This window comes from Rutidosis leptorrhynchoides, chromosome 7 (genome assembly GCF_046630445.1).
Source record: "Rutidosis leptorrhynchoides isolate AG116_Rl617_1_P2 chromosome 7, CSIRO_AGI_Rlap_v1, whole genome shotgun sequence".
Classification (NCBI taxonomy): domain Eukaryota; kingdom Viridiplantae; phylum Streptophyta; class Magnoliopsida; order Asterales; family Asteraceae; genus Rutidosis; species Rutidosis leptorrhynchoides.
The window spans coordinates 292,202,786-292,274,874 of NC_092339.1; the positions used below are offsets into that span (position 1 = coordinate 292,202,786).

Consider the following 72,089-nt stretch of genomic DNA (forward strand, 5'->3'; position numbering starts at 1 on the left):
AGTGGAAATGGGAAAGAATAACTATGGATTTCATTACGAAATTGCCAAGGACTGCAAGTAGTCATGATACTATTTGGGTGATAGTTGATCGTCTAACTAAATCAGCTCACTTTCTACCAATAAAGGAGACAGACAGTATGGAGAAATTAGCACGCCTATATTTGAAGGAAGTAGTTTCCAGGCATGGTGTACCCATCTCTATCATATCTGATCGTGACACCCGATTCACATCACGTTTCTGGCAGTCATTACAAAAAGCATTGGGAACTCGATTAGATATGAGCACCACTTATCACCCACAGACAGATGGTCAAAGTGAAAGAACAATACAAACATTGGAAGACATGTTACGGGCATGCGTGATTGACTTTGGAACCAGTTGGGATCGACACTTACCGTTGGCAGAATTTTCATACAATAACAGCTATCATACGAGCATCAACGCAGCGCCATTTGAAGCACTTTACGGTAGAAAGTGCAGATCTCCTATATGTTGGAGTGAAGTAGGAGAAAGACAACTTACTGGACCAGAAATTATTCACGAAACCACCGAAAAGATCATTCAAATACAACAGCGATTGAAAACGGCCATGAGTCGCCAAAAGAGTTATGCTGATGTAAGAAGAAAACCGCTAGAATTTCAAGTGGGCGACAAAGTCATGCTGAAAGTGTCACCCTGGAAAGGTGTTGTACGATTCGGTAAATGAGGAAAGCTAAGTCCTAGGTACGTAGGACCCTTTAAAATCACCGAAAGAATTGGAACAGTTGCTTATCGATTAAAGCTACCACAAGAACTTAGTAGTGTTCACAACACATTTCACGTGTCAAATTTGAAGAAATGTTTAGCTGAAGAGGATGTCGTAATTCCTCTTGACGAAATACGAATCAATGATAAACTCCATTTTATCGAAGAACCTGTTGAAATCATGGACCGTGAGGTCAAACAATTAAAACAAAGCAAAATACCGATAGTTAGGGTTCGTTGGAACGCAAGACGAGGACCCGAGTTTACTTGGGAACGTGAAGATCAGATGAAGCAAAAGTATCCACATTTGTTCACTGATATCGCTCATGAAACAGGTACTACTCAAAATTTCGGGACGAAATTTTCTTTAAGGGGGAGGTACTGTGATGACCCGAAAATTTTTGACTTATTTAAACCAATTCTCTATACGATTTATTATTTTAACACACTAAACAAAGTCTGTTAGATTGAGTCTCAAAATTTTAGAACTGTTTCATATATATAATTACCTTTGATTACTCTCGACGATTCATGAACAATTATATGTATGTATATATATATGTACAAGTAAAAACGACTTTCCTACAGTAAAACCCTATTTGCTACAGTAAAAATTACTGATGATGTAGCGTGAGGGTACGAAATAGTATTATTTTTAATACAAAATACTACAAAATATGACACAAGTTTTATTAATTTACGGATGGGATATACCTAAACCTTGCTACAACACTATAGGCAGTGTACCTAATCGTAGAGTAGTGTAGTTTTTAGTAAGTCCGGTTCGTTCCACAGGGAGCTGGTGATACTTACTATATTTTTAAAAACTATATTTATACAAAATATATATAATTATATAAGTAGTAATATTATTATAAAAGGGGAGTTTTACCGTTTAATGACCGGTTTGTCGATTCTATATTTTAAGCGCAAAGATAAATGACGATAATTAAAGTGCGTAAAATAATGACAATAAATAAAATGACAGTAAATAAAATTGCGAGTAATAAAATGACAGTAAATAAAGATACGATGAGAAATACAATAAAAGAATTATGCTTATTTAAACTTTCGTAATCATGATGTTTAACGTTTTGATTTTAATTAATTGTTACTCGGGTTAATTGTCCTTTGTCATGGTTTATTTGATACCTATCTGGTTTTTGTCCATAATAGTCCATCGGTCATAAATATAAAGTGCGAGTGTCCTCGTCAAATTACCCTTATACCCGAAGTCAAATATTCCAACTAATTAAGGATTTAAACTGTGACGCAGTTATCACTTCTGTCAACAATTACACCAGTTATCACTGTATGTAATCCACCCCTGTTTTGATTAGATATGAATATTAATTTACCCACTTGATCAGTTTGAATAATCAATTACCCAACCCGAATAATTAATTAAATGATTATAATAGGACAACGTCACTAAATAGGACAACCATAATCATTATTAATTATTAGGTTAATTAATTTGAAGATAGGTTCGACAGACTCCAATGAGTTGTCACTCAATTAGACAATACCCCCCATCTATTAATAGTCAATAGTCCAATTTCCACAAGTGTCGGTCTTTTGCCCAAACCTTAATTATGGTACAAAATTCAATAACCCCGTCTTAATATTTTAGCCCAACATCACGATTACTTCGGCTCAAATAAGCATAATAATAACTTAGTTACGAGACATTAAATTAAAAAGGAAGAACATAGCTTACAGTGGTGATTAATCGCGTAGCGTTGCACGGACAGAGTTCTGACTTAAAGCCCGTAAATTATTTGTTACATAACTAAATTATTATTATTATTAAAATTAAAATTAAAATTATATTACAAATATATATGATACGTTTACATATTAAAGAGAGAGATTGAAATGGAATTGAAAAAGGGGTGATTCATTTCATCGAATAACAATGCCTTTTATAGGCAAAATATCAATTTGAATTTTCACTTACGACCCCTGAACTATGCTCAATTAACAACTTTTTATTATTTAATATTATTCTTATTATGAATTATTTAAATATTATATTTTATTCTTGTGCATAGTTGGCTCGTAATTTTTAGTCCGTTGCGTCGAGCGTTGAGAGTTGACTCATGTCCCGGTTCCGAATTTTCGAACGTCCTTTCGTATAATTTAATATCTTGTACTTTGCGTTTTGTAACTTGTACTCTTGTCATTTTTAGACGTTTCTCATCAATAAATTGAACCTTTTGAATTGTATCTTGTACATTTGAGCTTTTTGGACGTTTTGGTCTTTAAATCTTCATTTTCGTCTTTAAATCTTCATTTTCGAGCGATTTGCGTCTTTCGTCTTCGCACTTATTTATTTAACTATTACAACTAAAAATAAGGAAATTACATTTAAAAACTTTACATATTGGAACGATATTGCTACTAAATATATGTTCATTTGGAACACTATCAAATATCCCCACACTTGAGCGTTGCTTGTCCTCAAGCAATACAGAACTTGAAATAAAAACATACATGAATCACTTTTTTATTCATCACATTTTGTACATCAGTGATTTTGATATAGCGGTATAAACAATGACAGTAATGATGGTTAAAGGTGGGTGTGTCATCCACAGTTGCCTTGGGTTTAGGTCAACGACACTTGCAATCAAATAGCCGATTTACTTTCGGTTTCCAAAGCAAAGTGCACATTTGAAAGGCGGTTTACAGTCCCACATGACTATAAAAATTTAGATCCTTTAGGAAATAGGATCTTTATGAAAACATTTGATCTTTTGAAAATTCAATCTAGCTTTTACCCTAGATAAGTTTTCTGATTTGATCCACCATTGGTGTTGCAAAATATATTTGTGGATCAATATTTTGGCTAAAACTTTTAGGTTCGTGTAATCCACTGCTATCCCGGTATCGGAAAGCACACATCCAGTTTACTTGTTCCGTATATTACCTTTCGGTAAACTACCGTCCGGTTGTAAAGGAAAGCGATGAACAAGAAACTGTTAAGGCAATGTCCCATGACATGCAGATGATTATGGTCTTTTGACGTGTCGGATGCTAGTACTATCCTTGGTAGGAGCAATAGTAAAGATCATCCTATGATTTTTTGGTCTGGCACAAGGTCCTGTCTCCGACCATGCTATGCAACCACCGTTCTTACGGTTGACACCCGATTTGGTTCAGGTGACCTAATGAATTCTGATGAATTCTCAGGATTTTACGTTCAATGGTAATGAACGCATTGAAAATAGGTTTTCAGAAAACAAATCGGTTTTATTTTTGATCAAAATATTTTCTCGTTCAAGCTCGAGTTTAGATATCATTGAATTCCATGAGTTTGAATTCTCAATCTTTAAGGTCAATCTCTAGGATTGAGTAATATCAGTCATAAAAGCTGATTTTTAATCTTTAAGGAGATTATCCTTTCTGGGGATCTGATTCATTAGTCTTATCAAGCTAATTTGCACGGTGCCCTCCCTATTTTACGAGACAGATCCTCTCATGGTTAGGATAAGTCTGACCACTTGGCGACCCTGTTTGATGCTGAGGTCCGTGGATTTCCTGCTGATTTTAGAGATGACTTTTCTAGATTTTTCATCAACCTACAGCTGGTCTGGACGACAACTTCATGACCTAAATCAAGAAGCGCGTTTCTTTTTCGGAAGACTTTACTTCCTTTTAATGATGGAATTGATTCATCGTGTAGATCCATCTTTCTTACAGTAAATCGGGTAAAACTGATTAAAATCGTCCAAAACAAAAGTACCTGCAATAACTTTACAGAAACATGTGATAGATAGTTTTTAATTGAATAACTTGGTACATTCTCCCCACACTTAGTTTCTTTCTTTGCTTTTTTTATTCTCCTTTATTCCATTTTAAATGAATTCAATCGTTTTAGGGTGTTTCTCAATTTATGTCCTTTCCGAGGTAACGATAATTTCGGCATTAACACCTAGTTTTATCGTTCATAAATATGTATAAACATGATTTTGAATTCATTTAGTTAAAAAATTTTAAAATTTTCATAATATTTAGAAAATAAGCCAAGTATAAACCCGAGAGAATTTATAACCCTTCCCCACACTTGAGATCATGCAATGCCCTCATTTGCATGAAATCAGACTAAATTTAAATTCATGAGGGTGATTAGTGTAGAAAAGTGATTAAAAATACCGAGTTTGCAAACATATTGTTGTTATTTCACATTTGATATTTTGCGTCTTATCGTCAAAATGAGTACCTTTTGCTGAACTTAATGTTAGTCTTTGAAAGTGCGCTGTTTTACCCTGTTTTGTACATAATAAAATACAAACATACATATACATATTTTTGAAGTTTGGTATATTACCCTACTTTCAAAAATTTATAATATTTAATATTTTTTTGGCATACTTTAAATCAATAAAATTAAAAATAATGATAACAAAATTTGTCGTCCCGCCCTCGGGTAAAGCAATTTCGGTTCAACTACCTAATCTTCAACTCACGACGAATTTTAGAAATCATTTTTTTACTTAATGAAATAAAGTAAATTTTGTTTTTAAATTCACACAAAACTTAAATTTAAAAAGCATATTAATTTCATATAAAACCTACAAAATAAAAAAAAATCAGAATGGGGGGAGAAAACTAGTTCTTTAGTGTCTGCTAGCGGAAAAGACCAATCGAATTCCATTCTCGGAACTACACGAGAACAGAACAACTAACTCCAAACAGCATTTTCTTTTTAGAATATTTGAATCTCCTCACACTTAGGTAGATGTGGTGTCGAAATTGTGATTAACTTCATCGTCAATTTCTCTTGGACCATAATCAACTTGCATATCCGTGACTTTTTCTTTAAGCCAGTGACCAGCTTTTTCCGTAATATCCACAAATTCAACTAGCTTCACCTTTTCTTTAGGCGACAGATTGGATACTAACCGGTTATATAACTTAAAGTTTCCCTTACTTTTAGCATCAATAACCCGTTTAAAAAGTTTCTTCATTGAACTGTTAATAACGGGGTTATTTAATTTCGTATCAACTATGGGGTTCTTTATTATCAAGTCATCATTAGGTGTTACTTCATTTTCCCCACACTTAGGCGTTCTATTATTGTTAAGCATTACCGTTGGAGTTGGTAAAACAACATGGTTCTTACCAATCATTTTTGTCGGTTCAACGGTTTTGGTTTGTGGATATTTAGACTGTCGAATCATAAAGGTGATCGATTTCTCATCATTACTAAGTGTCATTCTACCCTTTCTTACATCAAATAACGCCCCGGTGGACGCTAAGAATGGTCGACCTAAAATTAGAGGAACGTTTGAGTCCTCTTCTATGTCAATGACAATAAATTCGACTAGAAAGGTTAAATTACCTACTTGAACGGGTAGGTTGTCAGCAATTCCAACTGGGTGCTTAATGGTTTGATCAAAGAGTCGAACACTCATATCCGTTGGACTTAACTTACCTACACCTAATCTCTTATATAAGGAAAGAGGCATAACACTCACACTTGCACCTAAATCTGCCAGTGCATCATACATGACACAATCACTAAGTAGACAAGAAACAATAAATTCACCCGGATCACCTACCCTAGGTGGAGGTTTTGGTGGAACTGTATTCACCGGGTTTACTTCTACGGCTTTTGTTTCTTGTACTTTCTTATTCTTTTTCTTCTTCTTCTTTCCAGAAGTATCACAATCTTTATTACTTATTACTTGCTCATACTCAACTCCTTTTCTTGGAAACGGGATGGGTGGTTTGTATGGTGACACCACTGGCTTTACATACTCGGGTGGTGGTGGTGGTGTAAATTCTTCATTGTTACTCTCATCTAAAACCTTCCCATCTTCTGGAGCTGGTTTTTCAGAATTTGTTGAAACCATATTAACATTCTCATTCCGAGGATTTACTTCAGTATTACTCGGTAGCTTTCCTTGTTCCCTCTCACTCATCATGCTAGCAAGAGTACCTACGTGTTTTTCTAGATTCAAAATGGAAGCTTGTTGAGTTCTTAATGACTGATCAAATCTCTCGTTCGTTTGGGTTTGAGTTTCAATAAATTGTGTTTGAGATTCAACTAGCTTGAATACCACTTCTTCCAGATTTGACTTCTTCTCGTCGGTTTGTTGTGGTGGTTTATACAAGCCAGGTCTTTGTTGATTGAAAGTGTTGTTTTAAGTTGGTTGGTTATTCGGACCTTGTTGGTTATACGAGTTATTGTCGGGTCCTTTTGGATTGTAAAGAATGTTTTGATTTCGATTGAAGTTTGGCCTTGGCGGTTGATAATTATTCTGATAACTATTTTCCAGCCTTTGGTTCATGTAGACAACATTCTCACGTTGTTCCATCATTTGTTCAATGTGACAGTCTTTCATTAAGTGTGGTCCACCGCATTGCTCACAACTGATTCGTATTGCGTGAATATCTTTATTCATCTTTTCCATTCGTCTCTCGAAAGCATCTATTTTTGCGGAAACGGAATCAAAGTTATGGCTAGAATCGGCTCTAGCCGCTTTAGATGAGCGATATATATCTTTCTCTTGGTGCCACTCATGAGAGTGGGAGGCTGTGTTATCAATAATTTTGTAAGCTTCAGTTGCGGTTTTCTTCATAATGGAACCACCAGCTGTTATGTCGATGTCTTTTCGTGTAGCAACGTTGACACCTTGGTAGAATATTTGTACTATTTGATAAGTGTCTAAACCGTGTTGAGGACATCCTCTCAACAACTTTCCAAATCTTGTCCACGCCTCATATAGAGTTTCATTTGACTTTTGTGTGAACGTAACAATTTCTCCTTGAAGTCTCACGGCTTTAGATGCCGGAAAGAATCTTTTAAGAAATTTCTCAACTAAAACATCCCATGTGTCAATCGCCCCTTCAGGTAACGATTCTAACCAATCTTTGGCTTCTCCCTTTAAAGTCCAGGGAAACAACATGAGATAGATCTGTTCATCCTCAACTTCTCGGATTTTGAATAGTGTACAGATCCTATTAAACGTACGAAGATGTTCGTTTGGATCTTCCTTCGGCGCACCACTATATTGGCACTGATTAGTTACCATGTGTAGGATTTGTCCTTTGATTTCATAATCTGGCGCATTAATGTCTGGCTTAATAATGGCGTGACCTTGGCCCGTGCGTGTGGCTCTCATTCGGTCTTCCATACTTAGAAGTTCCAGATTTTCCATAATTGAATTTGTTGAATACGAATCACTAGAAGATTCTGATTTAATGGTTTGTGGTTCAGGAGGAATGATTAGTGGTTCTGGATCTTGGAATTGTCCCTAAATATTCTCCGGATTCTCAATTGTGAGGTCGGGTTCAAAAGATGGATTATCGAAAATTTGAGTTGGAGTTCTTGGTCGACTAGATGATGATTCTAAAGAAAAATCAACGGTGACAATATTGGCTAGATGTCTTGATCGAGTTATAGGTGGTGAACGTATGAAAGGTGGTGAACGTTTTGCTCGGTGCATTCACTGAATATCCTATTAGTTATAAAAAAAATAAGAAAAACTTATATAAGTTGTCCAATTAATAGACTTTTCTGATTTTGCCCACGTTTCGAATAGCCAAAAGATGCAGCAGGAAGCCAGGACCCTTTAAATCGGAAGCCCACAACTTGCCACTAACAAATCCAACTATTACTACGAACCAGAAAAATGTCAACGTCTATCAATTTAACCACTTAAATAATTTTTCTTTTCGTTTGAAGAATTAGATAAGAAGTAAAGAAAATTCTATATCCTATAACTAGAGCGTCGAGAAATAAGAAAGAAAAAGATTGTGCGTCGAAAAGTGTCGAAAAATAAAAAGGTTGAAAAATAGGCGTCGAAAAATAAAAATAAGAAAGTAGCGCGAAAAATGGCGTCGCAAAATTCTAAAGCACCTAAATCTTAGTCTAAGGAATAAACACTTAAGGAATTTTACGGCAAAGCCTAAAAATTCTAGAAGTAAAAATAACTATGTGAAAACTAAACTTAATACTAAAAGTTGCGACTATAGTCTAAAAATCTAAAGGTAATAAAACTAAAAAAAACATTTTTTTTTATAGACAAAAATCTTAAAAAAATATATTTTTTTTTAATAATTTTTTTTTTTGTTTTTTTTTACGTTTTTTTTTTTTTTTACGTTTTTTTTTTTTTTTTTTTTAAAAACGATTTTTTTTTACAAATTAATAATTTTTTTATAATTATTATTTTTTTTCAAAACTTTTTTTTTAATTCATTTACTATTCATGAATAGTAAATGAAAAGAAATTAATTAATTTACTATTCACATGAAAGCGATATGATAGAAATTATTAATTACAAGTTACATAATATACCCCTGAAGTATTTAATAAATACGACTTTTTAAAACTTTACGTATTTTGATTCTAAAATATTATTATATTATTATATTCTATTTCAATATTATTATATTATTATATTCTATTTCAATATTATTATATTATTATATTTTATTTCAATATTATTATAATTAAAAATATAGCGTTTTAGCGCTCTCCGGCAGCGGCGCCAAAAACTTGATGATGTAGCGTGAGGGTACGAAATAGTATTATTTTTAATACAAAATACTACAAAATATGACACAAGTTTTATTAATTTACGGATGGGATATACCTAAACCTTGCTACAACACTATAGGCAGTGTACCTAATCGTAGAGTAGTGTAGTTTTTAGTAAGTCCGGTTCGTTCCACAGGGAGCTGGTGATACTTACTATATTTTTAAAAACTATATTTATACAAAATATATATAATTATATAAGTAGTAATATTATTATAAAAGGGGGGTTTTACCGTTTAATGACCGGTTTGTCGATTCTATATTTTAAGCGCAAAGATAAATGACGATAATTAAAGTGCGTAAAATAATGACAATAAATAAAATGACAGTAAATAAAATTGCGAGTAATAAAATGACAGTAAATAAAGATACGATGAGAAATACAATAAAAGAATTATGCTTATTTAAACTTCCGTAATCATGATGTTTAACGTTTTGATTTTAATTAATTGTTACTCGGGTTAATTGTCCTTTGTCATGGTTTATTTGATACCTATCTGGTTTTTGTCCATAATAGTCCATCGGTCATAAATATAAAGTGCGAGTGTCCTCGTCAAATTACCCTTATACTCGAAGTCAAATATTCCAACTAATTAAGGATTTAAACTGTGACGCAGTTATCACTTCTGTCAACAATTACACCAGTTATCACTGTATGTAATCCACCCCTGTTTTGATTAGATATGAATATTAATTTACCCACTTGATCAGTTTGAATAATCAATTACCCAACCCGAATAATTAATTAAATGATTATAATAGGACAACGTCACTAAATAGGACAACCATAATCATTATTAATTATTAGGTTAATTAATTTGAAGATAGGTTCGACAGACTCCAATGAGTTGTCACTCAATTAGACAATACCCCCCATCTATTAATAGTCAATAGTCCAATTTCCACAAGTGTCGGTCTTTTGCCCAAACCTTAATTATGGTACAAAATTCAATAACCCCGTCTTAATATTTTAGCCCAACATCACGATTACTTCGGCTCAAATAAGCATAATAATAACTTAGTTACGAGACATTAAATTAAAAAGGAAGAACATAGCTTACAGTGGTGATTAATCGCGTAGCGTTGCACGGACAGAGTTCTGACTTAAAGCCCGTAAATTATTTGTTACATAACTAAATTATTATTATTATTAAAATTAAAATTAAAATTATATTACAAATATATATGATACGTTTACATATTAAAGAGAGAGATTGAAATGGAATTGAAAAAGGGGTGATTCATTTCATCGAATAACAATGCCTTTTATAGGCAAAATATCAATTTGAATTTTCACTTACGACCCCTGAACTATGCTCAATTAACAACTTTTTATTATTTAATATTATTCTTATTATGAATTATTTAAATATTATATTTTATTCTTGTGCATAGTTGGCTCGTAATTTTTAGTCCGTTGCGTCGAGCGTTGAGAGTTGACTCATGTCCCGGTTCCGGATTTTCGAACGTCCTTTCGTATAATTTAATATCTTGTACTTTGCGTTTTGTAACTTGTACTCTTGTCATTTTTAGACGTTTCTCATCAATAAATTGAACCTTTTGAATTGTATCTTGTACATTTGAGCTTTTTGGACGTTTTGGTCTTTCAAATCTTCGTTTTTGTCTTTAAATCTTCATTTTCGAGCGATTTGCGTCTTTCGTCTTCGCACTTATTTATTTAACTATTACAACTAAAAATAAGGAAATTACATTTAAAAACTTTACATATTGGAACGATATTGCTACTAAATATATGTTCATTTGGAACACTATCAATTACTTTGCTACAGTAAAACACTATTTGCTACAGTGAAACCGTATTTTGCTACAGTGCTACAGTGAAACACTATTTGCTACAGTAAACACTATTTGCTACAGTAAAACACTATTTGCTACAGTAAACACTATTTGATGTCGACGAACTAGCAAACAAAAACAGAAAAGGCGGCCATGCGATCGCATGGCAAAAACACTGAAAACTCATGCGATCGCATGAGCTACAGTAAATCGAAAAGTACTATAAAAGGTCAGTTTTGCTCGACGAATTTTTCATAATAATTTCTTTACATAAATTTTATATTTATAATTATAATTTTAATTTTAATTTTAAGTTTAATAATAATAAAGTATATTCGAGGGTATTTTTAATTCGGGTTTCAAACCGTTTTAAAATAAGGAAATTTTGGGTATTGTTCGGGGTATTGTTCTTGAATCCAAGACCAACCATACAGTCGTCTACCATCATTACGTCTACGCAATTTGCCTACAATATTGAATCGCAATATTGAACTGTGAGTTATAGTCTCCCTTTTTAAATACTTTAAATATTTTTGGGCTGAGAATACATGCAATTTATTTTAAACGCAATAAGACACAAGTACATACAAAATTCTACACTGAGTTAAACCGAAAATCCCTTAGCTTTGGTAACTAGTAGCTGCCAGTACATAGGATATGGACTGGTGGGCGCGAATAATTGTATATGGATCCATAGGGCTTGACATCCCCGTCCGAGCTAGAGCGCTAGCCTTTTAACGGACGTATGTTATTTGAGTTTAAGACACGTTGGTTTGCGTGTATTAAAACGAATGGGGTAATTATCACTATAGCGTTAAGTTTAGTTACCAGGGTGCTCTGTTACGTAGAATCTATTGATAAACTTTTGATGAAATCTTGTGGTCTATCTTTATACATGTTTATGACTCGAGCAATTAAACCTATAACTCACCAACATTCGTGTTGACTTTTTAGCATGTTTTATTCTCAGGTCCTTAGAATGCTTCCGCTGTGATGTGCTTGTTGCCTGCATGGAGTCTCTCATGCTTTGTACAAAGTTTATTGCATTCAAAATAAAACTGCGTTGTGTAATAAATAATTGGACTGTGATGTCAACCTGTAAATTAAAGACTTATGTATTTCGGGGTTTTGCTTATACCTAAGCACTCGCCCACATGTTTATAACTTTCTATGTTTAGAAAGTCACTTATTTTAATGAATGCAATATTTTATCAAAACGTATCATATAGAGGTCAAAACCTCACTGTGGAATCAATGATTAACGTGCCGCGTCAATAGCGATTTTGACGGGTCGTTACATATATACACTTCAATGATCAGCTCTTGGCAGCCCTTGTGAGTCACCAAGACATATGGGAACCATCATTTGACAACTAGCATGACTTATGAGCATGAAAACAAAAACTAGTAACCTTATATTGACTAAGCATTAGGCATTTTTTTTCAAACAACACACACTCTATGGTTAAATTATCGAAATCGAATATGCCCCTTTTTGCTTGGTAGCCTAATAATTAGGGAACTGGCCCCTAAGTGACGCGAATCCTAAAGATAGATCTATGGACACTAACAAGCCCCAGTCAGAGAATTTGAACTGCTTTAGTACTTCGATTTTATCATGTCCGAAGGGAGTCCCGGAATGATGGGGATATTCTATATGCATATTGTTAATGTCGGTTACCAGGTGTTCACAATTTGAATAATTTTTATCTCTATGTATGGGATGTATATTTATGAAAACTGAAAATATGAAATCTTGTGGTCTATTATTACGATTTGATCAATATATAGGTTAAACCTATAACTCACCAACATTTTTTTGTTGACGTTTTAAGCATGTTTATTCTTAGGTGATTGTTAAGAGCTTCCGCTGTTGCATACTAAATAAAGGACAAGATTTGGAGTCCATACTTGTATAATATTGTTTAAAAACTGCATTCGAAGACTTAAGTTGAAGTGTAATATTATTGTAAACTATTATGTAATGGTCGTGTGAAACGCTATATTTTAGATTATCATTATTTGATGATCGTCATAATGTTTTAAAGCTTTATCGATAAAATAAAGGTTATGGTTTGTTTTAAAAATCGAATGCAGTCTTTGAAAAACGTCTCATATAGAGGTCAAAATCTCGCAACGAAATCAATTAATATGAAACGTTTATAATCGATATGAACGGGACATTTCACTCATGACCTCCTTTTATAACCAAGAGAGTCACCCACACTTTCTTCCATCTACCAATGTGGGACAAACATCTTTATAGCTAAAAGACTACATCCCTCATTTCTTCCTACTGTCAATGTGAGACAAGTAACCATATCATTTTTCAATCAAAAATAAATCAATAAATTAATTTAGAGAGTTGAACTTATATTATTATTGTAGATATAATAATTAAAGGTAAAATATGTAATTAGATGTATATTAATTAAAAAGTAGTGTGTGAGGATCACCTCCTCTTTAATATAATAATAATAATAATAATAATAATAATAATAATAATAATAATAATAATAATAATAATAATAATAATAATAATAATAATAATAATAATAATGATAATGATAATGATAATAATAATAATAATAATAATAATAATAATAATAATAATAATAATAATAATAATAATAATAATAATAATAATAATAATAATAATAATAATAATAATGATGATGATGATGATGATGATGATAATAATGATAATGATAATGATAATGATAATGATGATAATAATGATGATAATAATAATAATAATAATAATAATAATAATAATAATAATAATAATAATAATAATAATAATAATAATAATAATAATAATAATAATACACCACCAATTTTTAGCAACACACCACGATAATATATATTTGATGGTGTACAACTAAAAATTAGTTGTGTACAAATCACTCCCCATATAATTAATACATCATATGTATTATAGTTAGCATTCATCCAAGGTGGACCACAACCAAGAAACTCATGTTGGTGAAGTCGCTTCCTTCAAACAAGTTGTTGGCAAGTTAAGTAAACCTCATAATAGAGGAAGAAAATCATCAAAAAGGCGGTGGAGGAATCCAGCGGTTAGTTCATGTGATTGTTTCGTGCGTTCGATTGATACGTTGTGACTTTCATATTTAGGTGTTTTTGCAGTGTTTCGTGCTTCCTGTTTGATGTTATATAATTGTTAGTTTTTTGTTTGAGTGGTAGCTTAGGACGTTAACAATTTGTTGGATTTGGTGTGATCGTTGTATGGGGTCGTTGTTTAGTTTGTGCTTGTTTCGTTCGTGTCTTGGTAGGGTGTCTTGTTGGTGTTTAGTTGTTAGCTTGTCTAGTTGTTTGGTGGTTAGCTTGTCTAGTTGTTTGGTGGTTATGTATGTTTGGGTTTGTTATATGTTTCATTGACGAATTTTATCAATTTGATAAAAAGGTATATTTAGTTTTCTTCAAAACAAATAATTAATTATGATTATGTAACTAAAATTATATATATATATATATATATATATATATATATATATATATATATATATATATATATATTCATAATCAAGAGGGAATCACTTTTTTGGGGGAAAGTAAATTTTTTTTTTTAAATTTTGGCTTTTTTCGAAATTTTTTTCAAACATCAAAATTAAGTAAAAATATGAACATTTAAAAAAGATACTTTATGACGAATATTATTATTTTGGCGGTAACACGCTCGAAGAAATAAATGAAAACATTCAATGCATTGAATTTTTTTGATTCTGAGTTTTTTGCATCGTTTTGTTTTCATCTTGTGTGAAGTGTTTTTTTTCGAAATTTAACCCGATTTAGAGTTTAGGGTTTAGGGTTCTGGGTTTTGGGTTTAGTCCCTAAACCCAAAACCCTAAACCTTAAACTCTAAACCGTTCGTGTTAAAATATTCAATCTAAACTGTAACGACCCGTCAAAATCGCTATTGACGCGGCACGTTAATCATTGATTCCACAGTGAGGTTTTGACCTCTATATGATACGTTTTGATAAAATATTGCATTCATTAAAATAAGTGACTTTCTAAACATAGAAAGTTATAAACATATGGGTGAGTGCTTAGGTATAAGCAAAACCCCAAAATACATAAGTCTTTAATTTACAGGTTGACATCACAGTCCAATTATTTATTACACAACGCAGTTTTATTTTGAATGCAATAAATTTTGTACAAAGCATGAGACACTCCATGCAGGCAACAAGCACATCACAGCGGAAGCATTCTAAGGACCTGAGAATAAAACATGCTAAAAAGTCAACACGAATGTTGGTGAGTTATGGGTTTAATTGCTCGAGTCATAAAGATAGACCACAAGATTTCATCAAAAGTTTATCAATAGATTCTACGTAACAGAGCACCCTGGTAACTAAACTTAACGTTATAATGATAATTACCCTATTCGTTTTAATACACGCAAACCAACGTGTCATAAACTCAAATAACATACGTCCGTTAAAAGGCTAGCGCTCTAGCTCGGACGGGGATGTCAAGCCCTATGGATCCATATACAATTATTCGCGCCCACCAGTCCATATCCTATGTACTGGCAGCTACTAGTTACCAAAGCTAAGGGATTTTTGGTTTAACTCAGTGTAGAATTTAGTATGTACTTGTGTCTTATTGCGTTTAAAATAAATTACATGTATTCTCAGCCCAAAAAAATATTTAAAGTATTTAAAAAGGGAGACTACAAACTCACAGTTCAATATTGAGACTCAATATTGTAGGCAAATTGCGTAGACGTAATGATGGTAGACGACTGTATGGTTGGCCTTGGATTCAAGAACAATACCCCGAACAATACCCAATATTTCCTTAGCTTAAAGCGGTTGGAAACCCGAATTAAAAACACCCTCGTATATACCTTATTATTATTAAACTTAAATTTAAAATTATAATTATAATATAAATATAAATATTGAGAGAAAATTTATTGTGAAAAATATCGTCGAACAAACTGGCTTATTTATATTACTTTTCCATTTACTGTAGCTCATGCGATCGCATGAGTTTTCAGTGTTTTTGCCATACGATCGCATGGCTGCCTTATCCGTTTTTGTTTGCTAGTTCGTCGACATCAAATAGTGGTACTGTAGCAAATAGTGTTACTGTAGCAAATAGTGGTAATGTAGCAAATAGTGTTTACTGTAGCAAATAGTGTTTACTGTAGCAAATAGTGTTTCAATGTAGCAAATAGTGGCACTGTAGCAAATAGTGTTCAATGTAGCAAATAGTGTTTCACTGTAGCAAATAGTGTTTTACTGTAGCAAATAGTATTTTACTGTAGGAAAGTCGTTTTTACTTGTACATATATATATATATACATACATATAATTGTTCATGAATCGTCGAGAGTAGTCAAATGTAATTGTATATATGAAACAATTCTAAAATTTTAGACTCAATCTAACAGACTTTGTTTAACGTGTCAAAATAATAAATCGTATAGAGAATTGGTTTAAATAAGTTAAAATTTTTCGGATCATCACATAAACCCTAATTACTAAACCATAAACCCTAATTTCTAAACCTAAAACCCTAATTTTAACCCCCTAATTTCTAAACCCTAATTTCTAACCCCCTTAAAAAAAAACTCAGAATCAAAATATTCAATGCATTGAATGTTTTCATTTTTTTTTTCTTCGAGCGTTTTACCGCCAAAATAGTAACATTCATCACAAAGTGTCTTTTCTAAATGTTCATATTTTCATGTGATCTTGATTCCTGAAAAAAAAAATTGAAAAAAACGAAAAAAAATTACTTCCCCCACTTTCTCCCAAAAAAGTGCTTCCCTCTTGATTATATATATATATATATATATATATATATATATATATATATATATATATATATATATATATATATATATATATATATATATATATATATATATATATATATATATATATATATATATATATAGTGGTAGGATCAAGAGGGAAGTAACCAATCGGGGGGAAGCGGGGGGAAGCAAAATCATTTTTTTTTCGTTTTTTGAAAAAACTTTGTTCACGAACATTATAGATTGGATGAAAATATAAACATTTAATAAAGACACTTTGTGATAAATGTTTTTATTTTGGCGGGAAAACGCTCGAAGAACTAATATATAACAATTATCGTGTTTTTCGAGCGTATGTTGAGATTTTAGATATTAGGGTTTATAGGGTTTAGATATTAGGCTTTAGAAATTTAGGGTTTAGGGTTTAGATTTGGGATTTAGATTGAGTTTTTAATACGAACAGTTTAGAGTTTAGGGTTTAGGGTTTGGTGTTTTGGGTTTATTCCATAAACCCAAAACACCAAACCCTAAACCCTAAACTCTTAATCGGGCTAAATTTTACTTCACAAAACATGAAGAAAAAAAACGTTAACATTCTTCGCGAACAATATTATCTTGAATGTTATTTTTGTCAATCGTTTTCCCGTCTAAATAATAACATTCATCAAGAATTGTCTTTTCTAAATGTTCATATTTTCGTGTAATCTTGATGCCTGAAAAAACAAATTCCAAAAAAACGGAAAAAAAAAACTTTTGCTTCCCCCCGATTGGTTACTTCCCCATTAATCCTGCCCCTATATATATATACTACCTCCGTCCCTAAATTATTGTCCAGTATTCCATTTTGGGATGTCCCAAATTAATTGTCTACTTCCATAAATAGAAAGGAAATGAGATATTTCATTGGTGGATCTGGAGAGAGAAGATATTTCATTGGTGGAGAAATAAAGTTAGTGGGATTTCCTAAAACTGTGTGTTTTTTGTCTGGGGACAATTAATCTGGGACGGAGGGAGTATATATATATATATATATATATATATATATATATATATATATATATATATATATATATATATATATATATATATATATATATATATATAATCATGATGTAATAATAATTATTATGATTATGATTTATATAATATAATAATATACATTACGAAGTATATAATGTATAATATATAATATATAATCTAATATAATACTTCATAAAAACGTGTAGATCTGCAGGGACACGCTAACCATGTGTTGCACCAACTCACTCCTGAAGAGATGATACCTGGCTATTACCTCAACCGAAAACTCAACCATGTAATAAGCTCGAGATTCGAACATGCAATCATCTAATAAAAAAAAGCAAAACTTTTTACTCTGTAACTCCACATTCTTTATTATTATTATCCAATAATAATAGTTGAATATATATAAAGGTTTTATACATGATTATCATTATTAGTAATTAAATCTATTATAATTATCATTATTGATATGATCATATTATTATTTATTATTACTAGTCACTTTATTGATATTATTACTAATAATATTATTATTAGTATTATTAATTGTATTAATATAATTACACTTATTAGTTATCAAAAAAAAGCAAAACTTTTTACTCTGTAACTCCACATTCTTTATTATTATTATCCAATAGTTTTAATTATATAAGATTGTAGTTTTGAGTTTGCGTTTACATTACAAACGGTCCCTCAATTTTTCCTATATTTCGACAACGGTCCCTCAAATTTACACTTTTTAAGGGGTAAAAATTGTAAATATATAATTTAATTAAAATATAAGAAACTTATTCCACCCGAATTTATAATGGGCTCTATCTTCTCGCTAGGTGCGAGTTAAATTTTTCAAAGACCACCGTTCAACTCGGAAAAATCTTACGAACCCAACGGGACTAACTACACGCGAAACAGATACTTCTCAAAAAACGCTAAACACAACGACAACCTGTATCTTCCCGCTAGGCACGTGTTAAATTTTTCCGAGGGCAGCCTCAGACTCGAAATAATTTTATGAACAAAACGATACTAACTACGTTCGAAACGGACACTTTTTAAAAAAACGCTAAACACAACGACAGCCCGTATCTTCCTGCTCGCCGCAAATTAAATTTTTTCGCCAGCACCATTAGGCTCGAAATAATTTTATCAACAAAACGAAACTAACTACGTTCGAACCAGACAGATTTTAAAAAACACTAAAGACGACGACACCACCAACGACGCATAACAAATGACCCGTTTTTCCTTCTGTAAATAAAACTGCGTTAAATATGAATACGCCGGCCGAAAGTTCCCGCCGCATCGCGCGGGCCGGTCCGGACTAGTTATAACTAATTAAAAAAGAAACAAAAATAGTGATGGGATGTCACTTGTCAGTATAGTATAGAGGGGGTGGTTTCAGAATTACTATTGTGAAAGAGGGTTGGAGACTTGGAGGATGTTTTGGGTTATAGGACAATTTATGATTTATGATTTTTTAAGGATTAATGGATCTTGCGTATTGTTAAAATGGGTTCAATGAACTTCTATTTTTACGATTTTAAATTAAAAAAGAAAAAGAAAAAAGCTTTATCAAAATGGCAATATCTATAATTCAAAATTACTTTCGGCTTATTCAGTTCACAACGCATACCAGAGTGTTGTCAAGAAAAGAAGGATGTCAAAAATAAAAATAAATAAAACTGAAGAATCAAAATAAGAAAGAAAATAAATCAATAAATTATCGTTTTAAAATGGAAGAAAGTGAGAACAAAAAAAAGTGAATTTTAGTATACAGATATAAAACACCTTAAATATTTCATCAATCAAATCATTTGTTAATTAGTCATCATGATCTTTCTGTTTGTAGGTTGTTAATTCAGAAACGGATAAACTTAGATGCAGACTCTACACCTTTTCAGTATATTTCTGTATGTTATCATTTGTAGACAAATTAAAGCTAGTGAGTATCAAATGAGACTGTTGAATTGTTCTACTTACAGTCGTGATTATTGACTTCAGTCTGCTACCATGACAAAAAGACGGGATTGTTTGTTTAATATGATAATATAAATTACTATATATTCACGCCCAAAACTCGAGCCCCTAGTGTCAAACCAACAGAACAGGTTGCACGGTTCTAACGAGCTTTCAAACCAAGCACAAATTAACCAAAAAAGTAGGCAACGTTCACAACTTAACCAATCCATGCCTACAAACAAGTTACAAACATCAAATACATTTCAGGTGATCTAATCACTAAGTAAATAGTATTAATAAATAAACCAATCAATTAACTCCTCACTCACGTGATCTCTAAATATTTACTAGGTCGGGTGGGGTTGGGTTGGTATACATCTCGATTAGTGGTGTCATTTCCTTGACCAAAAGTTGGTATACAAGCCTGCGGGTTTGGCCTCCAAAAATTGAATCGGTCATTGAAGGATGTTGTGCATATTTGCATCGAATCAAATGTACATAAATCTCCCATCAGCGCAACACCGCAGTTGAGTCTTCAAATTTTCCTACCCTAAAATGAAACAAGTAAAAAAAACCCTAATTTCTGTTTCAAATAAATCTTCACCCAAACTTATGAGAATTCTTGTAGTGCAATGGTCAACTCATGTGCTGATTTGGCAACTGACCCGCCCCGTCTGAAAGATCATAAACAACCACAATTAGATACTTGTTTGATATTTATAGATAAAAAGATAAAATTGAAGTGAAAACTAACCTGGTTAGGAGTGGTAAGGAACGCTTGATCTTTTCAAGCTCCAGATAACAGAGGTTACAGCGCTCCAGCCTAATTGACATCAGTTGACTTTTAATTGTTGACTTTTAAATGTTCGTCAAAATGAGACAGGACAAACCGCAAAAATTTTTTTTTTTTTTTTTTTTCGTTTCTTGGGTTCTAAATAAATCTTTAAAAAGTTAAATCAGATATAAAAAAAAACTCTACTACTACATTTTATATAATCATAGTATAAACAAGAAATAAAACGACTTTTTTTAAATACCCTTCTGACTCAAAGTATAACCAGAAGAGCCCATTTGTGATTTACTCGTAAAAGTTTGTAGGTACCAATCTCCAAACACAATACAAGAGGTTAATAAGCTAAATTGATAATTCTTGTATATACAAAACTGACCTTTGCTCGGCCTCGATATCAACACCAACAGAGGATGATGCTTGTAAAGAGGAATATATAACAGAACCAAATACCCGCACCAACTTTAGCAACAATTCTAGTGATAATACTCCATGCCTAAAATAATTACGTGTTAACATTGACATCATAATAACGATAACGATAAAGAAGAATAACATGCAGAGTGTATATATCCCTCTTGATATTAAGAGTATAAGGTACTTTGATCTTAGAGGTAGAAAACTAAAAATACATTTGACTCCCATTGTTGAATACAGCAATTTCCTTTTTGAGTGTTCTCAAACACCACCACTTATCTTCTATTTGATAAGCTTACAATTGAAATTTACATTTGCACACACTAATAAAACATTCTCGGACTTTAACGTTAATAAATTTTGTGTTTTGCCATGATTGAGAATGATTAAAATTAATACCATTTATATTACTTGAGCAATTGTCAAACAGCTCTACTAAACTAGTTGCCAAGTCAAATGTTCAACCATTAAAATACGACTTATCAAGCACTAAAAGTTATCTCACGTAAAGAGCCATAACATACCTATCGACGTCACTGTCCAGGAGACTGGCAAGGAGAGGTAGTAAGCAGGAACAAATGTCCAACGTGATCGTATCGATTTTTGCTATCAAAAGGCTTACTATATCTGCACTCACCTGCATCATCATTAAAAACTAATTGTGAAGGCAAGCAAATATTAATGAAATATAAAAAAAATGAGGTGTTAACCAAACTTTACTCACAGAATGATCAGACATTCTCAACATTGCATTAATTGCTCCTTTAATATCATTCTTGTCCCAGCATCTATGGACCATCTGCAAATAACATAAATTAGCAACTAATTTCAAGTATCCTTAAAAACAAATTGATTGATTGTGTCAAGGTTGAAAATACTACTCTGTCGGGACTTTTTAGGGAATAGCCGACAAGGAGTAATCGAATGTGGACCAAGTTTAACTTTGACCTAGTTTTGACCGATTTTTCGAATAATGCCAAATTTGAACCAATAATCCTGAGTTTTGATCTACCAAAGTATCCATTGAAATTAAAAAGTCATCTAGTAAGATATTGGTTTTTTATTGCAAAGCTCATTCAAAAGTTCTATAAAAAAAACTCTCATGTGCTACACTGTTTGTATAAAATACTTAAACTTGAAGTCCTGGACACACATGAAAGTGCATAAATTCAGATTTTATGTCTAGCAAGACAAAGTTTAATGATAACTATCCATATATATTTATCGATTTGTCAGTTGTCGCTATTATAGAAGAGCTTCAAAAGCAATTTCTCCCACTTTTAATTGAGCTTCGGATATGAGTCACGCCCCTATAATATAATGAAGACAGGCCACTTGATCGGACATATAGTCAGATTGAGACATTGTTGAATACACTTTCCATTTGTTTACTCGTTATGGTCACCAACTCAACCAGTCCTTGAGACGTAAAGTCCTTAAACTTGATGTTTTACATATGTCTCATTAAAGAAAAATTCTACCATACGATTACTCACAGAACAATATTGCACAAATATAGAAACAAAAATTAATATTGGACAAGCAACCCTCAAAACAAAATCAAAACATCAATGATGTGTGGAATTTGCAATTTGAAACACAACGAAATAAAATGACAAAAGAACCCTTAAACTAAAGTAAATATAATCTTAAAAATACAGGTATTTAAGTCATTCATCGAGAATTATCTCAATTATAATCTTTTTTACATCTCTAACTCTCACTCTAACCACCATCAATGCAACATAGCTACTAGTCTACACTCATTTCACTATAAAAACAAAAAATAAAATAAAAAATAGAAGAATTAACACATACTAAAGAAAAAGCAGAGGGGAAATCTGATCTAAGAGTTTTTTGGCAAAGTAAATCAATTTTACCCCCTTCTTTCACTTTAGTGTGTGTTAGTTCTTTTCTTTCTTTCTTTCTTGATTTTATGGTGAAACGAGTAGAGACTAGTAGCTATATTGCATCGATGGTGGTCGGCGTGAGAGTTAGAGTTGTAAATAAGTTTATAACATAGATGGTTCCCAATGAACGACTTATATACCCTGATTTTTAAGATTATATATTGTTGAATTTAAAGGCTCTTTTGTATTTTATTTCATTGTTTCGACATACAAATCCCACACCCCTTTGATGTTGACTTTATTTTCAGGTATGCCAGTCCAATGTTAATTTTGGTTTCTATTTTTGAGCAAAGCTGTTTTGTATGTGTGTAATTGTATGTTAGTATTTTTCTTTAACGAGATATACGTAAAACATCAAGTTTAAGGACTTTATGTCTCCGGGGCTGTTTGAGTTGGTGACCATGGATGGATATCTAACGAGAAAAGAAATGGAAAATGTATTCAACAGGTGTCTCAATTTGAGCCAATCCCTTTCGAAAATCCCTCGTGGGTTCGAGTCCCACGGATGGTGCCATTTAATCGAACATGTATTTGTCGTATTTGTCTCAGGGACTGACTACATGTCTGATTGCAATATATTGACTTTTAAGGACAATATGGTTTTAACTCTCCGGTCCGGTTATCGTGAGATGATGATCTATATTGGGTGGTCAAATAAGTCCACCATCATCGGATGAACCAGTACGATGGCTTATGGTTTTCGTACGGTTTTATGTTCAAAGAATATACCTGTAACCGAAAATCATAATCGTAGTTTTAGATGTGTCGGTGTTCGAGTATCCAAAACATGATGTGTTTAATGATAGAGATTATGGTTTGTATTTATATCAATCCCTAATCTTAGATATCTTAATCAATCCTGGATTCTCAATAACTACTTACCATAAATTCTATAAAGTAAGAAAGAATCCTAACTACTAAATAAGGAATGGATCTTAATCATGTGCGCAACGCAAAAATGCATATGTGCGCCCAACCAGATGCGAAAGTAAGACTTCATATAGAAGCGTTCGCAAGCACGTGATACGCACGAGCGCTGAATACGGAAGTACGCGTATCATTATCAACCTTGCCACATTCAAGCGATAAGTTTTTTCTCAAAGAATACTCGCTAGGAAAAGGAGTGGTAAATATATACTGTATTTTTCTTCCCAAACAATATAACTTCTTTATTAAGCATGAGAAAAATCACATGGGGAAGCACATGTACAGTAACAGAACAGATATTAGAATGTAATGCCAACAGAAAAATAAAAGAAAAGTAACCTGTAGCTTGGCCAGACGAGATTGCATCGAAGATACAAACTGATCATGCCGACCCATTATGTCTGCAACAGTATTTTCTTCTGTGACCGACTCCGCTTCCTTCATAGCAGATTCAGATAACAGTTTCTGCATAGACTTAAAATACCACAAGAAAAACATAGTGAGGTCACCTTTTGTACAAGGTTGCAAGAATCTCTACTTGGTAGGGACTTATTAAGGAGTGCTCGGCAACTCGTGAGTACTCGAATGATGACTAAGTTTGACTTTCACCGATTTTGACCAAGTTTTAACCAATTTTCACTCATTTTACGAATAATCCTGAGTTTGAACGAGTTTTGACCAAGTTTGACCAAGTTTGACTGAGTTTGACCGAGTGATTCCGAGTCCGCAACACTGCTTTTATACATAACAAACGGGAGATGTATGGATGCTACTGGATGTGTCATACCGTAGTATTCGGTAGCTGGTTGACAGTAGAGTTGCTATCGGAGAAGCTTCTAGAAGGAAGAGTGTCATGATAAGACCTTTCTTTTCTGTTCCAAGTAGAAACAAGTGGACGTGTTCTTCCTAAATGTATATTAGCAAAATTATTTTCATTCATACTCGTTGAAAGCTTAAAAACAGAAAGCCTGAACGTAAGAAAGGTTATCATACCTCTTCGTTTACTTTCCAAAGAGAAAGTTTCTCTGTTTGACCGTGGTAGGCGACCTTCATCTGCGATAATCGTTACAAAAATAATGTTACTCGGTATAGTTTTCGATAACCAAAGAAACTGCAGCCTTGAAATAAAAGAAAATGGAAAAGGAGGTTTTTGACTAGTCAACCCCATAACGGAGACAAAAATTTCACTCAAAAATTTTGTAATTAATTCAATCTAAGACACAATGACTGTCATGCTAAAAAAACATATAGGACTAAAGCAATTTCAATATTACAGATACTTAACAGTATTTTAATAAATAAATAAAATGAAACTGATACTAAGCATGTGATATACAAGTATGTGTCAAATCAATAATGGTACTCGTATATACTAAATCTACAAGTCAAACACATGATCGCAAGTCAAACACAAGATATCAGATACAAATGATACATTTCATATAAGAAGCGCATGTTCACAGTTCTTCAGTAAATGAAATATCGGCTTAACGGGTTCTTCAAAACATATATTAAAGCAATCAGAGAATTTTACACTTACAAATTTCAGTTTGGTAATTTGACCCCGACTCGTTCACCACATTCTGTTGAAATCTGTTCTCTTCAAAACTTGGCTCCTTAGCTGGAATTTCAAAGGCCAAGCCTTTTGGAGAAGTAAATCCATTTCTGTCAGCAATTCGACTTGATTCAGTGTCGCTGACATCATTCACAGAAGAGAGTGGCTTATCGGTTTCATCTTTCAAATTTGAGAACTTGCGAGAATCGGGTGTTTTTGACTGAACCATAGTTGGTGTTGTTACTCTACCATAGTTACCTTCTCTTCTTAACTCAACATTGTTTCTTGGTACAACTACAGGAGCAATGTTAAAGGTTGACACGATTTGTGTTGGTTGACTTTTTGTAGCGTTTCGTTTTGAAGCTGCTTGTGCACTTGTAACTGAAACTGAACCGGTCGGACTTATCTTTTGAACGACGTTAGGATACATCTTTTGAGGTATATTTCCTGTGGCTTCATTAAGTACAATATATATAATGAGTATCATAATCATTACACACGAGCAAGGTTGAAAAAGACGCGATACGGGATGAGTCGGTCAAGACCAGGGGCGAAAATTAAAAGGGACAAGGGGGACACCCGCCCCCAGTGGATTTGCAATTTTTAGTGCAAAATTTTTGGATTTTTCAATTTTGCCCTCAGTGGATTTTTTCCCCCCAAAGCCTCTCCATATTTTGCCCCAAAACCTCCATATTTTGCCCTAAAACCTTCATATTTTTCCCAAAAGCCTCCAAATTTTGCCCAAAAACCTCCATATTTTGGCCCAAAACCTCCATATTTTGCCCAAAAAAAATTTCGCCCCTGGTGAAAAAAATTCCTGCTACCGCAACTGGTCGGGACCTTGAAAGGTCGACTCGGTCAAAGGGGGTCGAGATAGACGTTGACCAACGTTGACTTTTAGGTAAAGTTTATTAAATATAAATATTTCAAGCATAAGTATTTTAAAAATAAATGATTCACATCTTTAAAGGATACTATGTAAGTCGGTGTTTTTCCCATCTAATTTTTAAGTGAGATTGAGATTTTCGTTTACAATAAAACAAGGGCAAACAAAATGTCAACTTTTGACCGATGTTGACCAACTTTGACCTAGACCTTTAGCGTTGACCGACAAATTAGACGTTTTTGGGCGAAACGGGACAGACTAGTCACTAAACCACCGCAACCGCCGTTTGCAACAATGCAAAGGAGATGAATAGTAGTCACATAAGAGCAGACAAGTAAAAAGTTAAAAAAAAACAAAAACAAAAAAAGACATACATGAAAAGGTTTTTGAATCCTTATTGGACGGTTCTGAATTTTGACTAACTGAAAGTCTTGCTAACGATTTCGTGTCCTTTACAATTGGATCAGTGTTATGTGAAACCGACAGCCTGCCTGAACTGGATTTTGTGGAATTTTCGGTCAGAACCGAAGGATTTCCACTAGAGTTAGATATCTGTTGTTGACGGCCATTTATCTTAGACACGTTATACGGTTCGATTCTCTGCATGAGATCAAAGGCTCATTAGATAAAAAAAAATAACCAACATTGAATATTTCAACTAATAAAGGCAATATATATATATAAATATTACCGAGATATCGACAACCCAAACTCCTACACAGCTTTGATTGTAAGAGCAACCAAGAAGCTTCCCTTCATGCATATTGAGATCCGACAACTTTGACCATCCCACGTCTACTGAGTCATGGTTTCTAATTGGTTCCCATGAATACACCTAAAACACGTAATTTGTGTATTTAAAATATATCTAAAGTTACGTAAAAACGAGTATCAATGTCGTTATAAAAAGATTACTATAAAGATCCTACCTTTAGACTCTCATGCAAACCACATAAAAGGGTTTTCCCATCAGGATTAAACGTCATACAACGCACTCCACTTGTCTGAAATGTAATAAGAAAACAAACAAGGGGATGAAAGTATTAGGTGGACCAGTGTATACAAATTCATAAACTTAAAAATGGGACCTGCAAAACGGAATCAAGTATTGAAAGAGTCTATACTAATTGACCTCGAAGTATTTACCTCTGGTCCAGCAGAACCTATGAGTTCCAAAGTTTCTAGGTCCCAGAACTTAACGGTTTTATCAGCAGAGCCTGCCACATATTAATTATTAATCCAAGCAAAAAGGACTATTAGTGCAAACGTGTAACCTCTACTCATAGTAACAAGCAAAAAGGACTATTACTACAACCATGTAACCTCTACTCGTAGTTCAGCTAAAAAAATCACAAGAATATAAGATCAATAACAAACCAGTGAAAAAATAATAGTAGGTTATGTGCTATCATGATCCACCAATCCTTGCAAAAAAAAAAAAAAAAAAAAAAAAAAAAAAACTCATTTTGCTTATTCTTATCACATGTGTGAGTACGATAATATCTAGTTCAATTATCATCAAACGAAGCAAAATTGAATATATCCTCTTGATTAACCATGAACGAGCACGTTACAGTGAGCGCCAATAACACACATATTAATATTAATATTTGAATAATAGACGAATAAACAAAGAAGATTAAATGTCTAATTCACCCACTATAGCAACAGTATTAGAATCATTGAACATGTGAAATCAAACATTTGCAGCATAAAATCACAAATACCAACCTGTAGCCATCAAGAATTCATTCGGATGAAAATCAATGCATTGGACCTGGCCCTCATGAAACTTGAAATCATGTAAAAGCTTCCCCGCAGTTAAATCCCACAGCTGCCACAACGTTTCAATGTTAGAAATACAACAAAACCAATTTTACAAGTAAACTAACATTCATGTAAAAGACATTGTTATATATTCGTGTTACAAGGCCTAAAATTATAAAAATGAATGGTAGAAAATAAAAAATAAAAACATGTTCTGACCTTCACACTGTTGTCCTCTCCACCAGATACCACCCAACGCCCATCTGGAGTAAATCGTATCGCATTGACCCCTCGTGTATGACCCTTATATGTATGTATACACCCTTTTCGTCTGATATCCCATATCTTTAAATTCGTGTCCAATGATCCAGATGCAAAAAACTCCCCAAATGGATGAAAATCCAATGATATGCAATTGGATCGATGACCCGTAAGAGTTCGAACAACTGTGAGACAAGCATATTATTCATATTAAACCACATCATTTACCAAAACACATAACACATTCAACGTTCATTGTTCAATGAACTAGTAAGTTATGTAGCATACATACTCTTTGCTTCTTCCAAGTCCCACAACTTGATTGTACCACTTGCAGCTCCTGCAGCTACCAGCACTTCAGACGAATCAAAACTGACCGAATCAATTCCACTTGAATGTCCAGACAAACTCTGTAACATAATTAACATAAACACACATAAAATATAATAGTGAGTGCCACAACAAAATTCTTAATATTCAATCGTTTGCCATTGTATGAATGTGTTCGAAAAACGAAAGCCTTCAGAACCAGAATGATGTATGCATTGTATATATGAGCTCTTATTAATGTAACAGAATTTTGAGGGCTAATTATGTAATTTACCAAGATAGCATTTGGCTTGCCAATAGCCCATAGGTTAACTTTATGATCTTCACCACCAGTAACAAGAACTCTTGAAGATTTCCTCCCAATTTTTAAACAATTTACAGTTGAAGCATGAGCTACAAATTCCTCTATATATCATATATCCAGTTAAGTTCACCAATCATACACAAACAAACATAATTATTTTATTATATACATTTAGCATATAAAGATTAAAACACTACACTAGATCACAAAAATGCAGATGATTAAATAAAATAATTAAATTAATAATAATTGAAGGATACGTAGCTTATAAGCACGTTTTGTGGTCGCCATGGGAAGAATCAGTCAACGAATATTAAGAAACCCTAGATCTTCATAGGCACGCGCATTTGCAGCTTAATTCAAGCTTTTAAATTATGAAACCCTAAAAGATCTCAAACCCTAGAAATCAAAATAATGCCAGCGATTTAAACAAAATTACTTGCTGGCGGTTCAAGATTTAGTGTGTATAAGAACAACCAAAAGACTTTATTAATTGTTGTTTCTTGTGATTTATTTAAAATTTTAAAGGTATTTGCATATTCAGTTAAATCTTAATAAAAGAAATGAAAATGAAATGGAAGAACAGAGGGGGAGAAAAGGGGTTTTTTCAAGTTTTCCGTTTCAAGATCTCTGAAAAGACAAAGATTGTAAATGGTAGATACTGTAGTTAATTTTAATTTATTTAACCGATTTATTAAAAAAACATTACAGTGTCTATTTTTATTTTATTTATTATTATTATCATTAAATCATTATGCTTATATTTAAATATTTAAATTTAATATTTAATTTATATTATATTTATATTTATTGCTAATCAAGAATAATAGTACTATTGTTGTAGTGATAAGTGATAATAATACAATTAAGATGAGATGTCTTAGTACCCACCTACACCAACTTATATTCTTTTTCTTTCTTTACTTTTTATTATTATATTATTACTTATTACTTTATTATTATTATTATTATTATTATTATTATTATTATTATTATTATTATTATATTATTATTATTATAGTTAAGTTATAGTTATAGTTATAGTTATAGTTATAGTTAAGTTATTTATTTATTTTGACAATGAGATGAGAGGGAAAAACCACTTAAATATAAATGACCCCACATTAATGAAAGGGACTCACCATTGCTTTTTCCATGGTTTTAAAGTGGGTTGTGCAAAAAGATAACAATTGACTTATGCCTACAAAACTTGGGATACCTATATCGAACCTATATTATAGCAAAAGTAACCAAAATATTGATATAAATATAATTAAATTTTTATTTGACAACTAGTACTAGTATATGTTTTTCAAAGGTACTCTAGTTATTTGATTTTGATTTTTTGTAGTAACAACATTTATTGCTACTCCCTATGTAGAGTATATTCCCTCACTTCAAACAAATGGCCTACTATAAGTGTATCCGTACATGTATTCATTTTAATTTGATTTTTGGTATTATAACCTTTTCAACTTTTTTTCTAAATAAAGCAAAGAATTTTAGGGATATTAACTATAACGCTCATTTTCCGAACAAAAACTATTACGATACGCTCATAAAAAAAATAAAATTGTCAAAATGTCCTCGCTCTCGCAAGTTACGAGCTAAGCTTGTGTTCTTGCAATCTTGCGACCTCCATATCGATCATGACCGATAAATTTCAAGTCGTGACCTGGAATTTCGATCATGACCGGTAAATTGTACCTTGCAACTTGCCATTGTTGTGCAGTTGCGAGTGGCAAAGTTCGTAATATAACTTTTCGACTTGTGATTTGGTCTGTCCGGGTAAGATTTCTTGACATGTTATAGATTTTGTAGATCTTTTTATATAATGTTTTCCGCATCATAAATATATTACCACCGTTTTCACCAATTTGAAACATCAAAACCCACACTTAAAAAGGATAATGTTTAGGCAATTCTTCTTGATGTAGCAACTCCGATCTCATTCCTAACCCTTGCAATTCCTCTCAATACAATATCTAATCATAACCTCACCCCCATCACGTAAATTAACGCACTTGAAAAGTAAGGACATGTAATATTTATATAACATTTCAGGTCAAGTAGTTATTTAGCATGCTGATATGCGTCTTAAAATATGCAATAAATAGGGTGAACATTTGAAGCCTATACGGGAATATATAAGGGATGTGCTTGAAAATCCAGAAGCGGGTGATGACTTTGAACATAGTCCGTTACAGGTAAATCCGTGGGTTTGGGTATCCCAATGGTTGTAACCCAATGCTGGGGCAATTATAGGTAAATCTGGAAAATGGAAGACTTGATAAGGTTGTTGTTATCAAGTCTTGTGTTATAAATGTGTTACATGATCTGAGGGTAAGGTTGAAAGTAAGTTTATAAATCTGATTTGGTGTGCATAAAATTATGTATTAATATAATATAATATAATATAATAATAATAATAATAATAATAATAATAATAATAATAATAATAATAATAATAATAATAATAATAATAATAATAATAATAATAATAATTTGTTACTTATTTGTATATTTTAATGTTTAGGATCCCACGTGTATAGTTTCTTGTAGTATTCGTCACAAAGTTCTTAAATAGGTCTATTTATGGTAATTTATTTTAGTTATGAGTGTGTTCATCACTATAAGGCAAATTTTGTTAATAATATATGTGTGTAATTTGACCAATTTTGATTGCAATTTAATTCTTCTTTTGTCTAACTCAACATAAATCGGGAGCCTCTTTAACATAACTCTCCAAACAAAGATTTTATGTGCGAAAACAACTTGTTTCTCAAAGTTCCCGGGCACATGCCTGCATTTGAAATAATTAATCTATCGACTACTGATAGTAGTTTACAGTTGAGAATAAACCAATTATGTCCATCGTCCTTTTGAGCTTTGTCGATTGATCCATCATCCTTGCGAGAAATAATTAAACCATCGACTATTGGGAGTAGTTTCATGCTATATTTTTTTATTATCTTTGTCAATCCAAACATTTTGGAGCTACAAACCAATTATCTCTACCTTCCTCATCTAACCTTCTGAATTCTGTTAACTTTTCAAAATTTCTTGCAATGCCTTTTAAATTTAATTTTCGCATCCAAGGAACCAAAAGACGATTTACTCCATTTATTTACTTCAAATTTCACGGTCTTCAATTTCTCCGAAAAACCTATTTTAGATTGATTATGCCATGCTAATTTCATATTAAAGTAATGTTTGTGATTTTAGTGTCAGTTAACAATTATTTTAAGTAATTAGATTTATTTGAAAAACACAAGTTATTGATGTGCAAAACGTGTCATATGATTTATATTAAGAAAAATACCGGTTATTAGAACTATTACACAACTACGGGCGGTGTACCCGATCGTGTAGTAGTATAGATAATGGTTTAGTCTGTGTATTGTTCCAAGGACAATTTTACGTATCAGACTACAATTAGAAACTATATTATGATTAACTAAGTTAATGAAATTGAAAGGTACGAAATATTTTGGTTTTGCCCTTTAACGATGGGCGAATCAAGAGGGTTTCTAGTTTTATAAGTAAAGGAACTGTTTTTGGTATTTTTAGTTTTAAACAATTGTAAATAAAGCAAGTAAAGATAGTTTGAATTAAATCAAAGAGACGAAATGTTTATCTACATCTTTTATCCTCGGTATTGAATGTAAGTTTTGATATTAAGGCCCGATTGAATGACTTTGTATGTAAGTTACCTATTAGATTCACCAAGAGTTCTCTTTAGCAAATATGCAAACACAATTACAAGATCAAGGGTTCCCTTTTCACTATAGTTCTTGTATTTGTAATCGGATAACTTAGCTAGTTCTAAGGCTTGAAACTTGACTTCTATGTTCATAGTTATCAATAATTGTACAAACGTTCGTTGCATACAATTCACCCCTATATCGTCTAATTATTTGAATCTAATTTACCCCCTTGGTCCGGTTTAGTAAACAATCAATCTAAGACAAGTTGATTGTAAATCAATATGATAAATCAACAAGAGTTCTCTTTATCAACAACATATCAATTAACTAGATACAAATGATTTTTAACATCAATAAGCATGTTCTTGATTCAAGCATTAAAACTATCACACAAATTACATTCAATTGATAAGTTTACATCCAATACCTTGGTTATTAATCTAGACAAACATTATGAAATTAGCCAACAATCATATTAACAAACACAATAACAATCAAATGATAAGAAGAATTCATTATTTGAGAACAAGAAATCAACCTACTAGAAGAATGAATCGTGGATTGAGAAGGATTTGAATCTTGATTCTTGATTGTTAGACCTCTTCTAAGAGCTTGGAGTTCTCCAAAATTGCTCCTAAATTCGTCTCCATAACTGATTTTTTCGTGTATGCCAACTGGTCTCTCAATCATTCACTTTTAAAGTGGTTAAAGTGGCCCAAAAGTCAAAAGTAGGCTGAAACCTACTACTAGACGACGTCCCTGATTCTGGACGGCGTCCAGTACTAAAGGACTTGGACGGCGTCCCATTTCCTGGACGGCGTCCAAGTGTGAAGAGTGGGACGGCGTCCCAATTCCTTGGACGGCGTCCAGATCAACTAATGTTCACTGTCTCGCTTTTTTTTATGTTCTCCCTTAATTTGGACGGAGTCCCAATCATTTTGGACGACGTCCAACATATCTGAAGCCTTGCTTTGCCATTTTAGAACGCTAATTTGACCATAACTTGTGTCGGGATCAACCATTATGATATCACAACTCATATAATGGTCATAAATCATCAAAACTCTTCACAAATCACTTTCCGATACAAATTTGCATATCTTTTTGTATTACTTATAGAAACCGCCTTAACTATCCTTGATTCGAGAGCATTTATTATGATATTGCGAGAGATATATATGATGAAATCGAGCAATATCAAACACCCCACACTTAAACCTTGCTTGTCCTCAAGCAAATCTTAATATCAAACATACTAACACAATATAGAGTACAAACATTACACAAATCACTCGAAGCACACGAAACACAAACGTTTATATGAAACGCAACTCACCCTATATGAAACACACGCTTTAAGTAAATCACACCTTTATTGTTATCACACTCACGCTATATACACAATGAGAACACATGCACACATTTTTGGGAGATTAGAGCCAAGTATCCGAAAAATTTGATCCTACGAAAATCAGGACCTTATGAAAACGTTTTATGTTTTTGAAAATGTAATGCTAGTTTTTACACTAAGCACGTTTTCCGATTTTTTCAGATTTTCTGAATTCTGAAAAATGAGTGCGGGTTTTCCGCTATTGTTCAAGCCAATCCCTCCCACAGTACCTAACATTGCTAGATGTTGGTAAGAAAATAATGCGTTTAGAAGGATACACATTACGTCCGGATATCATTGATAATTATGAGGTAATTATCTAATCTGTTAAATCAATCATATAGTTTGAGGATCATCAGGCTTAAAAGCTGATTAATCTTTTAAGGAGATTATCCGTCCGGGGATCTGATAAATCACTAACATTTTGTGTATAAATGGTGCCCCCCCCCCCGTTTAACTAGTAAATCTCCCTCATTAAGACATACTTTGACTACCAGTTTCCCTGCTTGACGTTGATGAAAGGACCCGTCCTAATCCATCTGGACGAAGTCTTCAACAGTTGGTCCCATCGTGAGGTTCTGACCTCTATATGCCATGAACGACTCCATGTAATATGAGCAAATGCACAGCGGAAGATTTCTTTCATACCTGAGAATAAACATGCTTTAAAGTGTCAACCAAAAGGTTGGTGAGTTCATTAGTTTAACATAAATAATCATTTCATAATTTTAATAGACCACAAGATTTCATATTTCCATTTCTCATAAACATACGTACCATGCATAGAGACAAAAATCATTCATATGTATTGAACACCTGGTAATCGACATTAACAATATGCATATAAGAATATCCCCATCATTCCGGGATCCTCCTTCGGACATGATATAAATTTCGAAGTACTAAAGCATCCGGTACTTTGGATGGGGCTTGTTGGGCCCGATAGATCTATCTTTAGAGTTCGCGTCAATTAGGGTGTCTGTTCCCTAATTCTTAGATTACCAGACTATATAAAAAGGGGCATATTCGATTTCGATCATTCAACCATATAATGTCATTTTAATTACTTGTGTCTATTTTGTAAAACAGTTATAAAAGCAGCGCATGTATTCTCAGTCCCAAAAATATATATTGCAAAAGCATTTAAAAAGGGAGCAAATGAAACTCACCATACTGTATTTTGTAGTAAAAATACATATGACGATATTGAACAATGCAGGGTTGGTCTCGGATTCACGAACCTATATCAAGTATATATATATTAACACAAATATCACATAATTCCTTCTATATAATATTTATATATCTTTTAAATGTGATAGTTATATAAATATATATACTTCATATCTTCAATTATATTTTTCGTATAGTTATATTGTAAAATAATCAATACTCATACATATAGTTATATTAATATATATATATATACATATATATATATATATATATATATATATATATATATATATATATATATATATATATATATATATACTTTTGTAGTTGGTATTATATCAAAAATTAATAATTTGTTATGTAATATTTATGTAAATAAATGTTAATATGTTTAATGTAATTTTTATGTAATATTAATATAGTGTCTAATATTTATTTGTTATATAAAAATAATACTATTAATAATAATAATAATAATAATAATAATAATAATAATAATAATAATAATAATAATTCTAGTGATAATAAAGATGATAATAATAATAATAGTAGTAATAATAATAATAATAATAATAATAATAATAATAATAATAATAATAATAATAATAATAATATAATATCAATAATAATAATAATAATAATAGAGTAACTACCTCAAAATCTGTTTTAAAATAAAGCGCCCCAAACTGGGCTCGAACCCGCGACCACCCGCTCATTCACTAACACCACAGACCCTTGAGCCAATTCTGTTTTTCTGTTTTAACTTCTATCCTAAATTATATAACCCGTTCAATCTACTTCTTTCTATGTTTAAGCCCAACAGCAACTAGCCCAATGATACGGCCCAACAAATGAAATTTATTTACATGGCCCAACCTAGTTTACTGATACCTAGCGGCCCAATATAGTTTAGTCCACTAACATGACTAAATATTGAACGAATGATTTGTGGATGGGTACTACAGTTCGTTCAATCAACAAGAACACAAACAAAATGGGAGTGTAACAATAATTGTATATTAACAACTCGTCGTGACATCATAAACCCGTCACCACCTTTTCCATCAACGTCTTTTTCATTAACTACTCGTGATCTTATTATCATCTTCATAGGAACCTTTTGTTACTAGCTTATACGATCGTCACCATTATAATTCGTCCAAAATTTACCTCGGCCCACCAGCAAGTTGATCATATTATACTTAATAAACCTCATACTCGAATAAAACAAAGATAATGAGAATTGTTATCTATTTTATTTTTAAAACTTCTAGTGGGTGTGGTGGAGTTGTTCATTCTCTTTACTGTCATTATTGCCATCAACTTTATAACAATCATCATCATCATCGTGTAGTAGTGGCAACAATCAAGTGAAACAAATACATGCCACCATCGACATCATATATCATACGTAACCACCATCACCCACATCTTATCGTGTAGTCATAATCATACTCAATATCATCACTGTATCATTACTCTATCTAAACATCAACATACTTATATATCCTATTGTTGCAACCGGCACTTAGAAAAATTCGGTGTTGAGTACTTGTCAAAACTCAAGTTCTGGCCCGCATCTTAGTAGTCCGAGTTAGCAGCAAGTTATTGAACGAGATTGATTAATAATTAATGGTACGCGTGCCTAATTTAATAAAGATAAAGGGCTTCGGCTGTTATCATTATTTGTCCTACACTTTACATTCCACTATCTTTATTATATGTCAAAAAGGAAATGACAAATTAAGAGGCCATGTTTGGTCGACCATCTAAGGAAAAAGGAAGACACTTGCCTAACCTTTTGAGATATATAATAAAGCAAGGTAGGGTATAACTTCATGCTCAAATGAATCGATAATTGTGTGTTCAACCTCTTTCTTTGTTTTATTCTGCTCGACTGAATAAACAGCTGTATAGCAGCAGCTACAGCGATTATAAATGGTGGAGGTTTGGTGGTCGCTCTTGATGATTTTCAGCAGAACAGTCGCAAGTCGTAGTTGCAGGTGATGGTATTATTATGTATCTTATTTATAAAGAGAAGGAGACGTAAAAAAAAATGGTAGTAACGAGTTCATAAAAAAAATTGGTGATGGTTTACTTGGTTGTTCTTGGGTGGGTTCGCGAAGGGTTGTAGGTTTTATGAGTGCTCAAGGTGGGTGATGGTTTGGTTCACGAAAAGAAAATAAGGGAAACAAGGTAGATGGTGAAGTGGGGATTAAATGGTGTTTAATGATGGTGGCTGGTTTGGTTTGATCGTTGAAGAGCAAAGAACAAGAGTTAACGAGCATTTTAAACTGTGTTTCTGTTTTTATTTTTCAATTGCAGGGAAATATAGCATCATATATATATATCAATCGTATAATTGAGTTAGTACATATGATGTAATCGATTCTTTTTTTTTTTAGTAATGACAATTGAGGTCTACTTTTGAAATTAAGGAGACAAAAAGTACCAAAGTTATGTAGTAGGTGAAATAATGGTACGATTGAAATAGATGGGTAACAGATTTGGAGATAAGAACAAAAGTTTAACACAGCTTGATTGCAACCAGTATCTAAATCTGATTCGTATATATCTATATCTGTTTCTGAATTGATATGTTTTTGTTTATAAATATAATACTGATTACTAGTACGTATTTGTATATATTTATAAATACATCAGAGTATAGATACGTATTTATACATGTATCTGAATATATCCTGTGTAAATAAATATACACTTGTATTAATAATAATATTAATATTAATACTAATAATAAGTTCATAAATAATAATAATAATAAAATTAATAATAATGATATTAAATATGATACTCATTTTAATAATAATAATAATAATAATAATAATAATAATAATATTGATAATAATATAAATAATAATATTAATATCAATGTTAATAATAATAATAATGAGAGTAATAATGATATTGATAAACTTGTAATTATACTTAATATATTAATTTTACACACTGATGTTCGTGAATCGTCGGAAGTAGTCAGAGGTCAACAGTATATATATGAACACAGTTCAAAGTTTTAAGATTCAACGTTATTGACTTTGCTTATCGTGTCAAAACCATATCAAGATCATGTTTAAATTTGGTCGAAAATCTCCGGGTCGTCACAGTACCTACCCGTTAAAGAAATTTCGTCCCGAAATTTGATCGAGGTCGTCATTGCTAACAATTAAAATGTTTTCATGACGCATGTGAGCTAGAAATTAGATTTTTTTATCATCAGGGAGTAATATGGATAAAATGATTCGATTAAGTGAAGCCTACGAGTGAAGTTATCACAAAAGTGTGAAATGAGTAAATGTAAGTTCGTCTTAACCGGTGACGTAGTCACGGTTGATTTTCGGAATTCAAGGGATTTAAGAAAATCTTTGAAATCTATAAGATCTGATTCTTCGGTGAATAGGGGAATTAAGATCTCTTTTAATAAATACGGTGATCTGTCTCGATTGCTCTGTCGGATATTTCCATTATAAATCCATTTTTTTCGTTCCATTAATTTTCACCACCTCAATACTTTCTTTCTTAGTTCATACATCCAAAAGATTGTGAAGATGCTTAATCCCGTTCTAATCCTTGATATTTTCCTAATTATCATTTCTGTCATCCTTCTTTTCAATCCTCCACTAGAAAAATCCGTTTACTTCTACTATTACCTTGGGGTGATACTATTCTGAATTCTACCGTGTATTTATATTGTTATTTGTATTAATATCCCCGTTTTATAATTTCAGAGTTGTTGGGTTTTATATCTTCCCTTATATTTCGATGTCTCTGCTTCTGTCCTTCTGTAATCATTGATATCCACAGTTAATACTCTCTCCAATTTACTTTGATTAATACTCCCATTTTTATTTCAGATCTTCATTCTTTTGTTTTCGCTTCCTGATTCTAAATCAAGCGAATAATGGTCCAGAATTCGTAGATATAGAGTTTCGAATGAATATAATGTTCTAAGCAGGAAGGAACGTGATAGCACGATTTGATTTTCAAATTTATCAACATCACGGAAGATAGAACCATCAAGAATACATTTTCTTGATATGTTCAGAAGTTAGGTAGAATGAAAGAGTTATGTAACATGGCACATGATGACGTTATGATCTGTGAATCATCACGTTCCAATAGGAACTCAGCATGACTTACTGTAATATAATCACGTTGGCCAAGCGTCATTATATTATACTAACTCATGCTTCAATTCCGAACACTTCTCCACAATTCATTCATAATTTATACTTAGATTTTACAGAAGTTTTCAATATAATGGAATACCGAAAACACGAAGAGGTAGATAATTTCGGACAAGAATATTTATGAAAATATCCTCAGAAATATCGAAGATATTTATGATGATATTTTGGAATTTCTAAGTTCGAAGGTTGATGAAGAAAAATTTCTGTAAGATTTTAACATGACCTCGGAGCAAGATATTCTCTAAAGATTTCATCAGAAATAGAATCATCAGAATTCTTAATGTACAAGTTTAGTCCTTGTGATTTGTTCAAAGACTCCTTCGTAGTTTGCTCAATCAGTTTTTCAGTTCCAACTTTTCTGAGCTTTTCCAACATACTATTCTTTATCATAAAACTTTTGACGATTAATGTCGTTTACGGTTTTTGCTGCTTCATCAGCATTTCGATGACTAGTTCGCAGTTCGGGGTGTTTTTCACAAACTTCACATTCAAGTATGTAAGTCCAGATTATAGATGTTATATGTACACATATAACTGTTGGCATAGGCATGCTGCGAGATTTCGAAATGCTGATTGCTAATTCCCGATGATTCGTATGGCAATTCTTGTTACAAGATGCAGATGAGTAAATGATGGGGTTTTGATAAATATAATGATTTTTTTGGAAAATCCTAGATCATTACAGTTGCTGATATGTTTACTGCTAATGTGGTGGAATATAAGCGGTTCCCTGTTAACGATGGCGAAAAGGCAACGTATATATCAAGGTTATAAGAAGGCTGTTTTGACTGAAAAGTCGAGGTTGACTTGCTGGAGCTGTGACAAAACTGACTACTTTGAAAAAAAAATTGGAATGCTATTTTCGGTAATAACAATGCCAAAGGAGCTAGCACAGATACGTGTTAAATGTTTACCCAGGTTTCGAGTGTTTTTCAGGTGCATAAATATATGTATCAAACTTTTCTTCCATAGATGAAGTTCTGCTGGTTCATCCTTTCGATTGAGGTGTTTTCAAGAATCATGAAAAGTTTGAACGCAGATAGTAATCGTCAAGATACAAATGGAGTTTAGGATGAAATCAAGTGGCAAACTTGAAGAATTGTTTAGTTTCATATGTTATAATCAATATTTTAATTCATTTTTAATTGTCCAATCTTATTAGTCCACAGTCGATAGTCCACAGTTGACAGTTCAATAATTCATATATAGTTTAATATATCATATTTGAATTAATTAATATGTGTCGTGACCCGTATGCGTCTCAGACTCGATCACAACTCAAATTATATATATTATTATAGAATCAACCTCAACTCTGTATAGAGAACTCGATCATTACTGCATATAGAGTGTCTATGGTTATTCCAAATAATATATATAGATGCGTCGATATGATATGTCAAAACCTTGTATACGTGTCCCGATATTTAAAGTGCGTAAAATAAATAACAGAAATTTAAGTGATGATAAATAAAGTGCGTAAAGTAAATAACATAAATTAAATGATGATAAATAAAATTGCGAGAATTAAAATTGCGATAAAATAAATTGCGATAATTAAAATGTAATACGGAATTAACAGTTAGCTAGGAACAGTTAGCTAGGATTTTGTTAGCGTGGATTCTTAACAAAATTTCTCATAGTTAATTTGTTTGTTTCTAACAAATTTTATTTTTGTCCAATGTTTTCTTCATTATGCCACTTGTTGGATTCTGATAGGTCAAAATCCAAATATGAAATTGAATGAAAATGGTTATTTTGTGGTGAACGGATTCGTATATGTGTGGATATAAATGGGATAGTAGATGACCGTTGAATCAGATTCAAAAAAATGTACAGTGTAACTTATTAATATGAAAGTTAAATATTTCCTCGGGTATTACCTACCCGTTAAAATATTTTCACCATTAACAGTTTGTACAAAAGAATTTTAATTACAATCTTTATGAAAACATATATACATATATATTTTCTTCAGATGTATTCATGGATTTAATGAGTTAATATGATATTAAACTCATTTGCTTTTAGGTTGGTACTAGAATAAATAATCTCTAAAACTTTAGAGATTACATATTCGTCATGTCGAACGAAGATAAATGAGGTAGAACGATACGTAGAACGAAGATCATACTCAAAGTACAGATGATGATATTGAAGCATGGATTGTTGATGGTACTGGTGCTGTTATTGATGGTACTGTTGGTGCCGGTGATGTTGCTGAAGCTGGTACATTTTGCACCATAATCTCCGAATTGATTATTCGAGCGCGAAGTTCGTTGACTTATTACTTCAGGATGATTGTTGGTCGGAATGAGCAGATGAATAAGGTTTAGAATTGTGGATAGAATATAATCTTGTCGAGTTACCCTGGAAATGAGACTGAATATGGTGTCTCGAACAGGTTCGCCGGTAAACGCTTCAGGTTCATTGTCAAGAGGTGAATTCGGTTGGTGGAAGGGATTGCCTTCTACGCGTTTCCATTAATTAAGTCGACTACGAACCCATCAGATGAATTGATAATGGCTGATTGGTTGATTCATGCCGATGACGCTGTTTTCGGAGCTTAGGTGAACATCTATGTCGGAATAGCTGTCGGAATAACTATCGGAATAGCTATCGGAATCTGAGGGACTCGAACTGGTTGCAGGATTCATCTCGTACGATCAGATGAAGGATTTTCGATAAGAAATAGATTATAGTATGTAGATTAGTACCCTGCAATACATATTTTACATATGCATATATAATACTAAAATCCCATAAGTTACGGAGGAATCTACGGGAGTTATCAGACAAAGTTACAGTAACAGATACGATAAGATATGAAGTAGCAGATACGCTAAGATATGAATTTTGTCTATACACTATTCATGCAGTCAATGCAGTAAAACGTGTCTAGACTAAGAATGATAAGTAAGTGATTCTCTAAGAATGATAAGCAGGTAATTTTTGACACAAAATGATAAGCAAAACTTTTGACATGCAGACACCGTCGAAGTCCAGACTCACTAATGCATCCTAACAACTTATCAGTTAGACACACTAATGCAGACATGGTTCGCTAAGACCACCGCTCTGATACCAACTGAAAGGACCCGTCCTAATCCATCTGGACGAAGTCTTCAACAGTTGGTCCCATCGTGAGGTTCTGACCTCTATATGCCATGAACGACTCCATGTAATATGAGCAAATGCACAGTGGAAGATTTCTTTCATACCTGAGAATAAACATGCTTTAAAGTGTCAACCAAAAGGTTGGTGAGTTTATTAGTTTAACATAAATAATCATTTCGTAATTTTAATAGACCACAAGATTTCATATTTCCATTTCTCATAAACATACGTCCCATGCATAGAGACAAAAATCATTCATATGTATTGAACACCTGGTAATCGACATTAACAATATGCATATAAGAATATCCCCATCATTCCGGGATCCTCCTTCAGACATGATATAAATTTCGAAGTACTAAAGCATCCGGTACTTTGGATGGGGCTTGTTGGGCCCGATAGATCAATCTTTAGAGTTCGCGTCAATTAGGGTGTCTGTTCCCTAATTCTTAGATTACCAGACTATATAAAAAGGGGCATATTCGATTTCGATCATTCAACCATATAATGTCATTTTAATTACTTGTGTCTATTTTGTAAAACAGTTATAAAAGCAGCGCATGTATTCTCAATCCCAAAAATATATATTACAAAAGCATTTAAAAAGGGAGCAAATGAAACTCACCATACTGTATTTTGTAGTAAAAATACATATGACGATATTGAACAATGCAGGATTGGTCTCGGATTCACGAACCTATATCAAGTATATATATTAACACAAATATCACATAATTCCTTCTATATAATATTTATATATCTTTTAAATGTGATAGTTATATAAATATATATACTTCATATCTTCAGTTATATTTTTCGTATAGTTATATTGTAAAATAATCAATACTCATACATATAGTTATATTAATATATATATATATATATATATATATATATATATATATATATATATATATATATATATATATATATATATATATACTTTTGTAGTTGGTATTATATCAAAAATTAATAATTTGTTATGTAATATTTATATAAATAAATGTTAATATGTTTAATGTAATTTTTATGTAATAATACTATTAATAATAATAATAATAATAATAATAATAATAATAATAATAATAATAATAACAATAATAATAATAATAATAATAATAATAATAATAATAATTCTAGTGATAATAAAGATGATAATAATAATAATAGTAGTAATAATAATAATAATAATAATAATAATAGTAATATATAATATCAATAATAATAATAATAGAGTAACTACCTCAAAATCTGTTTTAAAAAGAAAGCGCCCCAAACTGGGCTCGAACCTGCGACCACCCGCTCATTCACTAACACCACAGACCCTTGAGCCAATTCTGTTTTTCTGTTTTAACTTCTATCCTAAATTATATAACCCGTTCAATCTACTTCTTTCTAAGTTTAAGCCCAACAGCAACTAGCCCAATGATACGGCCCAACAAATGAAATTTATTTACATGGCCCAACCTAGTTTACTGATACCTAGCGGCCAATATAGTTTAGTCCACTAACATGACTAAATATTGAACGAATGATTTGTGGATGGGTACTACAGTTCGTTCAATCAACAAGAACACAAACAAAATGGGAGTGTAACAATAATTGTATATTAACAACTCATCGTGACATCATAAACCCGTCACCACCTTTTCCATCAACGTCTTTTTCATTAACTACTCGTGATCTTATTATCATCTTCATAGGAACCTTTTGTTACTAGCTTATACGATCGTCACCATTATAATTCGTCCAAAATTTACCTCGGCCCACCAGCAAGTTGATCATATTATACTTAATAAACCTCATACTCGAATAAAACAAAGATAATGAGAATTGTTATCTATTTTATTTTTAAAACTTCTAGTGGGTGTGGTGGAGTTGTTCATTCTCTTTACTGTCATTATTGCCATCAACTTTATAACAATCATCATCATCATCGTGTAGTAGTGGCAACAATCAAGTGAAACAAATACATGCCACCATCGACATCATATATCATACGTAACCACCATCACCCACATCTTATCGTGTAGTCATAATCATACTCAATATCATCACTGTATCATTACTCTATCTAAACATCAACATACTTATATATCCTATTGTTGCAACCGGCACTTAGAAAAATTCGGTGTTGAGTACTTGTCAAAACTCAAGTTCTGGCCCGCATCTTAGTAGTCCGAGTTAGCAGCAAGTTATTGAACGAGATTGATTAATAATTAATGGTACGCGTGCCTAATTTAATAAAGATAAAGGGCTTCGGCTGTTATCATTATTTGTCCTACACTTTACATTCCACTATCTTTATTATATGTCAAAAAGGAAATGACAAATTAAGAGGCCATGTTTGGTCGACCATCTAAGGAAAAAGGAAGACACTTGCCTAACCTTTTGAGATATATAATAAAGCAAGGTAGGGTATAACTTCATGCTCAAATGAATCGATAATTGTGTGTTCAACCTCTTTCTTTGTTTTATTCTGCTCGACTGAATAAACAGCTGTATAGCAGCAGCTACAGCGATTATAAATGGTGGAGGTTTGGTGGCCGCTCTTGATGATTTTCAGCAGAACAGTCGCAAGTCGTAGTTGCAGGTGATGGTATTATTATGTATCTTATTTATAAAGAGAAGGAGACGTAAAAAAAAATGGTAGTAACGAGTTCATAAAAAAAATTGGTGATGGTTTACTTGGTTGTTCTTGGGTGGGTTCGCGAAGGGTTGTAGGTTTTATGAGTGCTCAAGGTGGGTGATGGTTTGGTTCACGAAAAGAAAATAAGGGAAACAAGGTAGATGGTGAAGTGGGGATTAAATGGTGTTTAATGATGGTTGCTGGTTTGGTTTGATCATTGAAGAGAAAAGAACAAGAGTTAACGAGCATTTTAAACTGTGTTTCTGTTTTTATTTTTCAATTGCAGGGAAATATAGCATCATATATATTTATCAATCGTATAATTGAGTTAATACATATGATGTAATCGATTCTTTTTTTTTAGTAATGACAATTGAGGTCTACTTTTGAAATTAAGGAGACAAGAAGTACCAAAGTTATGTAGTAGGTGAAATAATGATACGATTGAAATAGATGGGTAATAGATTTGGAGATAAGAACAAAAGTTTAACACAGCTTGATTGCAACCAGTATCTAAATCTGATTCGTATATATCTATATCTGTTTCTGAATATGATATGTTTTTGTTTATAAATATAATACTGATTACTAGTACGTATTTGTATATATTTATAAATACATCAGAGTATAGATACATATTTATACATGTATCTGAATATATCCTGTGTAAATAAATATACACTTGTATTAATAATAATATTAATACTAATAATAAGTTCATAAATAATAATAATAATAAAATTAATAATAATGATATTAAATATGATACTCATTTTAATAATAATAATAATAATAATAATAATAATAATAATAATAATAATAATAATATTGATAATAATACAAATAATAATATTAATATCAATGTTAATAATAATAATAATGAGAGTAATAATGATATTGATAAACTTGTAATTATACTTAATATATTAATTTTACACACTGATGTTCGTGAATCGTCGGAAGTAGTCAGAGGTCAACAGTATATATATGAACACAGTTCAAAGTTTTAAGATTCAACGTTATAGACTTTGCTTATCGTGTCAAAACCATATCAAGATCATGTTTAAATTTGGTCGGAAATCTCCGGGTAGTCACAGTACCTACCCGTTAAAGAAATTTCGTCCCGAAATTTGATCGAGGTCGTCATTGCTAACAATTAAAATGTTTTCATGACGCATGTGAGCTAGAAATTAGATTTTTTTTATCATCAGGGAGTAATATGGATAAAATGATTCGATTAAGTGAAGCCTACGAGTGAAGTTATCACAAAAGTGTGAAATGAGTAAATGTAAGTTCGTCTTAACCGGTGACGTAGTCACGGTTGATTTTCGGAATTCAAGGGATTTAAGAAAATCTTTGAAATCTATAAGATCTGATTCTTCGGTGAATAGGGGAATTAAGATCTCTTTTAATAAATACGGTGATCTGTCTCGATTGCTCTGTCGGATATTTCCATTATAAATCCATTTTTTTCGTTCCATTAATTTTCACCACCTCAATACTTTCTTTCTTAGTTCATACATCCAAAAGATTGTGAAGATGCTTAATCCCGTTCTAATCCTTGATATTTTCCTAATTATCATTTCTGTCATCCTTCTTTTCAATCCTCCACTAGAAAAATCCGTTTACTTCTACTATTACCTTGGGGTGATACTATTCTGAATTCTACCGTGTATTTATATTGTTATTTGTATTAATATCCCCGTTTTATAATTTCAGAGTTGTTGTTGGGTTTTATATCTTCCCTTATATTTCGATGTCTCTGCTTCTGTCCTTCTGTAATCATTGATATCCACAGTTAATACTCTCTCCAATTTACTTTGATTAATACTCCCATTTTTATTTCAGATCTTCATTCTTTTGTTTTCGCTTCCCGATTCTAAATCAAGCGAATAATGGTCCAGAATTCGTAGATATAGAGTTTCGAATGAATATAATGTTCTAAGCAGGAAGGAACGTGATAGCACGATTTGATTTTCAAATTTATCAACATCACGGAAGATAGAACCATCAAGAATACATTTTCTTGATATGTTCAGAAGGTAGGTAGAATAAAAGAGTTATGTAACATGGCACATGATGACGTTATGATCTGTGAATCATCACGTTCCAATAGGAACTTAGCATGACTTACTGTAATATAATCACGTTGGCCAAGCGTCATTATATTATACTAACTCATGCTTCAATTCCCAACACTTCTCCACAATTCATTCATAATTTATACTTAGATTTTACAGAAGTTTCCAATATAATGGAATACCGAAAACACGAAGAGGTAGATAATTTCGGACAAGAATATTTATGAAAATATCGAAGATATTTATGATGATATTTTGGAATTTCTAAGTTCGAAGGTTGATGAAGAAAAATTTCTGCAAGATTTTAACATGACCTCGGAGCAAGATATTCTCTAAAGATTTCATCAGAAATAGAATCATCAGAATTCTTAATGTACAAGTTTAGTCCTTGTGATTTGTTCAAAGACTCCTTCGTAGTTTGCTCAATCAGTTTTTCAGTTCCAACTTTTCTGAGCTTTTCCAACATACTATTCTTTATCATAAAACTTTCGACGATTAATGTCGTTTACGGTTTTTGCTGCTTCATCAGCATTTCGATGACTAGTTCGCAGTTCGGGGTGTTTTTCAGAAACTTCACATTCAAGCATGTAAGTCCAGATTATAGATGTTATATATACACATATAACTGTTGGCATAGGCATGCTGCGAGATTTCGAAATACTGATTGCTAATTCCCGATGATTCGTATGGCAATTCTTGTTACAAGATGCAGATGAGTAAATGATGGGGTTTTGATAAATATAATGATTTTTTTGGAAAATCCTAGATCATTACAGTTGCTGATAAGTTTACTGCTAATGTGGTGGAATATAAGCGGTTCCCTGTTAACGATGGCGAAAAGGCAACGTATATATCAAGGTTATAATAAGGCTGTTTTGACTGAAAAGTCGAGGTTGACTTGCTGGAGCTGTGACAAAACTGACTACTTTGAAAAAAAAAATTGGAATGCTATTTTCGGTAATAACAATGCCAAAGGAGCTAGCACAGATACGTGTTAAATATTTACCCAAGTTTCGAGTGTTTTTCAGGTGCATAAATATATGTATCAAACTTTTCTTCCATAGATGAAGTTCGGCTGGTTCATCCTTTCGATTGAGGTGTTTTCAAGAATCATGAAAATTTTGAACGCAGATAGTAATCGTCAAGATACAAATGGAGTTTAGGATGAAATCAAGTGGCAAACTTGAAGAATTGTTCAGTTTCATATGTTATAATCAATATTTTAATTTATTTTTAATTGTCCAATCTTATTAGTCCACAGTCGATAGTCCACAGTTGACAGTTCAATAATTCATATATAGTTTAATATATCATATTTGAATTAATTAATATGTGTCGTGACCCGTATGCATCTCTGACTCGATCACAACTCAAATTATATATATTATTGTAGAATCAACCTCAACTCTGTATAGAGAACTCGATCATTACTGCATATAGAGTGTCTATGGTTATTCCAAATAATATATATAGATGCGTCGATATGATATGTCAAAACCTTGTATACGTGTCCCGATATTTAAAGTGCGTAAAATAAATAACAGAAATTTAAGTGATGATAAATAAAGTGCGTAAAGTAAATAACATAAATTAAATGATGATAAATAAAATTGCGAGAATTAAAATTGCGATAATTAAAATGTAATACGGAATTAACAGTTAGCTAGGAACAGTTAGCTAGGATTTTGTTAGCGTGGATTCTTAACAAAATTTCTCATAGTTAATTTGTTTGTTTCTAACAAATTTTATTTTTGTCCAATGTTTTCTTCATTATGCCACTTGTTGGATTCTGATAGGTCAAAATCCAAATATGAAATTGAATGAAAATGGTTATTTTGTGGTGAACGGATTCGTATATGTGTGGATATAAATGGGATAGTAGATGACCGTTGAATCAGATTCAAAAAAAATGTACAGTGTAACTTATTAATATGAAAGTTAAATATTTCCTCGGGTATTACCTACCCGTTAAAATATTTTCACCATTAACAGTTTGTACAAAAGAATTTTTAATTACAATCTTTATGAAAACATATATACATATATATTTTCTTCAGATGTATTCATGGATTTAATGAGTTAATATGATATTAAACTCATTTGCTTTTCGGTTGGTACTAGAATAAATAATCTCTAAAACTTTAGAGATTACATATTCGTCATGTCGAACGAAGATAAATGAGGTAGAACGATACGTAGAACGAAGATCATACTCAAAGTACAGATGATGATATTGAAGCATGGATTGTTGATGGTACTGGTGCTGTTATTGATGGTACTGTTGGTGCCGGTGATGTTGCTGAAGCTGGTACATTTTGCACCATAATCTCTGAATTGATTATTCGAGCGCGAAGTTCGTTGACTTATTACTTCAGGATGATTGTTGGTCGGAATGAGCGGATGAATAAGGTTCAGAATTGTGGATAGAATATAATCTTGTCGAGTTACCCTGGAAATGAGACTGAATATGGTGTCTCGAACAGGTTCGCTGGTAAACGCTTCAGGTTCATTGTCAAGAGGTGAATTCGGTTGGTGGAAGGGATTGCCTTCTGCGCGTTTCCATTAATTAAGTCGACTACGAACCCATCAGATGAATTGATAATGGCTGATTGGTTGATTCATGCCGATGACGCTGTTTTCGGAGCTTAGGTGAACATCTATGTCGGAATAGCTGTCGGAATAACTATCGGAATAGCTATCGGAATCTGAGGGACTCGAACTGGTTGCAGGATTCATCTCGTACGATCAGATGAAGGATTTTCGATAAGAAATAGATTATAGTATGTAGATTAGTACCCTGCAATACATATTTTACATATGCATATATAATACTAAAATCCCATAAGTTACGGAGGAATCTACGGGAGTTGTCAGACAAAGTTACAGTAACAGATACGATAAGATATGAAGTAGCAGATACGCTAAGATATGAATTTTGTCTATACACTATTCATGCAGTCAATGCAGTAAAACGTGTCTAGACTAAGAATGATAAGCAAGTGATTCTCTAAGAATGATAAGCAGGTAATTTTTGACACAAAATGATAAGCAAAACTTTTGACATGCAGACACGGTCGAAGTCCAGACTCACTAATGCATCCTAACAACTTATCAGTTAGACACACTAATGCAGACATGGTTCGCTAAGACCACCGCTCTGATACCAACTGAAAGGACCCGTCCTAATCCATCTGCACGAAGTCTTCAACAGTTGGTCCCATCGTGAGGTTCTGACCTCTATATGCCATGAACGACTCCATGTAATATGAGCAAATGCACAGCGAAAGATTTCGTTCATACCTGAGAATAAACATGCTTTAAAGTGTCAACCAAAAGGTTGGTGAGTTCATTAGTTTAACATAAATAATCATTTCATAATTTTAATAGACCACAAGATTTCATATTTCCATTTCTCATAAACATACGTCCCATGCATAGAGACAAAAATCATTCATATGTATTGAACACCTGGTAATCGACATTAACAATATGCATATAAGAATATCCCCATCATTCCGGGATCCTCCTTCGGACATGATATAAATTTCGAAGTACTAAAGCATCCGGTACTTTGGATGGGGCTTGTTGGGCCCGATAGATCTATCTTTAGAGTTCGCGTCAATTAGGGTGTCTGTTCCCTAATTCTTAGATTACCAGACTATATAAAAAGGGGCATATTCGATTTCAATCATTCAACCATATAATGTCATTTTAATTACTTGTGTCTATTTTGTAAAACAGTTATAAAAGCAGCGCATGTATTCTCAGTCCCAAAAATATATATTGCAAAAGCATTTAAAAAGGGAGCAAATGAAACTCACCATACTGTATTTTGTAGTAAAAATACATATGACGATATTGAACAATGCAGGGTTGGTCTCAGATTCACGAACCTATATAAAGTATATATATATTAACACAAATATCACATAATTCCTTCTATATAATATTTATATATCTTTTAAATGTGATAGTTATATAAATATATATACTTCATATCTTCAGTTATATTTTTCGTATAGTTATATTGTAAAATAATCAATACTCATACATATAGTTATATTAATATATATATATATATATATATATATATATATATATATATATATATATATATATATATATATATATATATATATATATATATATATATATATATATATATATATATATATATATATATATATATATATTCTTTTGTAGTTGGTATTATATCAAAAATTAATAATTTGTTATGTAATATTTATATAAATAAATGTTAATATGTTTAATGTAATTTTTATGTAATATTAATATAGTGTCTAATATTTATTTGTTATATAAAAATAATACTATTAATAATAATAATAATAATAATAATAATAATAATAATAATAATAATAATAATAATTCTAGTGATAATAAAGATGATAATAATAATAATAATAGTAGTAATAATAATAATAATAATAATAATAATAATAATAATAATAATAATAATAATAATAATAATAATAATATATAATATCAATAATAATAATAATAGAGTAACTACCTCAAAATCTGTTTTAAAAAGAAAGCGCCCCAAACTGGGCTCGAACCCGCGATCACCCGCTCATTCACTAATACCACAGACCCTTGAGCCAATTCTTTTTTTCTGTTTTAACTTCTATCCTAAATTATATGACCCGTTCAATCTACTTCTTTCTATGTTTAAGCCCAACAGCAACTAGCCCAATGATACGGCCCAACAAATGAAATTTATTTACATGGCCCAACCTAGTTTACTGATACCTAGCGGCCCAATATAGTTTAGTCCACTAACATGACTAAATATTGAACGAATGATTTGTGGATGGGTACTACAGTTCGTTCAATCAACAAGAACACAAACAAAATGGGAGTGTAACAATAATTGTATATTAACAACTCATCGTGACATCATAAACCCGTCACCACCTTTTCCATCAACGTCTTTTTCATTAACTACTCGTGATCTTATTATCATCTTCATAGGAACCTTTTGTTACTTGCTTATACGATCGTCACCATTATAATTCGTCCAAAATTTACCTCGGCCCACCAGCAAGTTGATCATATTATACTTAATAAACCTCATACTCGAATAAAACAAAGATAATGAGAATTGTTATCTATTTTATTTTTAAAACTTCTAGTGGGTGTGGTGGAGTTGTTCATTCTCTTTACTGTCATTATTGCCATCAACTTTATAACAATCATCATCATCATCGTGTAGTAGTGGCAAAAATCAAGTGAAACAAATACATGCCATCATCGACATCATATATCATACGTAACCACCATCACCCACATCTTATCCTGTAGTCATAATCATACTCAATATCATCACTGTATCATTACTCTATCTAAACATCAACATACTTATATATCCTATTGTTGCAACCGGCACTTAGAAAAATTCGGTGTTGAGTACTTGTCAAAACTCAAGTTCTGGCCCGCATCTTAGTAGTCCGAGTTAGCAGCAAGTTATTGAACGAGATTGATTAATAATTAATGGTACGTGTGCCTAATTTAATAAAGATAAAGGGCTTCGGCTGTTATCATTATTTGTCCTACACTTTACATTCCACTATCTTTATTATATGTCAAAAAGGAAATGACAAATTAAGAGGCCATGTTTGGTCGACCATCTAAGGAAAAAGGAAGACACTTGCCTAACCTTTTGAGATATATAATAAAGCAAGGTAGGGTATAACTTCATGCTCAAATGAATCGATAATTGTGTGTTCAACCTCTTTCTTTGTTTTATTCTGCTCGACTGAATAAACAGCTGTATAGCAGCAGCTACAGCGATTATAAATGGTGGAGGTTTGGTGGCCGCTCTTGATGATTTTCAGCAGAACAGTCGCAAGTCGTAGTTGCAGGTGATGGTATTATTATGTATCTTATTTATAAAGAGAAGGAGACGTAAAAAAAATGGTAGTAACAAGTTCATAAAAAAAATTGGTGATGGTTTACTTGGTTGTTCTTGGGTGGGTTCGCGAAGGGTTGTAGGTTTTATGAGTGCTCAAGGTGGGTGATGGTTTGGTTCACGAAAAGAAAATAAGGGAAACAAGGTAGATGGTGAAGTGGGGATTAAATGGTGTTTAATGATGGTGGCTGGTTTGGTTTGATCGTTGAAGAGAAAAGAACAAGAGTTAACGAGCATTTTAAACTGTGTTTCTGTTTTTATTTTTCAATTGCAGGGAAATATAGCATCATATATATTTATTAATCGTATAATTGAGTTAGTACATATGATGTAATCGATTCTTTTTTTTTTGGTAATGACAATTGAGGTCTACTTTTGAAATTAAGGAGACAAGAAGTACCAAAGTTATGTAGTAGGTGAAATAATGGTACGATTGAAATAGATGGGTAACAGATTTGGAGATAAGAACAAAAGTTTAACACAGCTTAATTGCAACCAGTATCTAAATCTAATTCGTATATATCTATATCTGTTTCTGAATATGCTATGTTTTTGTTTATAAATATAATACTGATTTCTAGTACGTATTTGTATATATTTATAAATACATCAGAGTATAGATACGTATGTATACATGTATCTGAATATATCCTGTGTAAATAAATATACACTTGTATTAATAATAATATTAATACTAATAATAAGTTCATAAATAATAATAATAATAAAATTAATAATAATGATATTAAATATGATACTCATTTTAATAATAATAATAATAATAATAATAATATTGATAATAATACAAATAATAATATTAATATCAATGTTAATAATAATAATAATGAGAGTAATAATGATATTGATAAACTTGTAATTATACTTAATATATTAATTTTACACACTGATGTTCGTGAATCGTCGGAAGTAGTCAGAGGTCAACAGTATATATATGAACACAGTTCAAAGTTTTAAGATTCAACGTTATAGACTTTGCTTATCATGTCAAAACCATATCAAGATCATGTTTAAATTTGGTCGGAAATCTCTGGGTCGTCACAGTTGAGGCCTGGTAGATTTTCAGTCGATGTTAGTAACGACTTTTCAAGATTTTTCGTCACCCTACAACTGGTCTGGACTACATCTTCTGAATTGAATCAGCAAGTGTGTCATTTGGAAGACTTTACTTCCTTGAGGATGGAATGGATACATCATATGGGTAATAATAAAGTGGTCGGACGTAACATTGTCCTTGTTAGGAGAAACAATGAGGATCATCTTGTTTAAGTTTTCGATCTGGCGCGAGATCCGGTTTCCGACCACGCTATGCAATCACCGCTCTCTCACGGTTTACACTCATTTTGGTACAAGTGACCTACAAGTTAGCTTTACTAAACTAGTAGGATTTTCATTCAAATAATTGAATGATAATGCAACTTCAAAGACTATTAATAATTTAAAACATAACTCAACATTTCTTTTTAATAGCTTTTAGGACAAAATGTATGTAAAATGGTTCTTGGACATGTTTGTTTCTAACCTCTTGCGTAAAAATTTTAAAATTTGAAGTATAAAAGCCTTAAGTGTTGTAAAACGAAATCCCGATAAATTTCTATCCCCCACCCCACACTTGAGATCATGCAAGGCCCTCATTGCATGAAATCAGAAAAAGGATTAAAATTTAGAGGGCAAAGTGATAGGGTGGATCAAGAAATTTCCAAATTTTTGAACCTGTAAATTGTGGAACATGGTAGACGGATGCCGCTGAACTTACTGCCAGCATAAGGGCATCGTCCATTCCATGATCATCATCATACACATATCATAATATCAAATGTTGCTGAACTTAATGCCAGTCTTTGAAGTTCAATCACGCTGCACACAATAACAAACCAAACAAATAAAACTAAAAATAACGGTGTTTTTACAACCACAACCATTATCAAATTATTTAATATTACCAACCAAACATTGTTTAAAAACACACCACAAGAAATAAATAAATTGTTTGAAATTTGTAACATCCCGTTTTCCCCCGTACATATTTAAAGGTACAAACTTAATTTTTAGTACGCTTATAACTTGTGCATTTATATGATTAAAAGACCTAAGTGTTAGTAATTGGGTAATTATATGTATATATACGAATATGTATGTATATATATATGTGTTTTGAATATATGCATGTATAGTTATATGCATGAGTCTTTGTTGATGTTAAGGCTTGTGAGACTAAAGATGAGGTTTAGACGTGCATAGGAAGCGTGAACGAAGTGTACAAGTTAGATAAATCATTAAGTTGTGTAAAGTTGTCGAATGGCTCAGTTGAAGGCCATTGCCGCGCCGCGGAAGCCTTTGTCGCGCCGCAACATTGAACTCAAACCAGAGTCAGGAGGCATGTTAAGAAGGGTCGAGTTTCCCTTTATATGTCGCGCCGCGGAGAAGAGGGTCGCGTCGCGACAAATAACTAGAATCTGAGTTAGAAATGATTTAAGAAAGCTCGTAAAATACGTTAAACGCTGCGTCGCGACAATTGGGGCCGCGCCGCGACCCACTGGGTGAACTGGTTCCGAATTTTGTTTTTAAAATAAGTGGTTTAAGGGAAAAATCGTCATTTTACGTCTAGATCTGATTGGAGCACTAAACCTCCACCACTCATCCATTTTATTCATTTTCATTTCCCTTTTCTTTCTCCATTTACTCTCAAAACTTAAAAACCCATTTGATTTCAAGTGGGATTTGAGAGTGGAGATTGGTAAATCAAACCTTGGAGCAAGAATTAAAGTCGTTCTCCTTGTTCTTAGCTACAAGAGGATAGTATTGGTAAGTCCTAACCCCATGTTTTGAGTTTTAATTAGTTTATGCTAGGGTTTGGTTCATTTGGAACTTGTAAGACCCATTTGGGGGTAATATGGGTGGATTTGGGTTAGGTGATAAAAGGAAACCCTAAATAGCCATAATCTAGGGTTTGGTCTTATGATTTGGAGTTGTAAGTGTTAAATGGTGTTTTTAGTCACTAATGCACTTGTAATTGAAGGAAGAATTGTAAATGGGTCATGTTTGACTAAAATTGTAAGTTTAAGTATTAAAATGGGTCAAAAGAGTAATGTTGACCTAGTTTGGGCGAAATGAGTATGAATTACCCTAAGTTTGCGTTAGTTAAAGTTAATAGACTTTAATTCACTAGCTTTAGTGATTAAAGTTGAGTCTTGGCCATTTATGGGCGGTTTTGATGTAGTTGAGCCATTTAATGCAAATTGGGTCATTAAATGCTCAAGAGTGAGTAAGGTGGTTAATTCCACTTGTTGTGTATTAAATGTGTACTTATGTACTAGGTACTTTGCTCGAAGCATACGGAAGCATTAAATCATCACCGAATCATTAAGGTGAGTGGAATAATTATATGCGTAGGTATATAATGTATCTAATTGTTGTAGCGTGAGATGTGAAGTGTTGAGGTGTTAAGACACCACGTTTCACGTGACGAGTGAAGTGTCGAGGTGTTAAGACGCCACTCGGAGTGAAGCAACGAGGTGTTAAGATGCCACTCTAAGTAATTGACGGGTGAAGCATCGAGGTGTTAAGATGCCACTCGGGGTGAAGTATCGAGGTGTTAAGATGCCACCCGGGGGTTAGTGATACGAGGTGTTAAGTACACTAATGGATGCTGTGAACTCCGATGGTCTTTCGCGGGCACCATTCCCTTGTACGATTGGTTAACCATGGTTATTGTGTTGTAAGCGAAAGCTTATTATGTTGTTCGAGTTACATATATAATTATACAATTGTTATGCTAGCTTGTGGTATTGCAGGTTGGTAGCCTCGTATTTATGATAAGCAAATTGTGTTGCTAGCATGTATTCGGTATGTGTAATGAGTGTTTGTAAGTAGGTATATTATATATGTATGTGTATAATTATTGCATTCACTAAGCTTTAGCTTACCCTATCGTTGTTTATCTTTTTAGATGCAGGTGCGTATAGGGGAAAAGGGGTTGTTGGGCACTAGGTGTCCTTTGATGATGTTTCGTTAGAGCTTTTGGAATTTGGCCTAACGTTTTGGATAGTTTAGTCCCAAACCATGCTCGAAGTGTCGTTTGGATTATAAACTATCATTTGTAGTGAGTTGAACTTGTATTAAGCTTAATTAATGGCCTTCGTACCTTGTAAACATTTAAATTGTGGTACGTTTTAAATGGAACTTGTGGAATGGTCTACATATTTAATTGGCGCGTAAATGTGTATTAAAAAATAAATAAAAAAATTTGTTATCGTATGGATTACGGGTTGGGTTGTTTTAACAAATTAAGCACACACAAAAGTCTAAGTCTAGGCACCTATCTCAAGTCACCTAAATCCCTTAGACCATGCTCTGATACCACTTGTAATAACCCAACCCGTTAACTAACCAATAACGCGGAAAAAAAAAAATTCTTTGTGCAGCAAATGGCGCAGTGCGCCATGACCCCGCGCGGCGCGCAAAAGGGCCTGAACAGGCTGCTGTCCCAAAAAGTCCCAAATGCAAAAATGTTTGACCACTTCCTGACACATTTAGACTAAACGGTTTTCACAACATAGTATAATAGTTAAAACTAACACGTTCCATCAATAAAAAGGGTTTTACGACACCGGGCCCACATATGCCCAAATTACCCTTTCAGTACCAATTTCAAGTTTTCGACCACACGACTTTTAACACAAAATAAAGCCGAGCATGGCGATTGGGAATACGCTACCCAATCCTAATCAATCCAAAAGCAAGCCTTCTAAAGCAACTACGCGAGTCCACTAGTCCCACGCTTACCCAAGCCACCGCATCCATGCAAATCTATAAAAAGGTAAACAACGAGAGGGTAAGCTAACGCTTAGTGAGTAAGAATATACTACATACATATATATGCATAAAATGGACACGCCACACAAAACCAAATACCGCATACTGGAGCATTCAAGCATAAAGGCAAGCTAGTCTAAGCATACCGTAAGATCACTAAGCAACGAGCTAAAGATACATCAACAAAATATAAGTTCACCAACAACGATGTGAACAATGCCAATAAGCTACACCAGGAGGGTTAGCTACATCACGACAATACAACATTATATGTATACAATATATATATATATATATATATATATATATATATATATATATATATATATATATATATATATATATATATATATATATATATATATATATATATATATATCGAATAACATAATTTGCTTACGCTTACAACACAATAACCATGGTTAACCAAATCTTCACAAGGGAATGACTTCGCGAAACAAGTCATCGATGTTCATAACAACCATTAGTGCACTTAACACTTCGTACACTAACCCCACGGGTGGCATCTTAACACTTCGATACTTCACCCCGGGTGGCGTCTTAACACATCGACACTTCACCCCGAGTGGTGTCTTAACACTTCGACACTTCACTCTTCCTTTTACTTGAGGTGGCATCTTAATACGTCACCTCGAGTGGCGCCTTAACACATCGGCACTTCACCCGTTATTCTATTGGAGTTGCATCTTAGCACATCGATACTTCACTCCGGGTGGTGTCTTAACACATCGACACTTCACCCCGGGTGGCGTCTTAACACATCGACACTTCACCCGTCACATTACTTTGAGTGGTGTCTTAGCACATCGACACTTCACTCGTCACGTTACTTTGAGTGGTGTCTTAGCACATCGAAACTTCACTCGTCAAGTGAAATGTGGTGTCTTAGCACATCGACACTTCACATCTCATGTTACAACAAATAAATACATTATATATCTACGCATATAATTATTCCACTCACTATATTAACCCTTCATCATTGGGGTTATATAAGTCCACATCACACGCCCATGTGATAACGTACACGCAAAGTGTGCACCTCGCCAAAGTGGTCAACCAAAACGCACAACCGTGCCAATTGGACCTATACACAAGTCCAACAATTCCACCTATACGAGAAGCGAGCTCTACAAGCGAGAACCCCTTTTCCCGAACCGCACCCATCCTACACATACATATGCATATAGGATATTAACACTCACCTTGTCGCTTTGAATAATGCTACTGAATAATCTGCAATCTCCGATGGAATGTACCTAATCCGTTGATCACATAACAAGTAACACAATTAGGGTGGATATACAAATCAACCCAAATTGACAACTAGTGCAATTTCGACCCAAATGCACTTCCAAGCATAAACCGTGCCCAAACTAACCAATAATCACTAAAACAAGTGATAATGGTCCTAATATGCCAATTAAACCCGAACACAAGTGTTAAACACTTATCGTTCTCAAAATCGCCCATAAACCCTAATTTTGACCCATAAAGTCAAAATCTCACCATTTACAAGTTTTGACACCAAAACGTATTTAAATCGGTTTCATACTTCAACTTAATCCATTTTAAGTTTATAAACCTCATCGAATCGACATTCGGGTTATAATCATCAACAAACCCTAATTTCGACTCTAGTCAAAATTAGTCAACCACAAGAACCCTAAAAGTCTCCAAAACATCAATAATCACTAATACTAGTGATTATACACCATTCTAAAGTCTTATACATGGTTAAATCATTAACCAACCCAAAACCCACCTTTAACACTTACAAACCCGAATCTTGGTGTTAATTTCCAATTAACAACTAAATGGGTTCCATCTATGAATCATACAATCAAAAGCCCCAAAATTGAATGATGAACACGAAAACGAAATTCGGAGTTAGAGCTTACCACTAGTATCACCGTGTAGCTAAGAACGAGGAGAACAAACTTGTCTACTACGCCAAAGATCAAAATCCGCTTCTTCCTTTCCAAAAATCCCTTAGAATCAAATGGGGTGTTTGAGTTTTAGAGAGAAAATGAAAAGAAAAGGAAAAAGAATTAAGGAAATGAAATGGGTGGATGAGGTTAAGTCCTCAAATCTGGCTCAAATGCAAAAAGACCAAAATGCCCTTTTAAAAGCTCTAAAATAACAAAAGGAGTATGCCAGCGACATATGGCGCGGCGCGCGACCAGGTGGCGTGGCGCGCGGCTTGCCAGAATCAGGATCCAGGTCTTACAAGACCCCAAGTGGGGGAGAGTTAATTATTCACGGTGATAAACGGAGAAGACTTGTGCCGATGTGCACTTTTGCATGGGCACGTCGTTTCCTTGTTAGTGGTGGCATGGCTTTTCTTGCCCATATTGTTGATACTCGAGATGAGCCACCATCCATTCGTGAAATTCCGGTGGTAAATGAGTTTGAATACGTTTTTCCGGATGAGTTACCGGGTGTTCCGGCGGAAAGACAGGTTGAATTTCGCATTGAGTTGGTTCCGGGAGCTACTCCAATTGCTAAAACTCCTTATCGTTTAGCGCCAACGGAAATGCAAGAGTTGTTAAATCAAACCCAAGAACTACTTGAAAAGGGTTTTATACGACCGAGTGCTTCGCCATGGGGCGGTCCTATTTTATTCGTGAAGAAGAAGGATGGTAGTATGCGGATGTGCATCGATTATCGGGAGTTGAACAAAGTGACGATCAAGAATCGTTATCCATTGCCTCGGATTGACGATTTATTTGACCAACTTCAAGGTGCAACGTATTTCTCTAAAATCGACCTACGGTCTGGCTATTACCAAATGCGGGTCCGTGAGGAAGATATTGAGAAAACGGCTTTTCGAACGCGTTACGGGCATTTTGAATTCGTAGTTATGCTTTTTGGTCTTACGAATGCACTGGCGACATTCATGGACCTTATGAACCGAGTGTGTCAACCTATGTTGGACAAGTTGGTAATTGTGTTCATTGACGACATACTTGTCTATTCGAAAAGTATGAAGGAACATGAACATCATTTACGGAGTGTGTTAAAGACGTTACGGAAGAAGAAGTTGTATGCTAAATTCTCTAAGTGTGAATTTTTGCTAATGGAAGTTCAATTCCATGGCCATATCGTGAACGAAAATGGCATTCAAGTAGATCCGGGAAAGATTGAGACGGTAAAGGGTTGGGGACGACCGACTACGCCTACGGAAATCCGAAGTTTTCTCAGATTGGTCGGTTATTATCGTCGATTTATCCAAGACTTTTCTAAGATCGCTTCTTCTTTGACGAAATTGACGAGGAAGAACGCGAGATTTGTGTGGGAGAACGAGCAAGAAATTGCTTTTCAATTGCTAAAAGAGAAATTGTGTCAAGCTCCGGTGTTAATGTTGCCGAAAGGTGTGAAAGACATGACGGTGTATTGTGATGCCTCTCTAAATGGGCTCGGGTGTGTTCTAATGCAAAGAGGTAAAGTCATCGCTTACGCCTCTCGACAATTAAAGGAACACGAAACGAGATATCCGACTCATGATCTTGAGTTGGCAGTGGTTGTGCATGCGTTAAAAATTTGGTGCCATTACTTGTATGGTGTCATGTGTACGATTTATTTGGATCACAAGAGTTTGAAACATCTTTTTGATCAAAGAGATTTGAATTATCGTCAACGTAGGTGGATGGATGTGGTAAAAGATTATGATTGTGAAATACTTTATCATCCGGGCAAGGCGAATGTGGTCGCGGATGCGTTAAGTAGAAAGAGTCACCACCCGGCGTTACGATTGGGATTGTTACGTATGATTATTACTAACGATTTTCTTGAAAAACTTGGTGTGATTCAAATTGAAGCTTACGTTCACAACAAGCATGCGGAACGAATTGTGGGGCAATCGGAATTCATTACTATGGGTTCGCGTGGTTTGTTGTCTTTTCAAGGAAGAGTGTGGGTGCCTAAGATGGGGGATTATTGACGAGTGCTACTTGATGAAGCACATAAGTCAAAGTATTCCATTCATCCGGGCGCTACGAAAATATATCTCGATTTGAGAAAGGATTATTGGTGGCCGGGCATGAAACGTGATGTTGTTAAGTATGTTGAGTAATGTGTCACGTGTTTGCAAGTTAAAGCCGAACACCAAAAGCCGTATGGTAAGTTACAACCGTTAGAAATCCCGAAGTGGAAATGGGAGCACATTACCATGGATTTTATCACAAAGTTACCAAAGACGGCGAGAACCCAATTCGATTCGATTTGGGTGATAGTTGATCGATTGACGAAGAGTGCGTTGTTTCTTCCCATCCGGGAAGCGATATCATCGGAGACTTTGGCTAAGTTGTTTATCAAAGAGGTGATAGCGAGACACGGGGTTCCTATATCTATTATTTCGGATCGAGATACCCGTTTTACATCTCGGTTTTGGGAGAATTTTCACGAAGATATGGGTACACAATTGAAATTGAGCACGGCATATTATCCTTAAATGGAATTTCAAACCGAACGTACGAATCAAACATTGGAGGATATGTTACGGGCATGTATTATTGATTTCGGTGGTAGTTGGGACGAGCACTTACCTTTGGTGGAATTCTCGTACAATAATAGTTATCATACTAGTATCGGGATGCCACTTTACGAGATGCTTTATGGGCGGAGGTGCCGAACTCCGATTTATTGGGGTGAAATTGGTCAAAAAGAAATCGGGAGTACCGATTTGGTCTTAGAAACGAATAGTAAGATTGATATGATTCGGGATCATTTGAAAAAGGCACAATATAGACAAAAGTCGTATGCTGACAGGCGTAGACGAATGATCGAATTTCAAGAAGGTGACATGGTGATGCTTAAGGTTTCGCCATGGAAAGGTATTATTCCGTTTCGAAAACGGGGAAAGTTAGCTCCTCGGTTTATTGGTCCTTTTAAAATTCTAGCTCGTGTTGGTGAAGTTGCGTATCGTTTGGAATTACCCGAAGAGCTTGCGGGGATCCATAATACATTTCATGTTTCCCATCTACGTAAGTGTCTTGCGGATGATTCATCTTGGGTGCCATTAGACGAGATTGAGCTAAACAATAAGTTAGAATATATTGAGGAGCCGATTGCCATACTCGATGAGAAGGTCAAAAGGTTGAGAAATAAAGAAGTAAGAACTTTTAAAGTTCAATGGCGTCATAGTAAAGGTTCCGAGTTTACTTGGGAGCCCGAAGAATTCGTGTTGGTTTATCTTCCCTCTTGTCATGCAGCTTGGATCGCGAGAACGCGCTCTGATTCAAGTGGGGGAGAGTTGTAACATCCCGTTTTTCCCCGTACATATTTAAAGGTACAAACTTAATTTTTAGTACGCTTATAACTTGTGCATTTATATGATTAAAAGACCTAAGTGTTAGTAATTGGGTAATTATATGTATATATACGAATATGTATGTATATATATATGTGTTTAGAATATATGCATGTATAGTTATATGCATGAGTCTATGTTGATGTTAAGGCTTGTGAGACTAAAGATGAGGTTTAGACGTGCATAGGAAGCGTGAACGAAGTGTACAAGTTGGATAAATTGTTAAGTTGTGTAAAGTTGTCGAATGGCTCAGTTGAAGGCCATTGCCGCGCCACGGAAGCCTTTGTCGCGCCGCGAAATTGAACTCAAACCAGAGTCAGGAGGCATGTTAAGAAGGGTCGAGTTTCCCTTTATATGTCGCGCCGCGGAGAAGAGGGTCGCGCCGCAACAAATAACTAGAATCTGAGTCAGGAATGATTTAAGAAAGCTCGTAAAATACGTTAAATGCCGCGCCGCGACAATTGGGGCCGCGCCGCGACCCACTGGGTGAACTGGTTCCGAATTTTGTTTTTAAAATAAGTGGTTTAAGGGTAAAATCATCATTTTACATCTAGATCTGATTGGAGCACTAAACCTCCACCACTCATCCATTTTATTCATTTTCAATTCCCTTTTCTTTCTCCAGTTACTCTCAAAACTTAAAAACCCATTTAATTTCAAGTGAGATTTGAGAGTGGAGATTGGTGAATCAAACCTTGGAGCAAGAATTAAAGTCGTTCTCCTTGTTCTTAGCTACAAGAGGATAGTGTTGGTAAGTCCTAACCCCATGTTTAAGTTTTAATTAGTTTATGCTAGGGTTTGGTTCATTTGGAACTTGTAAGACCCATTTGGGGGTAATATGGGTGGATTTGGGTTAGGTGATAAAAGGAAACCCTAAATAGCCATAATATAGGGTTTGGTCTTATGATTTGGAGTTGTAAGTGTTAAATGGTGTTTTTAGTCACTAATGCACTTGTAATTGAAGGAAGAATTGTAAATGGGTCATGTTTGACTAAAATTGTAAGTTTAAGTATTAAAATGGGTCAAAAGAGTAATGTTGACCTAGTTTGGGCGAAATGAGTATGAATTACCCTAAGTTTGCGTTAATTAAAGTTAATAGACTTTAATTCACTAGCTTTAGTGATTAAAGTTGAGTCTTGGCCATTTATGGGCGGTTTTGATGTAGTTGAGCCATTTAATGCAAATTGGGTCATTAAATGCTCAAGAGTGAGTAAGGTGGTTAATTCCACTTGTTGTGTATTAAATGTGTACTTATGTACTAGGTACTTTGCTCGAAGCATACAGAAGCATTAAATCATCACCGAATCATTAAGGTGAGTGGAATAATTATATACGTAGGTATATAATGTATCTAATTGTTGTAGCGTGAGATGTGAAGTGCCGAGGTGTTAAGACACCACGTTTCACGTGACGAGTGAAGTGTCGAGGTGTTAAGACGCCACTCGGAGTGAAGCATCGAGGTGTTAAGATGCCACTCTAAGTAATTGACGGGTGAAGCATCGAGGTGTTAAGATGCCACTCGGGGTGAAGTATCGAGGTGTTAAGATGCCACCAGGGGTTAGTGATACGAGGTGTTAAGTACACTAATGGATGCTGTGAACTCCGATGGTCTTTCGTGGGCACCATTCCCTTGTACGATTAGTTTACCATGGTTATTGTGTTATAAGCGAAAGCTTATTATGTTGTTTGAGTTACATATATAATTATGCAATTGTTATGCTAGCTTGTGGTATTGGAGGTTGGTAGCCTCGTATTTATGATAAGCAAATTGTGTTGCTAGCATGTATTCGGTATGTGTAATGAGTGTTTGTAAGTAGGTATATTATATATGTATATGTATAATTATTGCATTCACTAAGCTTTAGCTTACCCTCTCGTTGTTTATCCTTTTAGATACAGGTGCGGATAGGGGAAAAGGGGTTGTTGGGCACTAGGTGTCATTTGATGATGTTTCGTTGGAGCTTTTGGAAGTTGGCCTAACGTTTTGGATAGTTTAGTCCCAAACCATGCTCGAAGTGTCGTTTGGATTATAAACTATCATTTGTAGTGGGTCGAACTTGTATTAAACTTAATTAATGGCCTTCGTTCCTTGTAAACATTTAAATTGTGGTACGTTTTAAATGGAACTTGTGGAATGGTCTACATATTTAATTGGCGCGTAAATGTGTATTAAAAAATAAAAAAAAATTTGTTATCGTATGGATTATGGGTTGAGTTGTTTCAAAAATGTTAACACAAAATGATCATAGGCTCGCAGGCCTTTAGTTGTCGTAAGGCCAAAAGTAACTTCCTGAGCCATCTCTGTTTGGGCGTCCCCGCGGGTATTGTTGTTCAAACCTGTTCCTGGCATCCTGCAACGCAGCGTTAGAATCATAAATTGGGTAATGAGGAGGTGGGTTTTGAGGATCAGTGTAGTATGTGGGTGTCAGGCGTGTTGTCCCATAGTACTGATCGGGGTTGGAATAAAATAGCTCAGTGTTATGGTTATTCCAGTCAATACCATAACTGTTCCATCCCTGATTATGTACTTGACCAATCTGGCGTTGTTCCATTCTTTGCTAACTCTCCCACATACGATCGTTATGAGTCCTCTGCTCATTCGGACTCAACCTCATGTTATTCACACTATTAACTAAATTATCCCAACTAGATTGGGACGGATTCCAAGGACCTTGATCATGAACATTAGTCTGAGCTTCCATTTCCGCTTCTTCTTCTTCTTGTTGTTCCTGTTGAACATTTGCTCCACTACCACTTGCTCCACCTGCGACAAAAGGCACTAAACGCCTATTTCCGTCGTACATAAGAATCTCAGCATTTACATAAGAAACTTTCTTTATAGCTTTCAAGGTGTGATCACACTCCATCAATCAGCTTAAATCAATGTTAAAGTGACGAGCAATCCTTGTGATATAGTGGCCCCCAAGAAGCGGCTTTTCTCTCCGTGTCTCAGTGGCGATGGCTAGAAAATAGTTGTCTATCATCCCGGAATATCAGTATAGCAACCCCGTTTGATTTGATCCATTATCCATAGATCCATCGATTTAACCTTTTCATTTCCCTCGACTCTCGCATTGAAAGTGCATGCGATAAGTCGATGAAGGAGTTTATCATCTGGGCTTGAAATTTCATTATACCAGTGCCTACTTGATTTAAAAGGCCTAGATGCATTCGGCCCACAAATTCTTCGCCAAAACCTAGCTCATTAAAGGGAACTCTACCATGGTAATCGGAAGTTGTCAAGTAAATTCTCAATTGGTTGTCATTAAGCTCCTCGAAAATTCCAACACTCTACATAACCCAACTCTGCTTAACCCTCTATCTACACCCCCTAGTCGAAACCGAAGAAATTCATTTGACAAAGGATCACGAACGTTGTTAAACCTTAAAGTTGAGTAAAATTCCTTTAATAACACCGGATAAATTTGTTCGCGGATGCTAAAAACGTGCTCCCATGTGTAGGAAATGATCCTATCGTAGGGAATGGCTAATAGGCGAGAAACATGGTTGTGCATACCCGCCTCATCCAATGGGGCCCAAATAAAATACCACGTGGCATTTATTGGCCTACTGTTTATCCTATTAAAAGTCTCTGACTAATCTTCGTCGTTCTGGATTTGTCTCGACCAAACTCGAGGATCATTTAGGTCCTCCTCTTATTCTTCGGAAGATGATGTATAATGTTGTTGTGGTGGTGGTGGAACATTTCTTGCTGTTCTGCCTCTTTTTGGATGTCCTCCTCGGCTAAATTGTCCCTGCAAAACACAATAACACCAAACCAAAAGAACATAGAAACCATTGTGTTAGTGTTAGCTAAAAACATAAAAAAGTGGCAAGGGAATCTAATCATTCTATTCAAAGTTCATAAGCATTGTGATTCATATAAGAAAAGGTGTATGTTCAAAATATTTAATCAAAGTCAACCAAAGTCAACATAAGCTCGCAAATACACTTTCAAAAATGTGGATCACAAAATTAACAATTATGCATCTACTTAGGACAAGCCTGTTGCGTTCATAAATCTAGGTCATAACATGTAAACTTGCATTCTAATGATGAAAACAGTTTTTCATTGAAAGCATAGCACAAGTAGCACAATTTAGTGCAAAATGACCATTATCTTCTCATAACGCAACTACATTATAGCATGCCATACCATCAATCCAATTCAATAGGTCTAAACATATGAAAATTCAAGCATACATCTATTATAAAAACATTACAATTCAAAGCATGCTAGAAATTCAAGAAAATTCAATTCATGACCCGGCCATATTGACATTATTAACACCAACAACATATTAAGCATTCACAATCTTCATAAACATCACAAACAAACCCAATATCTTGAGGTAACAACCCTAATTTTGGATTTAATTTCTACAAACCCTAGGTTCATGACCACACCCATTAAACATGTAATTATTGCAAAATCAAGACATAATGGGTAATTAAACAACTAAGGCATGTTAATCTAAGTAATAATCATGCAAATCAAACACCTCACACTTATCTTTCACCAAATTATACATATAAACATACAAATTAAGTAATCAAGAAAGAAAAGTGTAAAAAAAGGAGTAGCAATACCCTAGAACTCATGATTTAAGCTTGGATTTGAAGGAAGAAATCACGAAATTGAAAGAAGAAATTAGGATTTTTGAGAGTTGGTTCGTTTGTAAGAGAGAAAAATAGAGAGGAGTGTGTTTTGTGGTTGAAAAATGGGGGCGGATAGGGTTTAAAATGCGTTTTATTTTTTCTGGGTCAGGTATCTGGACGGCGTCCAAATTTCGGGATGGCGTCCCATTGTTAAGCACTGGACGGCGTCCAAAAATTAGTACGACGTCCAGATGAACTAAGGATTACTGACCTGTTTTTTTAGAAAACCCTTTGTATTTGGACGGCGTCCAAGGAATTTTGGACGGCGTCCCACTGGTCTGGTGGCTCAAAATTTTAATAAAACTCATAAAAATTCCCATTTTTAACACACAAAAGTTCATATCACCATCATAGATCATTTTGTTCATTAAAAACAATCACACCAATCATAAAACACTCAATTCAAACTATTTACACGCGAATTTTCTTTAACGAGTCGTTCACCCAACTCGTCCCCATTTTGATTTAAGCTTTGTTTTTGAAGTTGAGGCTAACCTCATCTTCGATTTCTTGGGGACCATCGACATAGGGTTTGACCCGGTGGCTATTCACTTCAATTGTACCATAAGGGTACACTCTTCTAACAACAAATGGTCCCGACCATCGGGACTTAAGCTTTCCTGGCGATAACTTAAAACGGGCATTGTAAACAAGGACACGATCTCCTTCCATGAATTCCCTTAGATTTTTCAATCGCTTATCGTGCCATTGTTTGGTCTTTTCTTTATAAATTAGAGAGTTGTCATAGGCTTCAAGCCTCAACTCGTCTAATTCATTCAATTGGGTCAAACGTAATCGACCCGCCTCTTTGTAATCCAAATTACATGCCCTTAGCACCCAATGCGCTTTGTGTTCAATCTCCAAAGGGAGATGGCATGCTTTTTCGTATACCATTAGGAAAGGAGTGGTTCCAATAGGTGTTTTGTGGGCCATGCGAAAGGCCCACAATGCATCGTTTAACTTAACAGACCACTCTTTTGGATTTGCACCAATGGTCTTTTCAAGTATGCGTTTTAAAGACCGATTGGTATTCTACACTTGCCCACTTGTTTGGGGATGATAGGATGTTGAAATTTTATGGATCACTCCATATCTTTTTAACACCTTTTCTAATTGCTTATTGCAAAAGTGGGTGCCTCGGTCACTGATCAGGGCTTTTGGTGTGCCAAACCTTGAGAAAAGTTCCATCAAAAAGGTAACTATAACTCGGCAATCATTTGTTGAGAGAGGTTTTGCCTCCGCCCATTTTGAAAAATAGTCTATGGCAACAAGTATGTAGAGATAAGAATGAGACTTTGGAAAGGGCCCCATAAAGTCAATTCCCCAAACATCGAACACCTCGCATACTTGGATGCTTTGTTGAGGCATTTCATCCAAATTAGTGATTTGATCGGCCCGTTGGCACGCATCACAAGCTTTACAAATGGAGTGGGCATCTTTGAATATTGTTGGCCAATAGAATCCGGCCTCGTAAACTTTCCTCCCCGTAATTTGGGGTCCAAAGTGCCCACCCGTAGGACCAAGGTGACAATCAAGAAGAATTTGAGTACATTCCTTTCCCGAAACGCACCTGCGAATAACTCCATCCGCACATCGCCTAAATAGATAAGGGTCTTCCCAAAAATAGTATTTTAGGTCACTAAAGACTTTCTTCCTTTTCTGATGTGACCAACCGGTTTCTAGGTACCCCCCAACAATGTAATTGGTGAAATCAACATACCACAGGTCTTCCACCTTCTCTACTCGCAGGAGGTATTCACCGAGAAAATCATCTTTAATACTCAATTCATGGAGTACTTCAAGATTGGGATTTTCAAGTCTAGAAAGATAGTCAGTCGCGAGATTTTCGGCACCTTTCTTGTCCTTAATCTCTATATCAAATTCTTACAAGAGCAAGACCCATCTTAGCAATCGAGGTTTGGCATCCGGCTTAGAGAAAAGGTATTTCAATTCCGAATGATCGGTGAAGACAATTGTCTTCGATAGGACAAGATATGATCGGAATTTGTCAAAAGAAAAGACGATAGCAAGGAGCTCTTTTTCCGTTGTTGTGTAGTTCAATTGGGCTCCTTGTAAAGTCTTGCCTGCATAATAAATGAGTTGAAAACGTTTCTCAACCCGTTGGCCCAAAAATGAACCAACTGCAAAATTCTATGCATCACACATTAGCTCGAATGGTAATGACCAATTTGGAGCTATGATTATTGGTGCATTAACAAGTTTTTGTTTTAAAATGTTGAATGCCTTGGTGCATTCACTTATGAAAACAAAGGGTGCATCTTTTTCGAGAAGTTTATTCAATGGCGTTGCAATTTTTGAAAAATCTGTAATAAATCGCCGGTAAAACCCGGCATGCCTAAGAAAACTTCTCACACCCTTCACATTTGAAGGAGGTGGAAGGTTGGCAATGATGTCAACCTTTGCTGGATCCACCTGAATACCAGCACTTGAGATTTTGTGCCCCAAGACAATGCCTTCTTTAACCATAAAGTGACATTTCTCCCAATTTAGCACTAAGTTTGATTTCTCACACCTAATTAGCATTTTCTCTAAATTTAGAAGGCATGAATCGAAAGTGTCACGGAAGACTGAAAAGTCATCCATGAACACTTCCATGCATTCTTCAATCATATCATGGAAAATGGCCGTCATGCACCTTTGGAATGTTGCGGGAGCATTACATAGACCAAAGGGCATTCGGCGGTATGAAGAGGTGTCATAGGGACACATGAAGGTAGTCTTTTCTTGATCCTCGGGGGAGATGGAAATTTGAAAGTACCCAAAAAACCATCTAGGAAACAATAAAAGCTATTTCCCGCTAGTCTCTCTAACATTTGATCAATGAATGGTAGCGAAAAATGGTCTTTTCTTGTGGCATCGTTTAACTTACGATAATCTATACAAACTCGCCACCCCGTAACAGTTCGTGTTGTGATAAGCTCGTCTTTAGCATTTGTGGTAACAGTTATACCACCCTTTTTAGGAATACAATGGACCGGGCTTATCCACGGACTGTCTGAGATTGGGTAGATTAGACCTGCATCTAGCAATTTAATGTTTTCCTTCTTGACAACATCTTGCATATGAGGATTTAGTCTCCTTTGACGTTGCACCACTGGTTTGGAATTTTCTTCCATTAAAATCTTGTGAGTGCAATAATAAGGACTAATTCCTTTTATATCATGGAGTTTCCATGCAATAGCCTATTTGTGGGCCTGTAACAAGGAAACAAGACGTTCTTTTTCATGTTTAGAAAGAAGTGAGGAAATAATTACCGAAAGCTTCGAATCGTCCTGAAGGAAAGAGTACTCAAGATGATCAGGGAGCGGCTTAAGCTCCAAAATTGGAGGTTCCTCAATTGAGGGTTTATTCCGATACTCGCTATCCTTGTTCAGTTGTTCTAACTCCTCCTCAGTTGGTGTGACGACCCGAAAATTTTGTCCAAATTTAAACTTAATCTTAATATGATTTTGACACGATAAGTAAAGTCTGTAATGTTGAGTCTCAAAGATTTTAAACTGTTTCATATATTCAGTTGACCTTCGACTGTTCTCGATGATTCACGAACAATTAATTGTAAATATATATGTGTGTGTATATATATAAATAATAATTTAAAATATAATTTGAAGTATTGTATATTGTTGTTATTAAAATTAATTATGTAAAATAAAATAAAAATAAGATATTATAATAATTATTATTTAAAACATATCTATATATAAATAAAAGTATATTAAAAATAAATATTAAATGATTGTAATACTTGTTTAATGTGCCGATTGATATTAAAAAGTTTAATTCAAACTTATATGATTTTAAAATAAACGGTGATTCGAAAATGAGTTATATAATTTTTAGACTTACTAAAAATGTATTTAGAATCTACTTATTAATTTTTAGTACTTTTTATATTTTACCCAGAATCGAGCGGACAGTTGATGTAATTTTTATTTAATAAATTAATGATTGATTTTTATACCATAATGACCGAAATAAATAA

General features: G+C 33.7%; 1 protein-coding gene across 2 annotated transcripts; it reads right to left on the reverse strand.

Moving 5' to 3' along the window:
• Positions 1–20,203: 20,203 nt before the first annotated feature.
• LOC139857190 (katanin p80 WD40 repeat-containing subunit B1 homolog KTN80.4-like) lies at positions 20,204–29,583 on the reverse strand. 2 transcript variants are annotated; one of them, XM_071845926.1, is made up of 18 exons: positions 29,280–29,583; positions 28,990–29,120; positions 28,678–28,795; positions 28,344–28,570; positions 28,089–28,191; positions 27,504–27,574; positions 27,287–27,361; positions 27,049–27,192; positions 26,732–26,957; positions 25,457–25,924; positions 24,910–24,969; positions 24,704–24,822; positions 24,256–24,381; positions 21,804–21,878; positions 21,604–21,716; positions 21,042–21,158; positions 20,627–20,695; positions 20,204–20,546 (listed from the first exon to the last, which is right to left on the reverse strand). In XM_071845926.1, the coding sequence occupies exons 1-18, from the start codon at positions 29,308–29,310 to the stop codon at positions 20,483–20,485; spliced, it is 2,337 nt and encodes a 778-aa protein (XP_071702027.1). In that variant the 5' UTR covers positions 29,311–29,583; the 3' UTR covers positions 20,204–20,482. The 2 variants fall into 2 exon arrangements, with proteins under 2 accessions (XP_071702027.1, XP_071702026.1); XM_071845925.1 differs by having other exon boundaries at positions 24,256–24,390.
• Between the last annotated feature and the right edge of the window lie 42,506 nt (positions 29,584–72,089).

Coding starts and splice junctions, on each gene's coding strand:
- LOC139857190 (XM_071845925.1), bottom strand. CDS start 29,310: ATGGCGACCACAAAACGTGCTTATAAGCTAC. Junction 28,571..28,677: donor GGACTTGGAAGAAGCAAAGA/GTATGTATGCTA, acceptor CTTGTCTCACAG/TTGTTCGAACTCTTACGGGT. Junction 24,823..24,909: donor TTTGGAAAGTAAACGAAGAG/GTATGATAACCT, acceptor ATATACATTTAG/GAAGAACACGTCCACTTGTT.